The sequence below is a fragment of the Argentina anserina genome, chromosome 1 (genome assembly GCF_933775445.1).
Source record: "Argentina anserina chromosome 1, drPotAnse1.1, whole genome shotgun sequence".
NCBI classification, from domain to species: domain Eukaryota; kingdom Viridiplantae; phylum Streptophyta; class Magnoliopsida; order Rosales; family Rosaceae; genus Argentina; species Argentina anserina.
This window is the reverse complement of record NC_065872.1, coordinates 8,596,068-8,666,060: the sequence shown is the minus strand read 5'-3', so window position 1 is coordinate 8,666,060 and position 69,993 is coordinate 8,596,068. Positions and strand designations below refer to the sequence as shown.

At 38.4% G+C, this 69,993-nt stretch overlaps 8 protein-coding genes across 12 annotated transcripts; 4 read left to right on the top strand and 4 right to left on the bottom strand.

Moving 5' to 3' along the window:
• Positions 1 to 9,713: 9,713 nt before the first annotated feature.
• LOC126790660 (UDP-glycosyltransferase 84B2-like) lies at positions 9,714 to 18,480 on the bottom strand. Its single transcript, XM_050516991.1, has 2 exons — positions 17,406 to 18,480; positions 9,714 to 10,262 (listed from the first exon to the last, which is right to left on the bottom strand). Exons 1-2 carry the CDS (start codon positions 18,447 to 18,449, stop codon positions 9,882 to 9,884), a joined length of 1,425 nt encoding a protein of 474 aa, XP_050372948.1. The 5' UTR covers positions 18,450 to 18,480; the 3' UTR covers positions 9,714 to 9,881.
• An 8,903-nt stretch (positions 18,481 to 27,383) lies between these two features.
• Positions 27,384 to 28,129, top strand: LOC126797107 (uncharacterized). The gene has a single exon (XM_050523785.1). It carries the CDS (start codon positions 27,419 to 27,421, stop codon positions 27,893 to 27,895), a length of 477 nt encoding a protein of 158 aa, XP_050379742.1. The 5' UTR covers positions 27,384 to 27,418; the 3' UTR covers positions 27,896 to 28,129.
• Positions 28,130 to 29,094: 965 nt separating this feature from the next.
• Positions 29,095 to 31,641, bottom strand: LOC126801207 (uncharacterized). Its single transcript, XM_050528683.1, has 4 exons — positions 31,223 to 31,641; positions 30,262 to 31,097; positions 29,655 to 30,164; positions 29,095 to 29,531 (listed from the first exon to the last, which is right to left on the bottom strand). Exons 1-4 carry the CDS (start codon positions 31,639 to 31,641, stop codon positions 29,095 to 29,097), a joined length of 2,202 nt encoding a protein of 733 aa, XP_050384640.1.
• A 1,328-nt stretch (positions 31,642 to 32,969) lies between these two features.
• On the top strand, positions 32,970 to 39,005 carry LOC126782612 (uncharacterized). Of its 5 annotated transcripts, none has more exons than XM_050507892.1 (10): positions 32,970 to 33,108; positions 33,236 to 33,249; positions 33,815 to 33,989; positions 34,664 to 34,701; positions 35,077 to 35,175; positions 35,507 to 35,869; positions 36,013 to 36,621; positions 36,764 to 37,381; positions 37,559 to 38,170; positions 38,302 to 39,005. In XM_050507892.1, exons 3-10 carry the CDS (start codon positions 33,905 to 33,907, stop codon positions 38,929 to 38,931), a joined length of 3,054 nt encoding a protein of 1,017 aa, XP_050363849.1. In that variant the 5' UTR covers positions 32,970 to 33,108; positions 33,236 to 33,249; positions 33,815 to 33,904; the 3' UTR covers positions 38,932 to 39,005. The 5 variants fall into 5 exon arrangements, with proteins under 5 accessions (XP_050363849.1, XP_050363865.1, XP_050363858.1 ...); XM_050507908.1 differs by having other exon boundaries at positions 33,028 to 33,108; positions 33,850 to 33,989; XM_050507901.1 differs by having other exon boundaries at positions 33,055 to 33,108; positions 33,236 to 33,251; positions 33,810 to 33,989.
• Positions 39,006 to 39,944: 939 nt separating this feature from the next.
• Positions 39,945 to 44,772, top strand: LOC126784616 (protein MRG1). Its single transcript, XM_050510093.1, has 11 exons — positions 39,945 to 40,154; positions 40,882 to 40,935; positions 41,062 to 41,075; positions 41,346 to 41,491; positions 42,142 to 42,177; positions 42,280 to 42,320; positions 42,809 to 42,910; positions 43,093 to 43,172; positions 43,318 to 43,487; positions 43,663 to 43,747; positions 44,318 to 44,772. Exons 1-11 carry the CDS (start codon positions 40,014 to 40,016, stop codon positions 44,415 to 44,417), a joined length of 969 nt encoding a protein of 322 aa, XP_050366050.1. The 5' UTR covers positions 39,945 to 40,013; the 3' UTR covers positions 44,418 to 44,772.
• Positions 44,773 to 44,834: 62 nt separating this feature from the next.
• On the bottom strand, positions 44,835 to 46,493 carry LOC126784605 (cinnamyl alcohol dehydrogenase 1-like). Its single transcript, XM_050510083.1, has 5 exons — positions 46,335 to 46,493; positions 46,143 to 46,256; positions 45,804 to 46,031; positions 45,202 to 45,641; positions 44,835 to 45,082 (listed from the first exon to the last, which is right to left on the bottom strand). Exons 1-5 carry the CDS (start codon positions 46,409 to 46,411, stop codon positions 44,883 to 44,885), a joined length of 1,059 nt encoding a protein of 352 aa, XP_050366040.1. The 5' UTR covers positions 46,412 to 46,493; the 3' UTR covers positions 44,835 to 44,882.
• Positions 46,494 to 47,145: 652 nt separating this feature from the next.
• Positions 47,146 to 53,769, top strand: LOC126782831 (probable cadmium/zinc-transporting ATPase HMA1, chloroplastic). Its single transcript, XM_050508161.1, has 13 exons — positions 47,146 to 47,749; positions 47,834 to 47,984; positions 48,071 to 48,255; positions 48,514 to 48,660; positions 49,026 to 49,221; positions 49,583 to 49,695; positions 50,269 to 50,510; positions 50,793 to 50,898; positions 51,524 to 51,688; positions 52,021 to 52,237; positions 52,892 to 53,079; positions 53,174 to 53,260; positions 53,375 to 53,769. The coding sequence occupies exons 1-13, from the start codon at positions 47,255 to 47,257 to the stop codon at positions 53,561 to 53,563; spliced, it is 2,481 nt and encodes an 826-aa protein (XP_050364118.1). The 5' UTR covers positions 47,146 to 47,254; the 3' UTR covers positions 53,564 to 53,769.
• An 11,535-nt stretch (positions 53,770 to 65,304) lies between these two features.
• LOC126782986 (transcription factor MYB73) lies at positions 65,305 to 66,639 on the bottom strand. The gene has a single exon (XM_050508363.1). The coding sequence runs from the start codon at positions 66,518 to 66,520 to the stop codon at positions 65,597 to 65,599; it is 924 nt and encodes a 307-aa protein (XP_050364320.1). The 5' UTR covers positions 66,521 to 66,639; the 3' UTR covers positions 65,305 to 65,596.
• Between the last annotated feature and the right edge of the window lie 3,354 nt (positions 66,640 to 69,993).

The following is a 69,993-nucleotide window of genomic DNA, read 5'->3' as shown; positions in this document are numbered from 1 at the left end:
ATTTTGTGACAGGTATTATGACAGCTAATGTGATAGGTGATGTGACTCCCATTGTGACAATTGTTATGGGCGATATTGTAACTGAAATGGCTACATTAACATAGTCATACCTTTCATAAATCCCACAAAACTGAAGAAATGAAAAAGAAAATAATTTTTTTAGTAAAAAACAACAATTTTTTTGGCCACCCAAGAAATTGCTCAATACACCCAACAAATTGATCTGGGCACCCAGTCAAGATCTGGAGACAATCTGCGGTTTCTCCAGCGAGCTGCATCAGTAGTAGCAGTAGCCGTCATCATCATCTTTTCCTCTCCTAAGCGTCATCGTCATCGCCGCCATTATTACTGTTGTCACCGCCGCCTCAGATCTTCTCTGTCATCACCACCTCCAGATCGTGTCGTTGATGCCTTGGATAGATCCAGATTGGATCAGCCCTGACGAACAAGAAAACATGATGCGGAGATTCAGTTTCTAGTGAGAAACCCCAAACCGAGAGGGAACACGTACTGCACTTGAGAGCTTGAGGTGAAAGCGACTTTCAACCGCGACGTAGAGTATCATCGAGCACCTTGTCCGCCGATAACACCGACTCTCAAGAACACCTCCTCGAGCAAGACGTCTTCACCGCCACCGGTAGCTCTATCGGCACTGAGATCCTACATATCTAGTTAAAGGAGATCAAAAAGCACCGCTACCGCCACCGCGGAAGAGGAGGATGATGCTGCTGCTATTGGTGAAGAGTTCAAGGCTGAGTAGGTGAAGATTGAGGATGGTGAGCTCGGAGAACATCGAAAAGTCATACCCTATTATTAGTTTTAGGTCTAGTGGCAGTTTGTAAATTGAATGAAATCGATGGATAACGCTAATAAGAAATTTAAGAAACTAACTTTTTCTAATTTTAAAATTTTTCTTGATTTTTTTTATAAATACATGTATCAAATATGATTTTTTTTTAAAAATCTTTTACAAATTTCACCAAAAAAATGAACAACCAAAGTGAATTCTGATGAATAAATAAGAAAGGTATTATAGTAAATATAAACAAAGAAAAAAATAAAAAAAATAAAAGTGTAAATGAGACGTGGGATTGTAGGAAGAAAAGATTGAGGATAACACGTATTCATCAAGTGCGGTTTTTCTCACACGTAATTGTGCGGGTCAGAATACTAGTAAGCTATAGAGTGAATGTATACCAAACCCAGTAACATGCAATGCTATTAAAAAGTTCAGATTTCAGTTTCACAGCATTTCTCTGCTCAACTTAAATATGTGTTGGCCAAACAATAATACAAGGGCCAGTTTTAGGCTTGGCGCTTAGGTTAGAAGGTTCTTAATTAACTGGTTGTACCAAGACCAAGATGTCAAAACTGCTTACTTTTAGCTCCAAATTACTGGAGATCGTCCAATATGTTAAAAGTGCATACTATACCTAGCCTCTGGCTTTTACTAGAAGAGGAAATGGCATCTGATGCTTTTTCTTTGGTTTCTTGATCCTACTCGAGGGTTCACGTCGTTGATTAAGAATTCTAGCCGCATCCATCGATATCCAAAATCAACTGGTTATGGATTGAGTGATTCAAATTCTTATAAAATATAAACTATTTTTGTAAGTTCGTTAATTAATTTCAGCCCCGGACAACGCTCCACATTCTAACATACATTTGGTATCATAATAAGTGTTGGCATGGGACTCACTGCTATGCATGAACAAATGGAATCGAGCAAAATAAAACTAGTGGAGACGAACCAATATTAATGAGGGTTCTGGTCATTTGACATGCTTGTACCAGCAACAAGAATATATAGTATTTATACTAGCAAAACCTTCTTTACAAGAACTACATATATAGCTAGAAGTTGATTACACAAACCAATGAAGAAGCCATATGTTCGAAACAATATGATCTTAACCTCTAGTGGCCAGAGCCCTTCCTGCTTGGTCCAGAAGCCATAGTAGACATCTGATACCTTGCAAAAACCCTGTCCCTCATCTTCTTTAGGTCTGCCAAAACTGAAGCTTTTCCGATGATCATCGTACCCCTCTCCGCAGCACCATGATCAATACTACTACTCCTGCTCTTAACTCCTCCTGATCGAATAGCTCGACACTCGACTAGAACATCATTGGAGTTCAAGAGCACCAGAATCATCACCAAAATTATTGGAGAGAACAAGGAAATGTGTCTTCTCATGCTTGATGCTTGGAGACTCTGAAGTGAAAAGTGTTTTCCTCAGTACCTCAAACTATATATACGATTCCCTTGAATGAATTATTCTCTCGCCCTTGGCAAAAAGAATGGAGCAGAGAGAGATTGGCTTGGCATCTTGAAATTTATTCATATATATATATATATGAGAGGCTGATATGGACGGCCTTTGTATGGGTGGCAAAGGACGGTGAAGAGCTTTTATATGATATATGGGACCGTTGAAGGGATATGTTTGACCGGAGCTTTTCCCATTCATGAGGTTGAGCCGCAGACATTGCAAGGGAAGTCCACTCTATTTGGGTCTGTCCTGATTTGACTTTAAGAACAGCACATGTTCTTGCGTTTGGGACTCCTCGGTCGGAGCTCGTTTAACCCATAATATCGAAGCAATTAATTTGTCTAATTGCTTGCATTCCTATTTTGATCATGTTAGAACCCTCATGTGTTGCGTTTAAGTCTCAACTCTCATTATTTTTTGGTTAGTAGGTCAAACGAGACTCAAAGATCCATATACCTACAGTTCTGTTTTGTTGGGTATTGTCGTGATTCATGCATCAATGTCTTGAAATTCTTATTCACAATCAACTCAAATAGTTCTTATGTTTCACGATTGTAAAAGCCAGAATGTTGTATTAGAAGCTAGGTCGGACTGCCGGTCATTGACTGCCACGTACATGTCGGTTTGGGCACACTGCTGGAGTTAAGTTGGTACATGAGGTCAATGCGGGCTGCAGTCTTGGGTGTGTTCTCAAATGTCAATATCACACACCGAATTGTCTAAATGATTTCTATATAAGTAAACGTACATTTACGTGTTGCATTCTTCTCTGACTAAACTCTTAATACTTCAATAGGCAAAAACGCAAGCTAAGCAACCATATAACATACAATGACTCATGAAGCTGGATCCACACATAAGTGAAAAAACTCGTGGGAATCTGAATTGATGGATGTAAAAAACTGAAGGAGGGAGTGGTACAGTTGTTAAAATGTAGTTCCATTTGCTTTTCATTATTTTTATAATTTGTGTAGCACAGTAATGATTCCTACATTGATCGTGAGTTCGCGACCCTGCAGTTTGTTGTGTTTTTGGTTTGCAGGTATAATGATGTTGAGCTTCAACATTTTTGTGGTTTGTTACGTATACACACTCACGAGTATAAAAGACGCATGTGAACAGATCACGTAAACCATTTCTCTAAAACATAAACCATAATACATTCACTACCAACTAATTAAACAGTAAGATCTGCTTAAGTCAGTTACGAGCCCATGTTTCTTCTCGTATGTTATTAAATCATGTAATATATTTTTTTGGTCTAATAAATCATGTAATATAAACAAGTACAAAACCATTCGATGGATAACATTGCATATCTCTTCAACAAGGCAAAATGCTGATTTTGCCGGAGTTGGTGCGGAAAAATTCGTTGAGTAAAATTCATCATCGACTTCGTTTGACTGGAGTGAGAATGAAAGGTTTTTTATTTTTATTATTATTATCAAGGAACTAGAATCTAGTGATAAATTTGCTTGGTGTTTGGGGGCGAATAATTCTATAAATGGTGCTTGGGGATATGATGTTACTACTGATGCATGTTACTTTGATTCTCGTTGTTCCTCTGACATTCCATTTCGGTGGAATTTATAACCGTACTTTGGTAAGCGTCTTCGTTACTGTGTGTCATGGTCAGAGGCGGACCTACCTTCAAGCTTAAGGGGTCCCGACTCTCCCTACACTCTTCAATCTTTCCAATTTCATTACACGTGGCTTTTGAAAATGGTGAAATTTTATGTTAATTACACCACTAAACATCCCTAATCAAAGATATTATAAGTTCCTGACAATTAAATGAGAAATTTTGAAAAACGACCTCTTTTTTGGCTTTGAATTGATTTCTAATCTTACTTTCTAATTTAGTTGAAAAATGACCATTTGAGCAGGTAAAAAGTCATATAGACCCTTATTGGATGGTAGTATGTACTAACAGCTTACACGATTCAACGAACTATTTCTTTGAAAAAAAAATCTGGATTACAACCTTAGCAAATACATTTATGATATATCTAAGCAACGGATTGATGTCTTTCATATATGATGTATATGTACTATTATGTTTTTTTTTTCCATGGAGAAGAACAAATTAATTTCAAAGATAAAAGAGGGATCTACAAAAACAGATCCATATACACTGCTTTGTTTGTTGATAGATAATTGATAACTTAATACTAATATGTCTCATTCATTGAAAAAACTGTTAAATTACAGAATGTATATCAGTACATGTGAAAACAGATTTCAAGAGAGTATGTTGATGATGTTCTATATTGCCAAAGAAGGTAGAAGCAATAACGGATGGATCAACAATTGGAAAACTACACCAGTTGGTGATTGGAATAAATCTCGTCTTATGCAAGGAATAAAATTGATTCAACTTCAAGTGATTTTTCTTCTGTTGTTTGATATATATTGTACTATTTGTTTTGATTTTATTTAATTGATTACTGTCATTTTGACATCTCATAAATTTCAGAGAACAAAGAGATATATAGATCTCATAGATGATTATCAATCATGGTATTGAAAATCTGAACAGAAAGAAATATTTTCACGAGAGAAGACAATTGTTCATTGTGGGCAATAAAGACACTTCCTTGTCCAAATGGTCATTATTCAACTAATTTAGAAAAGATGGTTAGAAATCAATTTGGAGACCAAAAAAAGGTTGTTTTTCAAAATTTCTCCAATTAAATAGGATAAATCAGCTATAATGCATCTAATTGACAAAAAAAAAAAACTAAATTAGGAAGATTTCAGAAGGGTAGCAGCAAAGTACAAAACATAAATGAGGAAAATATAAATTGGTGAAGAAAAAAGTTCTGCATTCAGCACTGAACACACGATCTCGCCGAAAATAGATCAACTACCAGACTAAAGAAAACGTGGGACATACGACCAAGATATGGATTCATCACTGTATATCCTTCTCTCCTTTAGGAGGAAGGAGAAAGGCACACTAAAATGGAAGCATAGCAAAACAAACCCAGAAATAGGAAAATTTATTCGGTGATTGCAGATACGATAAGGTGGGCTAATTATCTTGGGTAGTTTTCTATTGATTTGGGTATCTATTTCTGTTCGAATTTTGTTTTCTCTTCCATGAAATTTGTGCGAGCATGAATTCATGTTTCTTTCCGTCCCAATTTTTCTCTTATTTGGTGCTTTACAAAAGAAACAATCCGGCTATTACCAGAAGACTAGCCTGTCTAATTGTGATTCGGGTATTTACACTGTTTTGTGGAGCAGTTTCCATTGATTTGTTTTCTATCTAAATTTTATCTTGCTTCCCTTTCGGTTTTTCTTTTCGTTAGCTCTTTTTTACAGTAGACAATCTTGATCAGCACTCCCTATCAAGTTGTTTTTGTTTAACTGTGTGAAATTGTTCTTCTTCTACCAGGAAAGTGAAAACAAAAAGGTTTGCAGGAAAACAAGCCCGACAAGTGGAATACAACATATCTCAAATTTGGAGTTCGTAGATTACCCCAATTGTCAGGGTAAGTAATATGCATTATGCAGTTAGATAAGTTACGGTCTTCTTAATCCTTTTGTATCTAAGTAATCCATTTGTATGCAATTTGGGTGGGAAGCGAGTGTTTCAATCTCAAATTTTAGTTGATGTTATTTTCTTTTGGTTTTCTTTCATTTGTTTTTTGGTTTTTTTTTCTCACAATATGTGACACATTTTTATTAAAGAACAGGAGAAGAAATCGGCTTTTGAAAGAGGTGAAAACAGTATCAACACCGATTGACTGAGGTACCATGAAGTTATATAATGTTATTTTTTGTTTTATGTTTTCGTTAGTTTAATTTGAGCTATGTGAAAGCTTTATGCATGAAGCTAGCTAGGGTTCGAATTCTTCCTATGCTTTGTGCATGCATTGTTTTATCTGATTTAATTGTTGTTGGAGTACTAAGTGAGTAGGAAAATTAAACCAACTTGCAGGAATTCGGCTCATATTCATGGGATTAAATATGAAAGGAGCTGGATCTTGAGTTGAGCTTAGTTGCTGTAGAATTTTCAATAGAGAAAGATGTTGAAGTAGCTTTAGTTTGTTTATATTTTAGATGATGTTAGATTTTCTGTGACTGTAATGAGAAATTGAGTTACGAATCTATTGTTTCAGTCTGAATACTCTAAATTATGTGCATGTTAAATGAGGAACCTGCTTCACGCAATGTAGTTGCGTATCGTTTAATAAAACTGTATGACTTCTAGACAAAATAGGGGAACTAAATAGCAAAACAAAACAGAGAGTAAGGAAGCAATCAGAGGGATGGAAGATCTTGAAGTCCCTGAACTGTTGGCTCCTCTCACTTTGGCTTCCATCTTTTTTATGGCTCTGAATAATATAGGTGACTCAGGTGAGTTATGAGTCAGATTTTAGTTATTTTACTAAGTTCTTTTGCTTCATTTTTGTGCTTATATTGTGACCAAAGGTTGGTCTTGACTACTATTTTAGAGTTTTGAAAAGGCTGCTACTCAAGAGACATTATGCTAAGTTGCTAACGTACTGTTATCTTTTTTCGATGGTTATACGGTTATACCTTAGCATGTGTTGCTCCAAGCCTCTAATATCTTAGTACTACAAAACCTAAACTGATATGATAGCAACAGTGGGCATGTCTTTTGTTTATTGTTGAGAGTTGAATGATGCAGATCTCTTTTCCTGAGGGCTTGGGTTCTCTCTTGAATTATTTTTGTATTATCATCAGCCTTCAACCCTTTTGATATAGGAGAAAGAGATAGCGGAAGAAAGAGGACAGATGAGGAAAGAGATATAAGCTCCACAGGGCCTAGGAAATGAAGATTTTAGTGTGATGATGAAACTAAGGAGAATGAAAGTGGGAAGAGATGGCATTGACATAAAGAATGCTGGCACAAAATAAACAAATAGTTGTGAACACTGGTGACAATTTTGCAGTATTGTACTTAATGATGGTATATAACTATGTATATATGAACCTCTTTTTTTGTGGGCAATGCATATATGAACCTCACGTCCTCTTGGTTGCGACATCACGAACTTCACGGGCCCCAACTTCAGCATAGTGCTCAAGGAATGAGTGAAATTTAGTTCGTTTATGTATTTGCGGTGGTCTCTCAATTAAAATATAAATTCAGCTTTTGTATTAATTTTATCTATATTTATATGTGATTTATTTTTAATTTTCATGGAAGTATGCTAATGGTATACTGTTTATATACTAAAGGGCTATTACTTTTTCGCACATGCAAAAAATAATAAGATCATAAAAACTCATATTAACATGTGTGTAGAAAAACACATAATTGCACGCGCAAGCGTGACATTTTGCACTTGTACCGCAAGCATTGGAAGGCGAGTTAGTACTAAATGCAACCAATTTATAGAAATAAATACGTATTTATAATATTTTGTAATAAAATATCTTTAATATCTAATTTATTTAATTAATTTACTTAATGAGATACATAATGCCAGCGAAAATCATTTTTTTTATCCTCTATTCTTTTCATTTATATATCGACCCCATGCCACCCCCAGTCCCCCACCCCCAGCAGAGACATGTTCTTCTTTACTTCTATTGTGATTTGAGAAACTTATTTACGGCACGGAGGTCCATTGCACCAACAATTATGGTGCGATCTCAGCCTTTCAATTAATTTAGCCATTTTACGGCTCTAACTTCGATACTAACCCCGTTAACAGAATTTAACACAAAATATACTGATATAATAATTATAAAACCCTTTTCCCTTCTCTTTCTAGTTTGCAGCCAAAAAAAAATCCAGACCAGTGCCGCTATTAAACCACCACCAATCACAACCATGAAGCTATAGAAAATGCAAAGATTGGATTGAAAATCGAAATGAATGAGAAGAGGTTTCAAGCTTGGATTTGAGCTCGTTATAACAACGTGCTTTCCAAATTGGCATCGCGATTTGATCAATTGATCTACCTGCAGACCCGCCGACGGCGGCTCCCGATGTGAATCCGAGCCTCTTCAATCCGAGACCACGATCCGATTTGTTTCTTGCGACGCTGATGAATTCGACTTCCAGAAAACTGTAAAGCCACAATCGTATCAGCCGCCGCCACCCTCCTTCTCCCAAACCTAGTTGCCACTGCTTCATCAGCCCCAATTTTCAGCTTGGACACCTTCGTGACCACCAATCGCATGTTTCGGGAATTCGGCGTATCTCTTTTAGTCTCTGCAACTCCCTCTCTCTTTCCTCTATTTTCTCTCCGCCAAGGTTATGGAGTTCTTGATCTGGAGGAAGCCACCAAAATTGAACGGACAGAAATTTGATTGACATGGCTGTTGACTACCCAACATTAAAGAACAAGAATCAAACGAGTGAAGGGCAGAAGAAGAATGGCTTCTTCTGATCAATATTAAAGAGCTATGGAGGTTCTGTTGTATAATTGAAGCAAATGTCGAAGAAAAGGGAAGAGAGGTAGATTTCCAGAATTTTAGTTCTTTTGCAAATTCAAGAATATTAAAAAACAAAATAATGACAAAAGGTCTTAAAAAGATAACTAAAAAAACGTTTTCCGTTAATACCAATGTAGTGCAATATTGGTCTCTCTTGGTAGTAACAATATCTGTTTAGTGGCTTAATATTACAGCGGCATGCTAGTAGTTTATCTACACTATTATAATTAAAAACGTTTGTTTGTTTGTTGTCAACAGTTTTATTAAATAAATAAAATTATCTAAAATGTTCATTATTTGATGAAAAGAATATATATTTACAAGGGTTACTGATGTAAATAACAGAAAAGAAAACAAATAAAAATTAAATCACAATAGGGACGTGGGATACTGGAGAGCATGGCCTGACCCTCCACGTTCAACTGCAACTACCCACAATGGTTTTGTAAATTTCTTTTGATATTATTTATTTCATTAATTATTTTTTCCGAGTTTCTTTACTTGATTAGTAATACTTTGATTTGGGTTGTGTGTACGTTGTATCTTTTGTTTGCTTCCTTCGTGGACACAAAAAATAAAACCAGTAATATCAACTAATTGTTTTTGTTTTTTTGTAAAAAATACTACAACAAATATATAGTGAGATAAGACATAGAGTTTAAGTAAATGAAAACACACACGTGAGCGGCCTTTTACATGTGCTAATGCGCGGGCATAAAAGCTAGTTTGTATAAATTGAAACATGTTTAACCCAAATCTTCCTGAACTCTTATATTGTTCCCGTTCATATACGATTTTGATTTATTTTCGGACCAAAAACAAAATTGCATTTGTACGTGTCTTCAAAGTTCAATATTGATGCTTGTTTGTATGATAGATTATGACTTTATGACATATCGATCATAAATGGACAAACGTACATAAGCAGAGACAAAAAAAAAACTACTAGCATGCAGCTTGGGGTATATCGTTCATCAAAGTAAACATACAATATTGATATTGAATGTTCATGCACCATATATAATGAGTTTATGACCATATACCAACTCTTATCTTGTAAACAAATTAAACAAGAAGGAAAAGAACAAGACTAGTTTACCACTCACTATTAACTAGATAATCAACAACAATTAACTAACATTAAACAAAATGGTCAGGTTCTACTCTACTGTTGAATCATTATTTAATGTTATAGCGATCTTGCAGAAATGTCCTTGATGAATTTATTAATATTCTGATCAGAAGAGCCGCCAACCTCCAATGCTTTGGTCGCTGCTTCCTTCAACTCCATGGCCCTTTTCTTCATTTCTGCTGCCCTTGGTCCCTCAAGAACCTCCTCGATGCATCTTTCAACTTCTTCAGTGCTAACAACCCCATATTCTTCGTCACCATTGATCCTAACCCTCACTCCCACCTTGAATACATCACTTAAAAGCTTGGCATTGGTCGGCTGGTCCGTCCACTCCGGATAAACTATCACGGGCACTCCTGAAATCACGGTCTCAAGGGACGAGTTCCACCCGCCGTGAGTCATAAAACACGCGATGGCCTTGTGCATTAGTACTTTCTCCTATTAGCAATGTAATAAGACATCAATGTACACGCATGACGATTTAGAAAAGAAAAATCATGTGAATATTTAAGTACTGTTCCGGGAGAATTACTATTCTACCCTTATGTGTGTCTTAGCCTAATAGGTTTCCTGTTAGGAGATAGATTAGCATCTCCGTAATAGATTAGGACTCCGAATCCTACGGGATTGTGGTTTTGTAATGCCTATATATAGGCCCTCATATCATTCAATAATACACAATTATTTCATTCTGAAACACGTTATCAGCACGAAGCCCTAAAACCCTGAATCTTTTAGAGCCTTCCGAAATTTTTTTTTTACCGCCGCCGCACCGCTGCCTCCTGCCGTCGCCGCAACCCCCTGCTGCTGCCGCCGCAGCCCCTGCCTGCCCTCGCAGCCCATGCCCTCGCAGCCCCTGCACGCTGCCCCCGCAGCCACGCACGCATTCCCTGCACGCTGCCCCCGCAGCCCCGCGCGCAGCCCCTGCGTGCTGCCCCCGCAGCCCCGCGCACAGCCCCTGCGTGCTGCCCCCGCAGCCCCGCGCGCAACCCCTGCGCGCAGCCCCTGCGTGCTGCCCCCGCAGCCCCGCGCGCTGCCCCTGCACGCTGCCCCTGCACGCTGCCCCCGCAGCCCCGCGCGCTGCCCCTGCACGCTGCCCTCGCAGCCCCGCACGCTGCCCTGCCCTGCAGCCCCTGCGACCCCCCCCCCTACAGACCCTGCGACCCCTCTGCTGCCCCTGCACGCAGCCTCCGCAGCCCCGCAGGGTATCCTCCGCATTCGCTCCGCAAAAACATCTTTTTGCCCCGACAAACCCCGCATCGGAGGATTCAAAATTGCTCCTCCCGCATATATACGCAATGAACGCGAACTGCACAAGCAAACTCTTCGCTCAAGAGAAGCTACTCCCGTCTTCTCTACCCTTTTGGGCCTTTAAACTATTTCTCTTTTTTCCTTTTTCTTTTCCTATTTCTTATTAAATCATTTATTTGCACGTTTTCGTTTTCTAACTCTGTTTCGCGTGCTTGCATAGGAAAAGTGATTACTCGTCGTACTATGGTGATGACATTCATGACGAGATGGACGATACTTTTGCCATCTACATACGGTTCCGATCGTATCCTCCCAAGATTTTATGTCATCGGACGAAGATCGAAAAGGAATTCAACAAGCAACTTCATGCATGACGATCGATTTGCAGAGCAATTTACTTATATGCGGTCTATTTGGCAGACCAACAAGTATGTTTTTCTTAAAGTTGCTGCTTTTGAAGATATATATATAAATTATTGGGCGCTATTAGCCTTTTTCATGTCTTCTTTTCCGGCCTTTCTTATAACGCCGATGAGACCAAAGAGGGATATGATTCCCCTCTTGGTCGACGTTTTTTTTGTGTGACGGTCCTGGGGGAGTCACGTTATTATTTAAAAAGGAAGATATCGATTTCGTGTGGTCGCCTGAGTGCACCGCTGTTTTGGGTGCGATCATGAGAATCGCCGATATGCATCGATTATTTTGTGACCATATACATCACAACCCTTCTAATTCCGGTTACATACTTGAATATTTCGATTATTCGAAACCTATACAACCCTCGTTTCTTATGGATGCGTCGCCATCGCGACTGTTATTTGAATGTTTGAGTTTTCTTAAACTCATGTCTATAAACGATAATCCCAAGGTCTACGTACTCATTTATTTGAGTTGATTCATTACTCTGATGCAACACTATTTGCTGACAAAAGATCCCAAAAATAAAGAATTCTATGGGACACACTTAAAAGTGATTTAATGAACGTCTATGACGTTGTATTATCAGAGTTGACCTTGATGCATACTCCACATCCAAGAAACGCATGCCCTTTTTGGCACCTGTATCTATTTCTTTAGGGAATTTTGGAGATGGAAAAGTAACATTCTTCCATTCTCAAGTAAGCAAACATTTTTGAGCCTCAGGCTAAGGCTCCGCCCGATCCGATATGCAAGATTTTGTTGCTACGGACTTTTGATTAGTCAATCTATTTTGACTATGTTTTCTGCTTACTATTTTTCAAGTATGACGTTGGCATTGCCATGTTTCTTGTTCGACTTTAGCTTAAGTCGTCTATTGGAATTGGAAGTTTGGTTGTGTTGTATTAAATATTGGCATATTCTATAAAATTTCTCGTCTTTCTTGGACTTGTGAGAATTTTATTTGCCTTGGCTTAGCATGCATGGTCAACGTTTACAACTCACGTGGTTTTTAAATTGGCCGCTTTTGGGTTACATGGGACCCCAATAGCACTACATTGTTATTTTGGACTTTGAAATTTGGAAAACGGACCTCGGAACGTCAAAATTGACGTCGTTTTTTCCGGTTACTGTTCCAGAGTTTCCGGAACGTTTTCCGGCGTTTTATCGGCGTATTCGCCGCCTTCCGGCCATTTTCCGGCGTTTCCGGCACCGCCATCCAGTTCCGGACGGCGTTCCCTGTCGGACCTGAAGTTACGGCCTCCATACCGGCCAGGTCCGGCCACCGCCGGCCGGATTTCCGGCAATCGGTGCCGCCGGCTTCCGACGAGTTTTTCCGACGTTTTTTTCCGTCGTTTTCTCGTCATGTTTTCCGCATATTTCAGCAGTTCTTGCTGTCACGTATTCCCAGTCCAAATTTCACCCGGTTTTGAGTTAATTTGACATGGTTTTCCGGTTAATTTTCCGATTTTCTCCAAGTCGTTTCATAGCTCAAACGATTTAATTATTATTGGTGACCACCCGCACCAATTGGATGGTCTTTACCACCCAAATTGTTTGGTATTCAACTGCTCCAATACCATGTTTTTCCAACTCTTGAGTTGAAGAATGTAGTTCTATTGCCATGTGATACATTCGATGGGATTGCCATTTGTTTCAATCCCCTCTCTTACAATATCCTACGGCGTATTGTGTAGAGAAATTCACCGCGTTGTTGACTCTCTTAATCTTCATTTTGGGAATGTCCCGCCGTGAAATCGAGTGTCTTGCTAATTGCGTAACCACCCACACTGTCCTACGGCGCAGGTAGTTGTTTTACGGATCTCGTGCGGAGATTGTGTTGTATATCTTCGTGCCTTGCTAAGTTTTAAAGGCCATACATGCCAATGATGGATTTTCATCTTGATATTTGTGTTAAGAATGGAGAGGAATAAATCTATCAGATTTCATTGACAGTATCTTTTTCAAGCTTCGACAGTAGCTTTGTTAGCCTGTAGACATCGTTTTGCTTGCCTGCAGCAGTAGCTTTATGTAACTCAAGATTCTTTGAATCATTGGTTCGGTTTTACTGTCTTCTCGGTTTTGACATGATCGTTTTTTGGTCATTTTGAACAAGATATGATTATTCGAGTTCTTTGAAATTCACATTATCATCTATTTTTCATGTTCACGAAGCGATTGGAGGACCACCTCACCCATGCTCCACACGGTGAGGCCGAGCCTGCCTATTTCGGCGGCTCCATGGCATTAAGGCCATCGGTGGCGGCATCCCCTCCTTCACAGGAGCTTGTGATGCCTCCCGTGTCTTCTAATGCCTCCATGACAATCTCTAATGCCAATCGCTCATTTTGCAAAGCTTGTTCTTTTGCTAGATTTCAAGGAAGTCCTTATTTGCTAAGGCTCCAACCGAGAACATTCCATTCTTACAAAGTATTTAAGGTGACATTAGTGGACCCTATCCAACCGAATACGGACATTTTTCGGTATTTTTATGGCATAGGTTAAGAGCATCGACGCGTTGGTCACACGTCGCTTTGCTTTCCACAAGAAACGCTGCATTCGCTAAAGTTTTTAGCTATGATCATCATACTAAGGGCTCACCACCCTTCCTATCCTCTCAAATCTATTTGAATTGATACCATTGGAGAGTTCACCTCCACGACTTTGATGATTTCGTTTTGCATATCTACTAGGATCGTCGTTGAACATATTATTCCTCATGTTCATTCACCGCACGATCTAGCAGAGCTCGGACTTGGTTATGGGTACTAACCTGCCGATTTTTGCATGGGGATATGTAATGATGTTGCATGCAGCGACACTTATTCGTTTCAGACCCACAACTTGCCAAGTGTTTAGTGCGTACCAGATGGTCACTGGATACGATCCCAACGTTCTTTTCACTAACGCCTATTTGGTTAAAGTTGTTTATGTGCCTCTATTGTAGTTATCTCAATGGGTCTACTTGAAACGATTAAGTATTCTGGTTGGTTATGATTTATGAATCACCAACACTTGTCCGCTATTTCCAATCTGCAACCGTTGATCTCTATCCTGCGATATTAGCAGACGGTCACTTTGATGAGACATACTTCCCGTCGTTAGGGGGAGATATGGAATGCTCCCATTCTGGTTTTAACGCCAGGAATTGACGTGGTGTGGCACTATGTCTCATTAAGATCCCGCACTACTCAAAGTGAGCAAATGTGCAACGCATTATCGACCTCCAGAAAGTCAAAGATTCGATGCTCAATGACTTTACCGATATTGCGAAAGTGACGAGATCGCACATAAATGCTGTTATGTGCCGGTAAGGTTGGGACTCTCAGAATATGAGAGAATTTCATATGACCTGGTCCTAGCACCGTTGGCACCATCCCTGACAGTGGGAAGGAAGCCGGCGATGGCACCATCGTACGCTGTGGTGTTGTCGGCGCCCGTGGCATTGCACCACTAACAAGGGCGGCAAACGCAAAGATGGACTAGTAAGGGTCATAGCTTCGGTCTTGACTCCTGCCTAGATGAGGGGGAGACCATTATTCTCTAGAATCAAAACTAGAAAGAAGCGAAGTGCGTAGGCACAAGTATTTCGCCCATCATCAAGAGATATTCTCTAAACATGTGTATCAACTAAGTTTCTGTGGGACGCTACAGACTCCTTTTGTTGATGTTAGAGAAGAATAGAAATCTCACGAATTGATCGTATACAGCGCGCGCGTGTGTTTAATGTATTAATCTCCCATGATTGATGATGTATTCGCTTATGCTCTTATTCCGTTGTAAAGCATCAACGATGAGCAACTTGACCGAAGTGGAAAGAATCAATACAGGCTGAACTAGACTTGTTATGTTGGTCATTGTTCGTAAGTGTAATGAGAAAGATGAAGTCATGCGATATATGCAGGACTTATGGCGCAAAGATTGTCTCATTATCCTAGTATTGACTACGATGAGTTATATTCTCTCGTTATGGACATAATTGTTTTCCGCTACTTGATCAGTAGTAGTGTCCATGAAAACTGATTTGCAGCATATGATAATGGTCATAGAATATCTGTAAAGGGATCTTGACGCAGATATGAGAGTGCCCGAGGGACTTTAAATGCCTCCACACCACGGAGAGCTTATGTAATCAGATTGCGACGTTCGAGAAAATGTAGTACAATCGGTTGCAAGAACTCATACCCATATGTGTTCATATGAAGCTAATTCTTGATTCTCTATTCCGTCTAAGTATAGATGATGAAGAGATTCAATGAGCTATACATTCATACATGTTAGTGTTGTTGGGACACTATTGCTTTCATTATGACGTGATTAGCTATGCGCCTATGCATTGTCATTGGACTTGCATTGCTTCTTTGACATGGGTTTAGTTCTACACTCAGTGAACCAACACAAATCCTATCCACACCAACGCCGCCAGCAGCTCCAGCAACATCAACGTACGCCTTGGTGTAGCAGTCGACACTGGTAGCGTAGAGGATGCGTACGGTTCCGTCTTGGACCAAAATCAGTCATTCATTGGTCCATTCCCCCATTCTTTTCGCGAAAGACACATTAAATGTGACAAATCAGAATCTGTCCAGTTTCGTAGGTCAACTTCAACGAGACCTACAAGACAGCTCGCTCGATGAAATATGGTGAAATTGGTACCGTTGGAAAGGCCTATGTGTCTACTTTCCATGGACATCAACCATTTGTTCATAGCTATCATATTGAGTGAGTTATGGCCGTTTTAGCAAAGTAGGACAGTCCTGTCCGGAAATTTGCAAGTCAGTCAACTTCGACAGAGCATTGTGAACTGCTCCGATCGGATGAGGTTGTGAACCTTATGTCACTGGAAAGACACGGGTGTCTACTTTTCAGAACATTTTACGGTTCGCTGATACCTATTTTGACGAAGAAGTTATGGCCATTTAAGTGAGTGAAGGTCATTCTACCCGAGAATCTGATTTTCATTGCAAACTCTTGTTTTGAGTTGTTATGCATTCTTGTTTCCTAAGATCTAAGTTTGGCTAAGTATAGCATGGATGATCTAAGGATGTGTGGCTAGATTAATAATTGATCATTAGCCCAAGACTACGTTTGAGAAGCATGTAATGAACGTTGTATACGTTGTTCTTTGTACTCCATGATTATGGCACTAATCAGGGGGAGTTGTTTCGTAGACTTCAGGGGGAGTCTAGCTCACATGATGCTATCAAATGTAGACGGTGCGTTGTGCTCTTTTTCCCTTCGATCAAGCTTTTGTTTTTACCCAAGAGGTTTTTATTTTGCTTGACAAGGTTTTTACCGAGGCAACGATGTGTGCACCATGCAACCTAGGCATGCGACACAAGGGGGAGTGTTCCGGAAGAATTACTATTCTACCCTTATGTGTGTCTTAGCCTAATAGGTTTCCTGTTAGGAGATAGATTAGCATCTCCGTAATAGATTAGGACTCCGAATCCTACGGGATTGTGGTTTTGTAATGCCTATATATAGGCCCTCATATCATTCAATAATACACAATTATTTCATTCTGAAACAAGTACGTAATAAATGTGAATTTTTAACGCTATCTAAAATCAAAACAACTCATTTCACACCAGTATTATTTGGTCATTTAGTTTGATAACATAATTCTCATTCGTAAATGAAACTCACAACTTAATTATCTATCTAATATGTTAATACCTTGTATGCACTGATTTTTAGATTGGTTGTTAACGTTTTATCGGAGCATATATATAATGCATGCAAACAAGGATCAAGTTATCAGCCTAAACTCAAATAAAGCCTAAAGATTGTAGTACTTTTAAGAAAATCCTGCCTGGTTGAAAAATGGAAAGTTTGGTGTAACCAAAAAAAGGAAAATGGACAGTTTGAAGCGTGACCAAATTAGTATTGAAAATTACTAAAATGTCGTACCTGTGAGCACCATGTGACCACCCTCCCCTTCTCTCTGGTCTCTTCCAAAAAGTCACGTGACAGTTGGCCGGAATCCCTCGTAGACCCTTCAGCCGGCGGCTTCAAAGCCCAGAGAAAAGGCCTGCCACTGTTCTTCAATGCCGTAGAAATATTATCAATCTGCTTCTGCGACAACACAGTCACTCTCCCAAACGAGACGTAAATAACAGAGCAAGGCCTCTGCTTGTCGAGCCACTCTACGCACGAGTCTTCAGCTTCCAACACATCAACGTGGACAGCAGAGTCTGAAGTCTCATCATCTGCTTCACTCTTTCCTAGTAGAAATGGAGAGACCAATGGCCCGATTGGCCGTATTGGAACCAGAGCATCCATCGAGTCTATGATTTCTCTTTCAAGCTCGTAAAATGAGTTCCCCAACACCCAGTTGGCCTTCTCGGCGCTGCGGGCAGAATCGGAAATCAGTTTCCTGAAGTGAACAGGAGTTGACGGAAGAACAGTACTAGGTAGATCACTGACTTGAAGGTTTGGAATTCCAGGACACTCCATGAACTCAAAAGGGTTTAGTAGATTCTTGTGGTAACGGTAGTTGATGGAGAAGATAGAACAAGCTTGATTCCAGAGCAATGCACAGGGGATTCCGTGCTCCGTTGCCACATCGGCGACCCATGGAGCGAAGGGGTTGAAGACGATGCAGGACAGTTTGGTTTTCTTGGTGGAGAAGGTGTTGATGAGTAGGGAGAGATTTTTGGCGCTCACGGCTTGGAGGGTGGCAAAGGTCGCAGCGCTTTTATCGCGGTCGAACTCCGCGGTGAGGCCGTCGGAGAAGAACTCGAAGTCAATCATGGAGTTTTCGGTGGCGGTGGTGAAGAGATTGGTGCGGTGAAGCAGGTGGTTTCTGACGGTTTCGGTGACGGCTAGAGTGACGTGGACGCGCTTCGAAGCTAAGCACCTGGCAAACCTGAGCATAGGGTTCATGTGAGCTTGTAAGATAACTACTAGTAGAACATGGAGTCGCTTTGGTTCTTGATCTGAATCCGTAGTCATGGTTGCTGTGTTTTGAGCTGCCAGAACAAATGTAAACAAGATCGAAAATCAGAGTCAATGAATAGAGGGGAGGTTTGTTCGTTTTATAAATTAAACAAAAAAAGGTTCTTCGTAGGATGAGGGTAGCGATGGTGAGGTCACAGGGACACACGTGGGGCAGCGGGGCATCTGCCCACTCATTTTTAAAAATTTGGATTTTATTTTATACAAGTATGTATTATAACATATAGTTGTGATAGGCTATTATTTATATTTGGGTGCGTTTCAATCAACAACTCTCTCTTATTTTCTTCTTACTTCTTCTATTTCTAAACTAATTAGTTTTGAAAATTCTAATCTAGGTTGGTATTAGGGATTTTAATTTTAATTTATATTGTATTTTATTTTTTTATCAAAAAAACTAACCGTTTTTTATTGATTAAGAATTAAAACTAAACCGTCTTTCTCCTCTTACCTCCCGTGACTGATTTTCCATTCAATACTCTTTAATTAACAACTAAATCTTGTAGATACTAGAACGCGACCATTTTTCCTACCCAATTTCTCTTCTTCTTTTTTTCTTTTTTATTTTCACTCCCTAAAAACTCCCAATTTATTTACGCTTCGCACAAATTAAGTTTTATTTTTCCCCCCACTTATAGAATTTTCTGTGTCCGCCACCGGTGAGATCAACCTATTTTGGCAACTTCTCCTTCTGGTTTTGTGTAGATCAATAATGCCATAGTGGACTAGGAATTAGGATCTTGTATTGGCTTTGCTTGCTTACTAGGGAAGCACCCAGTTTTCTTTAGGCAATGAGCGTGATGATGGAGATATTGGTGCAAATGAAGGATTATCCTTATTCGTGATAAGGATGAGCATAGCGGATCTACCTTAGTGAATGGGGTGACTCATGCATCCCCAACCAAAGATAAAAAAAAAACTTAGGTATTAAAACTTAATGTTTTAGCTTGGGTTTACTAAAGCATCTCCAAACCCCCTAGACCCCAACATGACTTCTTCATTTTCTCAACTTTACACTTCTTCCACAACCTCAATAGTAGGGGTGGCACTTCCAAACCGAAAAACCGAAAACCGAGCCGAAAAAAAAAATCAAACCGAACCGAAATTTAGAAAACCGAACTGAATCAATTGGTTTGGTTTCCAGTTTAGACACATAAGAAACCAAACCGAAAAACCGAACTAATCATAAAATAATGTCATTTACGTTTATCTTACTGACTATTTTATTTGATTAATGTGATTTTAGGTTTTATATCATATATAATTATATGTTTCTCTTTTGTAGTGTTATATATGTATATATAGTCATATATGTATATATATATATATATATATATGTAGGCCCATATATGTATGTTTCAAATAAATTTGCCAAAAAAAGCATACATATATGCATATATATTTATACATATAAATATTGTATGACAGCAAAAATTGTATGCCTTAGTTTAATAAAACAATATTGACATGCCCAGTGATTAATAAATAATCTAGTTTTGTTTGTTTCTAATCACCTGGTGACGCCATTGTGATCGATATGATCTGGAATGGTATCAAAGTATTGGACTGCATTGTAGCCAATTTATCATTTTATCCTAAACCTGAATGGCATCTGTTTGTTGGTCAACAAATGTGGGCATTATCGGCTGAAAAAAGAAACTAGCAGACGTGGCTCTAATGAGTTTAATCAAGTCTCGAATCTCCTCTGATGATAAAGAAAGGCAAATATAAAGAGACAATGAAACGTTTATTTACTTGGAGTGGGAGACAATGTCTACTCAGACTACTTTGTAAAATAATTTCTATGAGTACTAACACATAAATTAAAGGTAGTGGCCGAGAACGATTCCAAGTATATTCTTACATTTATTAACACAGCAAAGAGCAGGAAAAAAATGTAAGTCTCACATCACTACCATAACAGCAAACTTGATAACCAAAGGAGGATATGGGTTTAGGAATCATTTCCTTAACGAATTTTTTCTCATTCCCGCTATTTCAGATTCATGACATATCTGATTTTAGTCGTCTCTAATTGATAAATTTTTGAATCTGCATGAGTAAATGTACCATAAATGAAAAATAATTACGAAATTAAAAAGATACACATTTTACCTAATAACAACATCAGACATTCTAGAGAGAATCCGAGCAATTTTCCCCATCCGTCGTTACAGTACTTCATTAGTTATTATCGTGTCAATTAACGAGTGTAGATAGCAACTACATTCACAACAAAAGCATGACTAGTCGACACAAATCTTTGGCATATATATATATATTAACAGTTCTTATCCAGAAGAAAATTTCACTCTAAAATTAAAGAGTTGTTCCGGGAGAATTACTATTCTACCTTTGTGTGTGTCTTAGCCTAATAGGTTTCCTGTTAGGAGATAAATTAACATCTCCGTAATAGATTAGGACTCTGAATCCTACGGGATTGTGGTTTTGTAATGCCTATATATAGGCCCCCATATCATTCAATAATACACAATTATTTCATCCTGAAACACGTTATCACGCACTTTGCCCTAAAACCCTAAACTTTTAGAGCTCTAGAATTTTTTTTTATTTTCTCTACCGTCGGCCGCCGTCGTCTCCGGCCTCCGGCATCTCCTCGTCGGCGCAGCCCCTGCTCGCCGTTGTTGCAATCCCCCCGTTGCTACCCCTGCAGCCCCCGCATTGCAGCCCCTGCAGGCCCTGCTCGTAACCCCTGCACGCTGCCCCTGCAACAACCCTGCACCCTGCCCCTACAACAACCCTGCACGCTGCCCCTGCATCACCCCCGCACGCAGCCTTGCACGCAGCCAGCCCCGCACGCAGATTCTGCCCTGTCGCCCCTGCGACCCCCCCTGTTGTTCCTGCACGCAGCCTCCGCAGCCCCTGCACGCAGCCCCGCAAGGTCTCTTCCGCATTCGCTCCGCAAAAACATCTTTTTGCCTCGCAAGACTCCGCATCAAAGGATTCAAAATTGCTCCTCTCGTCTTCTCTACCCTTTTGGGCCTATCGCATACCGAGCACAATAGCCCTTTGGGCTTCATACTATATTTTCTTTTCCTTTTCCTTTTTCCTATTTCATTATTTAAATGTTCATTGGCACGTTTTTATTTCTAACGATATTTCACGTGCTCGTATAGGTATAATCATTGCTTGTCGTACTATGGTGATGACATTCGTGCCGAGATGGACGATACTTTTGTCATCTACATACGATTTCGATCGTATCCTCCCAATATTTTTATGTCATCGGACGAAGATCGAAAAAGAATTCATCAAGCAACTTCATGCATGACGATAGATTTACAGAGAAATTTAATTATATGCGATCTATTTGGCAGACCAACAAGTATGTTTTTCTTAAAGTTGCTGCTTTTGAAGATATATATAAATTATCGGGCACCATTTGCCTTTTTCATGTCTTCTTTTCCAGCATTTCTTATAACGCCGATGAGACCAAAGAGGGATATGATTCCCCTCTTGGTCGATGTTTTTCGTGTGAAGGTCCTAGGGGAGTCACGTTATTATTTAAAGGGAAGAAATCGATTTCGTGTGGTTGTCTGAGTACACCGCTGTTTTGGGTGCGATCATGAGAATCGCCGATATGCATCGATTATTTTGTGACCATATACATCACAACTCTTTCTAATTCCGGTTACATACTTGAATAGTTTCGATTATTCGAAACCTATACAACCCTCGTTTCTTATGGATGCGTCGTCTTCGCGACAGTTATTTGAATGTTTGAGTTTTCTTAAACTCATGTCTATAAACGATAATCCCAAGGTCTACGTACTCATTTATTTGAGTTGAAATTCATTACTCTGAAGCAGCACTATTTGCTGACAAAAGATCCCAAAAATAACACATTCTATGGGACACACTTAAAGTGATTCAATAAATGTCTATGACGTTGTATTACCAGAGTTGACCTTGAAGCATGCTCCACATCCGAGCAACACATGTCATTTTTGGCACCTGTATCTATTTCTTGAGGGAATTTTGGAGATGGAAACGTAACACTCTTCCATTCTCAAGTAAGCACATTTTTTAGCCTCAGGCTAAGTCTCTGTCTAATCCGATATGCAAGATTTTGTTGCTACGGACTTTTGATTAGTCAATCTATTTTGACTATGTCTTCTGCTTACTATTTTTCAAGTATGACGTTGGCATTGCCATGATTATTGCTCGACTTTAGCTTAAGTCGTCCATTGAAATTGGAAGCTTGTTTGTGTTGTATTAAATATTGGCATATTCAATAAAATTTATCGTATTTCTTGTTTACAAGATGGACTCGTGAGAATTTTATTTGCCTTGGCTTAGCATGCATGGTCAACGTTTGCAACTCACGTGGTTTTTAAATTGACCGCTTTTGGGTTACATGGGACCCCAATAGCATTACATTGTGATTTTGGACCTTCAAATTTGGAAACGAACCTCGGAACGTCAAAATTGACGTCGTTTTTCCCGGTTACTGTTCCAGCGTTTCCGGAACGTTTTCCGGCGTATTCGCCGCCTTCCAGCCATATTCCGGCGTTTCCGGCACCGCCACCCGGTTCCTATTGGCGTCCCCTATCGGACCTGAAGTTCCGGCCGCCGCCGGCCGGTTTTTCGACAATCAGTACCGCCGATTTCTGACGATTTTTTCCTCGTTTCTCGTCATTTTTCCGGCCTATTTACAGCAGTTTTTACTGCCACGTTTTCCCAGTCCAAATTTCACCCGGTTTTGAGTTATTTTGACATGGTTTTCCGGTTCATTTTCTGGTTTTCTCCAAGTCGTTTCATAGCTCAAACGATTTAATTATTATTGGTGACCACCCGCACCAATTGGATGGTCTTTACCACCCAAATTGTTTGGTATTCAACTGCTCCAATACCATGTTTTTCTTACTCTTTAGTTGAAGAATGTAGTTCTATTGCCATGTGATACACTCGATGAGATTGCACATTTGTTTCAATCCCCCCTCTTACAATATCCTACGGCATATTGTCTAGAGAAGTTCATCGCGTTGTTGACTCTCTTAATTTTATTTTGAGCATGCCCTGCCGTGAAATCGAGTGTCTTACTAATTGCGTAACCACCCACACTGTCCTATGACGCAGGTAGTTATTTTACGGATCTCGTGCGGAGATTGTGTTCTATATCTTCGTGTCTTACTAAGTTTTAAATGCCATACATGCCAATGATGGATTTTCATCTTGATATTTGTGTTAAGAATGGAGAGGAATAAATCTGTCAGATTCCATTGACAATAACTTTTTCAAGCTTAAAAAGTAGCTTTGTTAGCCTGCGACATAACTTTGCTTGCCTGCAACAGTAGTTTTATGTAACTCAAGATTCTTTGAATCATAGGTTCTGTTTTGCTGTCTCTTCGGTTTTGACATGATCATTTTTTGGTCATTTTGAACAAGATATGATGATTCGAGTTCTTTGAAATTCACATGATCATCTATTTTTCATGTTCACGAAGCGATTGAAGGACCACCTCACCCATGCTCCACACGGTGAGGCCGAGCCTATCCGTGCCATGCACGATGAGCCCGAGCCTGCCTATTTCGGCGGCTCCATGGCATTAAGGTCATCGGTGGCGGCATCCCCTCCTTCACAGGAGCTTTTGATGCCTCCCGTGTTTTCTAATGCCTCCATGGTAATCTCTGATGCCCATCGCTCATTTTGCAAAGCTTGTTCTTTTGCTAGATTTCAAGGAAGTCCTTATTTGCTAAGGCTCCAACTGAGAACATTACATTCTTACGAAGTATTTAAGGTGATATTAGTGGACCCTATCCAACCGAATGCAGACATTTTTCGGTATTTTTATGGTATAGGTTAAGAGCATCGACGCGTTGGTCACACGTCGCTTTGCTTTCCACAAGAAACGCTGCATTCGCTAAAGTTTTTAGCTATAATCCTCATCCTAAGGGCTCACCACCCTCTCAAATCTATTTGATTGGATACCGTTGGAGAGTTCACCTCCACGACTTTGATGATTTCGTTTTGCATGTCTACTGGGATCGTGGTTGAACATATTATTCCTCATGTTCATTCACTGTACGATTCAACAGAGCTCGGACTTGGTTATGGGTACTAACCTGCCGATTTTTGCATGGAGATATGTAATGATGTTGCATGCAACGACACTTATTCGTTTTAGACCCACAACTTGCCAAGCGTTTAGTGCGTACCAGATGGTTACTGGATACAATCCCAACGTTCTTTTCATTAAACGCCTATTTGGTTAAAGTTGTTTATGTGCCTCTATTGTAGTTATCTCAATGGGTCTACTTGAAACGATTAAGTATTCTTGTTGGTTATGATTTATGAATCACCAACATTTGTCCGCTATTTGCAATCTACAACCGTTGATCTCTATCCTGCGATATTAGCAGACAGTCACTTTGATGAGACATACTTCCCGTCGTTAGGGGGAGATATAGAATGCTCCCATTCCGGTTTTAACGCCAGGAATTGACGTGGTGTGGCACTATGTCTCATTAAGATCCCTCACTACTCAAAGTGAGTAAATGTGCAACACATTATCTACCTCGAGAAAGTTAAAGATTCGATGCTTAATGACTTTACCGATATTGCGAAAGTGATGAGATCGCACATAAATGTTGTGATGTGTCGGTAAGGTTGGAACTCTCAGAATATGAGAGAATTTCATATGACCTGGTCCTAGCACCGTTGACACCATCCCTGACAGTGGGAAGGAAGCCGGCGATGGCACCATCGTACGCTGTGATGTTGTCGGCGCCCGTGGTATTGCACCATAAAACAAGGGCGACAAATGCAAAGATGGATTAGTAAGGGTCATAGTTTCGGTCTTGGCTCCTACCTAGATGAGGGGGAGACCATTATTCTCTGGAATCAAAACCAGAAAGAAGCGAGATGTGTAGGCACAAGTATTTCGCCCATCATCAAGAGATATTCTCTAAACATGTGTATCAACTAAGTTTCTGTGGGACGCTACAGACTCCTTTTGTTGATGTTAGAGACTAAACATGTGTATCAACTAAGTTTTTGTGGGACGCTACAGACTCCTTTTGTTGATGTTAGAGAAGAATAGAATTCTCACAAATTGATCGTATACAACGCGCACATGTGTTTAATGGATTGATCTCCCATGATTGATGATGTATTCACTTATGCTCTTATTCCGTTGTAAAGTATCAACGATGAGCAACTTGACCGAAGTGGAAAGAATCAATACAAGCTGAACTAGACTTGTTATGTTGGTCGTTGGTCGGTGTTCGTAAGTGTAATGAGAAAGATGAAGTCATGTGATATATGCAGGACTTATGGCGCAAATATTATCTCATTATCCTAGTATTGACTACGATGAGTTATATTCTCTCGTTATGGACATAATTGCTTTCCACTACTTGATCAGTAGTAGTGTCCATGAAAACTGATTTGCAGCATATGATTGTGGTCATAGAATATATGTAAAGGGATCTTGGCGCAGATATGAGAGTGCCTGAGGGACTTTAAATGCCTCTAGACCACGGAGAACTTATGTAATCAGATTGCGACGTTCGAGAGAACGTAGTACAATCGGTTGTAAGAACTCATACCCATATGTGTTCATATGAAAGCTAATTCTTGATTCTTTATTCCGTCTAAGTATAGATGATGAAGAGATTCAATGAGCAATAGATTCATATATGTAAGTGTTGTTGGGACACTATTGTTTTCATTATGATGTGATTAACTATGCATCGTCATTGGACTTGCATTGCTCCATTGACATGGGTTTAATTCTACACTTGGTGAAAATAATTGACCGAAAAGTGTATTAAAATTGAAACTTCACTCTGTAATTTCAGAATGAAGCTTTACTATGAATATGAACTATATATATTAGTTTTTCTTTACAAGGAAACAAGGAACATATATCCTGCAATCCGCATGACATAAAACTAAACGGAAAATTCTAGTATGGGAGAAAATCACATCCTAGTTAAGTGTATTTTTTAATAATAGCAGCCAAATACAAATCAACTAACCACATTTTGTCTCAATCAACTAGAGTACGCAAAGAATAAAACATGATTACCATTAGACTCTTAGACCGCACGCTAGTCAACAACAATAAAATCTTAGTCTCATAGACAGTCATCCGATATTCAACATATTATTTTCTTAGGAGTATATCTCTACCACTATAAAATAAGCCGTCCGAGTTTCATTAAATTGTAAACTTCGGAATCTACCAATCTGTCACATACTCTTATAAAAAACAATCAGGATTATGATAGTAAAAAAAAGAAAAAAAAAAGAAATTACATTCTATATATGTGGAGGAAAAATGAGAGAGTACAAATTCACTCACTCAATAACTACCCACTTTCACACCCATATGGTACTGTATAAATCAACGTATGTTGTACAACAATGCACAAGTGTACCAATATTTGTGAAACAAACCGAAGTGCATCGTATAACAAATCTACTATTCTAATCATAAAACAAAAAAACCAATTTCAAGTTCGATCCCAAGTCACACATTACCCTTGTATATTGGAATTCAAAATAGCAATGCTATATATTTGACTGTCTTCGTCTTTGGTCCCCGGGCAGAAAGAACTTTCTGATGGCTATAACATTCAACTTATTCAATCCCATTCTGCATCAAAATACTAATTTTTCCACACCTCCTAATTTGGACTCCAAATCTTCTATGTTTTTATATCCATTTTTCCATGTTACCCAATTCTACGAACCACCCGTGGTGCTTCCTAATTCATACACATGAATATATAGCATGCCATCAAGATCGGATGTGTCACGTTTGGTTGAAACGTACATGGTACTGTGCACACCAGAGTTCTAGTCAAAGAAGCCCTCATCTGTATTAGTCTTGCTTGCTTGTCAAGTACCAAGCCTTATAAATAGGACTCACCTCCCAAACTAACATATCAAACACAAACACATAGCACTGCAGAACCCTTTCGCCTCTCTCTCCAAGATGACAACCAAATGCCTCGGTTTCCTTTTAGTTCTTCTTTTGCTCAACTCTACATTTCTTGCAGCAGGAGCTCGACATTTTGATATAACTAAGCATCGCAACTTGTGTCGTGGAGCATTTGAGGGTTTCTCTGATGGCTTATGTCTCGGATCGATCAAGGGATCGGGTCCTAGCCCTGGTCAAGGGAACAAGTTCACCGACCAGCGTACTCTTGGAGGAAGAAAGGTTTCCGGCCCTAGCCCTGGCGTGGGAAACAAATTTACCACCGTTGATACACTTGGAGGGATTAAGGATTCTGGCCCTAGCCCTGGTACAGGAAACTCATTTACGAATGCAGATATACTTGGAGGGATAAAGGCCGGCCCGAGCCCTGGTACAGGAAATAAAGCTACCAATGTCAAGACCTTGGGAGGGATTAAGAACTCAGGGCCAAGTCCCGGTACCGGAAACAAGCTTACAGATAACATACATCAATGACTATTCTGTTATCTACGTAGACCAAGAAAAATTCTTTATTTTTTTTAATTTTTGATAATTTACAGTGCTTCTATCTACCATATCTGTCACTCTGTTAGTATATACTCACATATCAAATCATTATTCAAATGTGATTCGTTTCTTTCTCATTACATTGTCAGATATGACGGTCATTCAGTCATCATATATATGGGTGACTTGGGAAGTTGATGTATGTGTGGTTCTGTATTTATCAATTAAAAAGCATAGACCATTTTCCATACAGTATTACCAAACAATGTAATTGAAACTACAATATCAATATATAATCAAATAAATGACTTGACAATCAAAAATGATATTGACCTAACGAATTGCAATTAAAACCCTGACCAAATTGTGCTAATGAAATTAAAAATAACAAAATTGATTGAATTGACAATTCATCCAGGGGGCTTGAACCAAATCAACCAACGGGGCTAGACTTATAACCTAGCATACAATATGAGGCGCACGCCGTCATGATTCTCCTGGTATTAGGAGGGTCGCTGTGAGTAGCGTAGTTAGAAACATAATTTAAGAGGGTCAAAGTTTAAAAGTAAACATAATGTAATAATTGAAATTTTTTTACCGATTCTAAATTAATTAGAGTTCTATGGGTATAATAATTCATTCGCATAAAAATAAAATGAACTTTCATATTAATTAATTGTTGAAAAAATTACATATATCAATTAACATATATGTGTACACAAAGTATATATGAAATATTATATATTCATTGACTAATGATGATAAAAAAATTTAAGAACTGTGTGGATATTGGGGATTTATGATAAAATTACTTAATCATATGACTTTAACTTTATGTCAGGATCAAAATTTATACTAAAATCAATAAAATACAATATTGAAATGCTAATATCAAATATTTCAACAAATCATGCTAAAGTTTAAAAATTGAGGAGGGTCATTGGACCCCTCTGATCCTAGTGTGGCTACCAGGGCCGTCTCAAATTTTTCAGCGGCCCTGTGCGAAAATTAAAATGTGGCCCTCTAAATTTTATTCTATGAAAAAAAAATTTAACAAACGGATAATATAAACTCAAATGTTAATTACATAACATCAAAATATCATTAGATATCCTTGCAAAAGATGCTAAATGGTTACAAAAATATGCTTCATTGAAAACCTTTCACATACTCAGCATCATCTATGCTCATTTGAAAATCCATCTCCTTGCATTCTTAGCAGCAAAATCATCAATCAGTTTATCACAATTGATTTTCCCAAGATAATCATTCTCAATCGAAATCAAAGCAAGTCCATTTAATCTTTCTTGTGACATAGTTGATCGCAAATAAGACTTTAATAGCTTTAACTTGGAAAAACTTCTCTCAGCTGAAGCAACAGTAACAGGAATAGTTAACAATATTCGATATGCAAGTCTGATCACCGGGAAAGTATTCCTCTCTTGTAAGAAATTCAATATATCACAAGCTGTCATACTTACTCTAGGTAATATTTCCCTCAAAAGTTTCAGCTCTCTGAACAAGTCTTCCCCATCAATATCTGAACTCTCTCCATGTCTCAAAACATCCTCAAGATGAATGCAAGCAGCTCTTAAATCAATATTATCTAAGGAATTCAAAGTTTCTGAAGTAAATAAAAATCCAAAGATATCATCATATTGTTGATATTGTTCAAACCTTCTCTGCAATTATCCCTTAGCCTGATCCACAAGGAATAAGAAATAATGCACTCTAAAATATTCTTCACCACAAGATGATGGTAATGGCTCATCGGCTCTTTCATCAAAAAATTTCTTACTATGAATTATATGCTTTTCTGGAAAAACTTGAGCAACATTTAAGGTATCAGCAATTTCCTTAGTGGTAATGATTGCTTCCTTGAAGCCATTTTCTCTAAATCTATCTAGCCAAGCAATTAGACCTTTTACCTCACTAATAGCAACACTTATTTGCATGTCATCAGATTGTAGCATTTTGCTAACCTTATTAAAAGCAAACAAGATTTCATACCAGATCACCATGCTCAGCAAGAACTCAAAGTCACCTAGCTCATTAGTGGCAATTGATTTTGCACCACTTTTTATTTTGGGATATTTGTCAGCTTCAGCCAGTTGAAGTAATGCTTCTTTTATTTCAATAGCATTGAATCGTAGAGGCTTCACACTCTCAATACGACTCTCCCAACGCGTGGTGGATAATGATTTCAGAGTGAACCCTTTAACATTGTCTTTTAGGAACTGCCATCTCTTTGTAGAACCTGTAAATAAGATATAAACACATTATAAATCTCTAAAAAACATCTGATTTTCTATATGAAAACTTTGCTACATCATAAAGAGTTAAGTTAGACAAACCTGCAAATAAGGTATAAAGGTGTTGTAACACTCCAAAAAAATCAACTGCTTTTGTACAAGAATTTGCCACATCACAAATGGTTAGGTTCAAACAATGACAACCACAAGGAGTGTATAAAGCTCTAGGATTGATATCTAGTAACTTTTTTTGCACCCCTTGGTGTTTTCCTTTCATGTTTGACCCATTATCATACCCTTGTTCTCTCACATTATTGATATCAAGATCTAGTGACTGTATCACAGCTAATAACTCTTCAAATAGCCCTCGACCAGAAGTGTCATGAACATTTAAGAATTCTAAAAAGAACTCTTCAATTTGTATTGGACTTTTTGAAACATTGACACATCTAAGTATCAATGACATTTGCTCTTGATGACTAATATCCGGTGTGCAATCAAGAATCACAGAGAAATATTCAGCATCTTTGATTGTCTTTATAATTTTAGCCTTGATCTCAAGAGCTATCATTTGCAACAACTCATTTTGAATGTTGTGTCCAAGATAATGATGATGAATTTCAGCATTAGTAATTCGCCGACAATGCTCCTCAATTACTTCATCAAATTCTGCCCCCATTTCAACTAGGCCAAGAAAGAGACCATTATTAGATTGATAAAGCCTCTCATTAGTTCCACGAAAAGCTAAGTTATATTTAGCGAGAAATTTCACAATTGCAATTATTCTTTTCAATACATTCCTCCAATGTTCTTTCTCTTTTCTAATCTGGTCTTGATAAGCTTTATCAATAGTTTCATGCTTTTGTAATCTAATACGCAAATCAGTCCAAGTATTTGCAGTAATGAGATGATCAACACTCATTTCATGCTCCTTAAGTCTTCTACCAAGATGACCCCAATCATTGTATCCATAATTTACTAGCGACCCCGCATTGGCCCCCTTTTAAACAACTTGCAACAAAAACAAAAAACTTTATTAAGTTCCTTTGAGTACACAAACCACTCTCTATCATACTTCTCTCCATTCCCTAAATATCGAGTGTAGAATCTTGAACTAAAACGTCTATTTAACTTGTCTGGCGGGCCACTTTCTATGGAAAGATCTCTAAGAGGACCCTTTTCTACCAATAAATCTACTAGCTTTTTATCTAAGGCATCCCAAACTCTAGGATCAAAAATATTCACCGAAGTCTCATCTGCATGATTTACATTATTATTATGCTCTGCATCATTCTCAGTTGTATCATGACCCAAATCATCTACAATTTCATTGCCATTAGTGTGTTCTTCCACAATATCTTCCATGTGCTCTTCTGATTGTTCATTAACCAAAGATCCACCTACACCTTTTTCTTTTCTTTTCATAAATGTATCAATACGTGGCAAAGACTTAACTAACTTGACTTCTTTTTTCTTCTTCATGCGTTTTGCATGGCCACATAAATCTTTTCTTTTAGGAAGCATGTTTCTAAATTGAATTATTCAAGAACTCAGTTTGAATAAGAAAACCTGATTTACTCACAGCCGCTGCTCCTCCCAAGTTCCAATTGCCTCAGTTCTCAAAACGCTTGAACACCAAACCACCACAATCTTGCAAATTGAAATTCCAAATGTAAACAATTAATAACCGGTACTCATGCAAATATGATCAATCAATCAATCTATAAATACAATCGAGTTGATCGACCTATCTTACCTGAATCGATGAGTGGTGATGCTTGACTTGTAGTGGATGAGATTTGAGATGAGATCAGTGTGGCGAATTGAGAAAGAAGAAAGAAAAGAAGAAGAGGAAATGAGGGCTGCGAAGTGAGAAAGAAGAAAGAAAAAAAGAATATGAAATGAGGGCGGCGAAGTGAGAAAGGAGAAAGAAAAAAGTAAGTGGCTCGAAGAAAATAATAAAAAAAAGAAAAAGGAGAGCATGTCGAGAAAGTGAGATGTCTCAAATACAAAAAGGTTGAGAAAGTGAAATACCCATCATTTTCATTCAATAGAAAAAGGAGAAATTAAAAAAATTTATGGCCTTAAAATTTTATGACCATGTGCAAGTGAGCTCTTTGCACGTGTGCAGAGCCGGCTCTGGTGGCTACGCCAATGGTCGCTGTGTTATCTCTTGAAAAGAGACGTACCTTCGAGTGGTTGATCAGTGTTTTCTTATCAGGTAAATAGCTCAAATGTCGCAATGAGTCAGGCGTACACTAGACCCATTTAGCTTGGTCATTGATTTTTGAATTTTCTAGTTTTCGGAAATTGTAAAATCCACAGTTTAGGTTAGATTTGGAATTTCCCCGGTATTGAAGTGCCAAGTCGGATCCTATCTCCCGCGGTCAACAATTGGTCTACAAAAAAAATAAGGGGAACTCTTCGACGGACGACTCCGCCTCCTTCCACGGCGACGCTCCCGTCTTCTCCGCCGGCGAGAAGGTCCTCGCCTTCCACAACACTCGCATCTACGAGGCACCTCTCCTCCCCCTCTCTTCTCCAACCTCCCTCTTATCTCATCTGAACTCCCACTTTTCTTCTCCCAATTCTCTCTATTTTCTTCGCATTTGAATCTTATTCTAGGGCTGGATTTTGACTCTTGATCCATTTCTATCTTCAGTTTTGATCTGGAATTGTTACCTCTAATTGTTAGATAGCACCTAATTTTTGACAGGCAACATCTTCAACTCTGTGGTTGCAATTTGGATGAATAATTCAGTCTAATTGATAAATGATATAATTTGATTCACTGTAGTTCCGGTTGGTTCTTATTCTGCTGTGTGTGAACTCTGAAGTAGCTATTTCGTTTGGGAATTGATCTAAAACGAATTGAGCTGATTACATTGTACACAAGTTCAGAAGGTGGAGCTGAGAAAAAACGAGTGGAAGTACTTTGTGCACTACGTTGTAAGTCGAATTGCTCCTCTGTCTCTAAGAACTTGGTTTAAAGTAGTTCGTATAGTTACGACAGCATTGAGCAACTACTTTGCTGATTGTTGTGATTTTAATTGCTGCTGCATTTGGTGTTTTGCAGGGCTGGAATAAAGTGTATGTTTCCTGTTCTATCCACCTTGTTATTTTTTCAAAGCGTACAATTTAAAGCTGACGAGGTAAACATTGCTGAATTAGAGCCTTCTCACTCGTACACACACACACACAACACGATCGAGTGAAACAGAAATGTAGTTGGGATAAATTTTATAGTGGTACGCTGGATATCGGCAATTTGAATTGCAGCTATTGAGCTGTTTGGTTATCTGGCTGTAGTTTCAATCAAGGACACTAGAACTCTAACAGATATATGTACACACACATTCCCCTTTGTACGATAACTTTACCAGGATAGAAGAGCACTGCCATAACTAAAATGAAAGTTTGTGGTTAATAATAATTATATTAGCTCCCATCATACTCCATATAATAGTTTTCATCATACTATTTTATCACACCTGAATCAAATTTAAATCGTGGGCTGTCTTTTCTGATTCTAGAATAAAGTACCCTTTTATCCGTTGCGAAGTTGTTCATGTATAATATGTTTTGCCTATGAAAGTTAAATTGGGATTTATACACTTCCATTGAAACGGTTTTCCCTTTTTTTAAAGGGTTACAGTAATCATTACTATCGCTTGGATATCTTTCCAGCAGATGGGACGAATGGGTAGGTGTGGATCAGCTGTTGAAACATAATGAAAAGAATTTAATGAAGCAACAAGCTCTTAACAAGAAACGGGACATAATTACAATTTCTGGATGTTCGACTCAAATGAAGCCAAACAGTTCTGCTGGTTAGCTTTTCCTCCTTTTGTTTTAGCATTGGTTCCTCAAATGCTTCGATAGCGGTTTTATCTTTCTATATATGCTTCTCTGTTGTATTTGTACACCAGAAGGTGATCATATTTGATATGAACTTAAATTGTCCAATAGACAATTTTCTCTCGGCACATGGGGAGGATTAATTTGTTAAAGACAAGACTAGCTCTGTTTCTGTCGTTTTGTCATGATGCAAGCAGTTGCACTTTGTTAACCATTGTTGTTCACTTTGCTTGTGTTTACTTCCAAAATGATAGTTCCCCGACCAAATTATGATGATATTCTTACTCCTACTGAAACACACTGAAACGGTCTAAAATATAGATATAAATTAAAGCAAATAGGGCCAGCAGTACAGGGGGCAAGGGCTGGTATTCATGTGGCCAGCCATGTATAGAATGTAGGATCATAATTTTCCTTAATATTTTTGCGGGCCTTTGGCAACTTGTTAGGAATGCTTCTTTCTGTTTGTTATGTTCATACTAGTACCTGTACGTTCACTTTCTAATGCAAAAGTGAAAAAAGAGGGGAAGAGAGTAGTGGTACAATTTATATTTTGATTCCTTAAATTGGATTTATTATTAAAGATATGCCTGTGAAAAAAAAAACGAGGTCTCTCTTAGTTTGCTAATATTAATATTTATTGCAGTGGCAGAAGGGAAGAAGCGAAAGAATGACTGCAGTGAGGTCTGGCATCAATTAGACCGCTATACTACTTTGCATATCATTTGCCCATGTTCTTGCCTGACATGTTTTCCCATAGGATGGTATACAGAAATCTTGTGAGGATGCATATAAGCACTGGCCTTACTAATTGAATTTAATAATGAGGAACAACAAACACATGGATACATTTCCTCTGCTTTATAATGGGCTTTTGTTGCTATCTGGATGATTAAATAACTCATCTTATCCATTTGTTTTTTGTCAACGAAATTCGATCTGCATTTGTTTACCTACTGGAGATAAATGCTTCCTTGTGTAGATCTTAAAATTCATATTAAATTGTTCATATGGTCATTTCTTTAATGGTGTGCTAATTCTGAGCTCTGTAATTATTAGGATGCTGTTGTGTTGGGAAAACTTGGCAAGATTCAAATTCCTCCGAAATTAAAGAAGCAATTCATTGATGATCGGGAATTTTCTTCTCAGCTGGATAAGGTACAAGCAACATATTAGAGGCAAGTAGGCGTACTAAAGAGACAGCTAAAAATAGCAACTAAACTATCGGAAAAAAAGAAAAGAAAAAAAGAAGACGGGTTCGGATTTTTCTCATCAAAAATAGAATTAACATAATCTTAACATGATGATTTCACTCTGCAAACTATATTGCTGTTTTTTTATCAGTTAGACCAAGAAGGAAATAAGAAAGTTTCATGCCATGCTGAATTTAAAGATCTACTAATCATACTCAGACGTATTCATAATTATGTTGTTTTAATTTCATTTTTTTATTCACTGTTATGGTTAAATGTCGGTTGTTCTCCACCAGGACTTTGTAGGAATGGATAGTAGTCAACTCAATGAGACAAATAAAAAAGGGAATAGACGGATATGGACCAAAGAGGAGGAGTCTGCATTATTAGGCATCCTAGAGGACCTAGTCACAAAGGGTTATCGTCATGAGAATGGTACTTTCAAAAGTGGTACGTTGAGTCAAGTAGAAAATGCCTTGCATAAGTTGTTTCCAGATTGTGGCCTGAAAGCTAAACCACACATTGAGTCAAAAATGAAAATATTGAAGAGGCAGTTCCATATAGTTTATGAAATGGTGAACAAAGCTGGGTTCAAATGGAACAATGAAAAGAAATGTGTGATGGTTGATACTGAAAAGACATGGAAAGCTTATCTTAAGGTATGATATCAACTTCAGCATCTGCTATGGTCCCTTTTCTCAGAAAATTGCGCATTAATGAAGTGTTGAATTTACTGTAACATACATATTGACCTTCAACGTACATTTATATAATTACTAAGGGTTGATAATTAAATTTGTAGCATCACAAGGAAGCAGATGGGTGGAGGGGTAAATTGTTTCCACTTTATGATAGGCTTGGTTATATATTCAAAGCAGACTGTAAACCCGGAGAAAGGTGTCAAACTTCACCTGATACAGAGGAGTTGAACTGTTTCGATGTTGATACAACTGACTATGAGATAGAGAAAAACATTTCTCCAAAGTCAGTTGACCAAGTCACAACTAAGCAAACAGATCTATCTCATTCCTCACCAAGTAAGAGGAGGAGAGATGCTAGCACAAGAGGTAGCAGTCATATCAATGAAACAGATGCAAAGAGTAGCAGAGATTTCTGGACCAAGGAGGAGGAGGATGCAGTTTTAAGAATTCTAGAGGATCTAGTTGCAAAGGGTCTGCTTTATGATAATGGTACTTTCAGGGCTAATACATTTTCTCGAATAGAAAATGCCTTGCGTCGTTTATGTCCTGCCTCAGGGCTGGAAGCTAGACATATTGAATCAAAAGTTAAGGAGTGGAAAAGGGAATGCAGCATAGTATGTGACATGCTGAGCAGAACTGGGTTCGGCTGGAATGATGTGATGAAATGTGTAGAGGTTGACAGTGGAGAAACATGGAAAGCCTATGTTCAGGTATGATAATCTTACTTTCACAGTTTCACTACTAATTAGTCTTGTATACTTTTCTATTGATGTTTAGAATATAGGAGTGAAGTGTCAACTTGTTGCATATCTTTGACTTTTAAAGGTTACGTTTATTTATTGAAAACTGCAGAATCAAAGGGAGGCAGATAAGTGGAGGGGAAAAGTCGGAAAACATTTTCCAAATTTTGACAGACTTGCTCAGATATTTGATGTGGACTGTGAAACTGTAAAAACAAGCTCAAGACCAGCTGAAATACTTGAGGAGATCAACTGTTTTGAGATTAATTCTACTGACATTGGGATAGAAGAAGACACTTGTCCAAGGTCAGCTGAACAATTAATTACCAAGCAAACAGATTGTTCTTCTTCCCCAGAAAAAAGGAGGAGGAGAGAAGATGATACAGGAGGTAGTAGTCATACCGATGAGCCAATTATAAGGAGCAGACGTAGGTGGACCAAGGAGGAGGAAGACGCACTTTTAGGTATTCTAGAGGATCTAGTTGCAAAGGGTCATCGTTACGAAAAAGGTACTTTCAGATCTGGTACGTCAGCTCTAATAGAAGATGCCTTGTCCAAATTATGTCCAAACTCAGGACTGAAAGTTAGGCCGCATGTTGAGTCAAAGATTAAAAAGTGGAAACAGGAATGCAGTATTGTATGTGACATGCTCAACACAGAGGGCTTTAGTTGGAACAATGAGATGAAATGTGTGGAGGTTGACACTGAAACATGGAAAAGATATGTTAAGGTATGATCGTGTGATAATCTTAACTTTATGACTCACTGATAAGCCTAACATGAGTAATTTTTATTTTATTGTCATTTAGGATCTATTAAGTAAACTTTCAAATAACTGCATATGTTTCACCTGCTAATCTTAAGTTTGGATTATATTCAGGCTGATACTTGTTTATTAAACCTGTAGCATCATAAGGGGGCAGATAAGTGGAGGGGAAAATCTTTTCCACTTTTTGATAGACTTATTTATATATTTCAAATGGGCCACCTTATTGGGAAAACAAACCCAATACCAGCTTATATGGTTGAGAAGATGAACTGCATTGAGTTTAACACAACAAGCTTTGGGACTTCAAAAGATGCTTGTTCGAAGGCTGTTGAACAAGTCTCAACAACCAAGGACACAGATCAATCTCATACACTACCAAGTAAGAGAAGAGAAGATTGTATGGGAGGTACTCATCCTATCAAGGAGACAAAGAGAAAAGGGAGAAGGCGTAAATGGACCGGGGAGGAGGAGGATAAACTTTTAGGCATCTTAGAGGATCTAGTTGCAAAAGGTCATCATTTCCATAATAGAACTTTCACATGTCGAACATTGACACTAATAGAAAATGCTCTGTGCAATTTGTGTCCAGTATCAGGACTGAAAGCTTATCCACACATTGAGTCAAAACTTAAAAAGCTGAAGAAGGGATTCAGAACAGTGTGTGACATACTCAACAGTGGGTTTGGGTGGAATGATAGAACCAATTGTGTGGTGGTTGAATGTGAAGAATCATGGAAAGGCTTTGTTCAGGTACTATTTGAATTCCATATGCTAAATAGCCTAATATAGTATTTACGTGTGAAATAGCAGTCCATAAATGAAGTCTCAACTGATAACTGATGTGTTACTTTTCGTTTAATTTTTGTTTATTTGAACTGTAGCATCATAAGGAGGCAAGGAAGTGGAGATATAAACATTTTCCACTTTATGATAGACTTGCCCATATATTTGGAGCTGACAACACAAATGTAAAAGCATCTCAAGCTCAAAATGAAGCATCGGAGAGGATTAACAATGATGAGGTTGAGTCAAGTGACCTGGGAATAGAGGAAGATACTAACTCAAGGTCTGTTGACCGAATCTCAACAAACAAAGAAGCCAATTGTACCCGTTCCCCCCGAAGAAATAGCAGAAGAAAAGATGATGATTTAGATGCTTCGTTTAACAATGCTGCTGCGTCACTTATGGGAATGATGCAAACTTCAAAGAAGCAAATGCAAGTGCTAATCGAAAATCTGCAGTCGAAAGATAACAATGAGCCCCTGCAACCAAAAGATGTCAACGAGTCTCCGCAATCCAAAGATCAGAATGGAGCCCAGCAATCCAAAGATATCAGAGCAGGTCAGTTACGGTCTGAGCTTATAAAGTTGGGGCTTTCTATTACTGTTCGGGTGAAAGCCTTAAGACTACTTATGGCTAATTCTTGGAATGCTGATTTTTTTCTTACTTTGGATGATGAAGAGAAGTTAGAGTTTGTGAAGCAACTCATTGATGAATCATCTATGGTGTGATGGTGTATATTGTAGTTTATACTTGGACTAGTAAATCTGCTAAATAATTTTCACTCATCTTAGAGTAATGTTCTTGTCCAAAATAAAATAAAATTCTTAGAGCACTGTTGAGAATTGCCATCAAATGTTTGTGCATGACGATTATGAGTAGCACAGTACTTATGTCCAGAGTCTGAGGCTGGTCCTGAAACCCCAGTTAGATAGCCAATTGTTGTAGCATACGACCAAGTTCAACAGTGCAATGCTTATTTATTTTAGCAGAAGTATCCTGAATCTTACTTTGAATCAATAATCTCACATTAAAATGAAACATGCTGACCTGTTGATCGTCCAGATCTTCAAGTCTTGTTTACTTGCCTAGAAATGGATATTAGGGTTTACAAATTGGGTGATGCTATAAAGTATGTGCCCATTTCTTGATATTAACACATCCTTTCCAACATGAGTTTTGTGTTCAAACCATTCTCTTTGGGAAGGGATGTGTTTATATATCTCACCACCCTGTCAACTATCTTACTTCGATTCTTGCAAGAATAACCATTTAAAAAAAAATCACACGTTAAATTAGTCACTGCCTGATTCATTTAATCATGTGTCACCATCACCCTAATTTGTTATATACACATAACTCGATAAGACTAATATATCAATGGTATGCGAGCGTTTAACAATCAAATATAATCTCATATCGTCAATGATACAAATGGTATAATAATGATACAAAACACGTAGCTCTGTCACTCAATTGTGAATCACTCGAAATTGAGTAATTCCATGATTACTTTACTGATAGTGCTTTAAGCATATTATAAAAACAAACAAAAATTAGTCCTGATTCGGATAATTCATATTAACTTCCTCTCCTAATAATCCTAATATGAAAAAAAACAGTGGTAAATTCCCAAGTAAATAAATTTAAAGCCACCAGGACAAAAACAGTAAAAAGTAAATAAAGGGGGAGGAATATTAACGTGACCATTTGTGACATCCTCTACAAATTTTGAACCGTCAAAGTAGCCACGCTCTCATCATCCTCGGTGTCTCTGAGAGCAAAACCACCTCCGTCTCTGTGTTCTCCCACAATGGGCAACTCCTCCAGAGACGACTCCGCCACCGACGGCGACGCCTCCAGCGGCGGCAACGCCAAGCCCTCCAACTCCAGCCTCTACTCCGAGGGCGAGAAGATCCTCGCCTACCATGGCCCTCGCATCTACGAAGCCAAGGCAAGCCTACCTCTCGCTCTTCTCTCTTTCCCCAATCTCCGTCTTCTTTATCTTTCTGCCCTAGCTTTCCTAATTGTGCTCTCTTTCTTGTTCTTTGTTTTGCTCTAGCTGCGGAATTAGTGGTGGAACTGGTTTGGAATTTGCGGCTAGGGTTTGAGATTTTTAGTCTTCAAGTCTCTGATTTACTGATTTGTTAGTTTTTATTTTAATTTTATAAGAAATAAAGAAAATGAAAGATCTTTAAAGCTATTAGTGTGTTAATTTTCTTGTTTATTTGTTTGTTTGTTTGTTCACAATTCTAGCCTGAAATCATTAAGAAATTCAACTCAGAACTGATTTTAACCTTATGCTGTAAAATTGATGCAAGATCTTTACTGTTACATTTGTTTTCGGGATGAGTTATGTATGTTTAAATATTCAGGGGACCGAATTAGTACTCTAGTAGATTGCAGTAGTGTAATAACTTAATAACTTAATTATCTATAATCTAATAGATACTTTGTTCAATTTTATTTGGCTCGTTTAGAATATGCTTAGTATGAAGTGATGGAGAAAGTGGTTTTGTGTCAATAGAGGAAAATGTTCGAGCTTTATAGGGTATACAAAGGGAATAAGCTTTTGACCTTCGACGATGTGTTTCTCCAGTACGGAGGCGATACTCTGCGTTTGTTTACTTTCTATGCTGCTGTACCTGTAAACTAAACACCTTTAAGCTTTCACATTTTAGGTTCAGAAGGCAGAGATCAGGAAAAACGAATGGAGATACTTTGTTCACTACCTTGTAAGTTGTTCGACTTCTTTCTCTGAGCATGGATAATGAATATGAAACCACCGTTGTATTTTGAAATGACAAGATTTAGGTATTCAAAGTAACGATATTAATTGTTGTTTGTATGTTGTTTTGCAGGGCTGGAATAAAAAGTGAGTGTGCTCTAGAACTTATTCTACTTCTATTTAACATTATTACTCGCGTTTAAGATTGAAAGACTTTTTAATTAGGTAAAGTATGCAGAACTTGACAAACCTAAATCATTTCCATACCCCATTTCAAAATGTTCATATATCATTTAGTGGTCACAAAGAGTACCTGAGAGCTGTGTAGTCTTTATCTGTTTTCTTTCGTTAATAGTTATACCCTTTTCAAAAGGGGATACAGAAATCATTACTATGGCTTGGACATCTTGCCAACAGTTGGGACGAGTGGGTAGGTGTGGATCGCATATTGAAGCACACTGAAGAGAATATAATGAAGCAGCAAGCTCTTGACAAGAAACAAGGCGTAGACAAGAATACAAAGTCAGGACGTTCTGCTCACACAAAGCCAAAAAGTTCTACTGGTTTGTTCTGCTCCTATTTGCTTTTATACACTACCTCTGGGAGGCCCCAGTATATGTTGCAGACATGCACATTTTCAAAAAGTTATAACTCTGCATTGCACTAGTATATACATGTGTGTGTGTGTGTGTGTGTTAGTTGGTAGCCATATGCACTCGTGTTTTGAAATGTGACCAGCTACATACTTAACCCAAAACCTGCTCCTGCATGATTTGTACCGATTTAGGCCAGGTGGGGGGGGGGGATTTTGGGGTCAAACTCATACAATTGAAATTAACTAAACTTCTGAGTATAATCATTTAAGAAAAATGTACTCTTGACTACATTGAAAGATCTCAGTACAACTTCTGTTCAAGGTAAACTAACAAAATTGGAAGTTTATTATCTTGATCTTATGGCAAAATAAAAATAAAAATTAGTGTCATATGACAAGGGAGGATCCCCTTGGCTGTAGCCCGGGATCATTTTGGGTAAATGGGGGATCGACTCTTCAAGCATTATGTCATTGGCTCTTTTTTTATTGGAATGCAACTGTAAAACTTCATTGTCATGAATTTTCTTTCATTCTGTCAGAAGTTTTACTGCTGGTAACTTGATATACATCTTCATTTTTTTTTCTTCTACTCATATTAGTTATTTTCTATTTCTATAGATGCGAAAGCAGAGAAAGAGGACCAAAAGAACAACGGTATAATTTACTTTCTAATCCCTTGTCCTTCAACTTTGATAAAAAACAAAATTATGGTTGTATAGTATTTTATTTATGAACTTATATAAAAATCTATTTCAGTTGCCAAAGGGAAGAAGCGAAAGAATGACTCAGGCGCTGAGGTATAATCATCTATTTATATGTGTAATTACACTCGTACAATTCTATATTGCACTCCTTTTTTTTCTTTTCCTTTTTCTGCTTATATTATCTGGTTTTCTTTCAGATGCTTTGCTCTCAGTTGCCATCTGTGTTTCCCACTTGCCATCTTCTATATTTCTTTGTTTATTTTTCTCACATTTGATATAATAAAAACATTAAACTTTTGTTTAGATTTTTGTTTTCTTCTGCTTTAAGGACGCTATTAGTGGTGGGCCCGGAGTTTTTCCAATTGAACAAAAAAAAAGGAGAGATAAGAAACTCAGTAATACAGAGAAGCAATTTCTGTTAAATAGTGATACTTTAGTTTTTATTTTCATTAATTCTTTATTAATGCAAAGCTGAATACTCCTCCATTATGGAAGCTTCCTTCCGTATTCTTCTTGATTATTTAAGGTTTCTATTGACATATCTTTAGCTGTGGCCTAATTTTGGGTTCTATAATTGTTAGAAGGAAAACACTGCCTTGGAAAAGCTTGTGAAGATTCAAATTCCTGTGGCCTTAAGAAAGCAACTGGTAGAGGATTGGGAATTTGTGTGTGAGCAGGATAAGGTACATATTTAATAAAAGTTCAGCAACTTCGTGTGGTTATCATCCATCATGTAGAATGATAGCTTTGTAGTTGAATGTATCTGATTCTTGAATGCATATCTCAATGGAAATTAATTGGACCTTTTAGGTGGCTTTGCATGTTTCAGTATGATATTGATTGTTGAAGAAATTTGTTTCTGCAGCTTGTTAAGCTTCCGCGGTCTCCAACTGTAGATGAAATTTTGCAAAACTACCTCGACTACAGGACAAAGAAAGATGGAAAGTATGTTTGACCAAGTCTTGAGTTGATCTCCTATCCGTATTCTAGCCAATTTTATTTGAATAACGGTTTTGCTGTTTAGTCTGTCTGAAGAACTGATATGTAAAGACCTATCGTTGGCATGGACTAATGTTTATCTTGAATACAGGCTGACTGATCCTGTAGGAGAAGTCCTGAGAGGAATACGATGTTACTTTGACAAAGCATTGCCAATGATTCTCTTATACAAAAAGGAACGCAAACAGTATCATGATACCGTTGTAGATGATGTCTCTCCGTCAACAATATATGGTGCTGAACATTTACTACGACTTTTTGGTACGTTGAATATTTAGAAATGCTTATAAAGCAGTTTTTTTTGTTTCGTCATCATAAATTTTGATTTTATAATGTCAAATCGAGGCTGGTTGGTGGTGTCATGAAGTTGTCTGTAAAACTGGGTCATATTCTGTAATTTTAAGGTGATAGTGACAATTTAAGGTTTTTTTTGCAGTTAAGCTGCCGGAGCTATTGGCCTATGTCAACATTGAGGAGGAAACACTGACCCGCTTACAACAACATTTACTAGATTTACTCAAGTATGGATACACCAAATGAACTAATATTTTGGAGATATTTCTGTTTACTCTATCTTGGTTTCAGTACTATTAGTTGAAACCTATGTAGGGTCATCAACATACATATATACACAGTTATCTGCACCTTTGTTTGTTTATGGGTGCTGTTTTAGCGTTATTATGTATCTGAGGGATATAGGTATAAGTACTCAGATGACATTTGCAGGCCTCAGTCCAAGTATTATTGGTTTGTTTTCTACAGTGGCATGTACTCTACTTAACCCCATGTCCTCTTATCTTTAGCTGGGTTTCAAGTATCTTTAATGCTTTCTTACACCCCATGAATTTTTTTAGAGGATACTGAGTTGAGGCAAGAATTGAAGATGGATCTCCATCGTGTTTTAAAGAATCTGTAGTTTGATGTCCACTTTTAGGAAAGGACCTAATGTTTCCCTATCTAAGTACTAATGATGAATACATGAATAACATGTGCACTTTGTCACTTAATTGTTTTGGTGTTGGTCATCAATTTAGCTTAATGCAATACATTTGAGGTGCTCTTTGTCTCAAAGACTACTGGTTGTCATGCAGATTTATGCAGAAGAACCAGAGCACGTTCTTCCTTTCTGCTTATGATGGCTCAAACAGTGTCGATGGGAAGGGCAAAGGAAAACAGAGTGATTTGGTATAGAGACTGTGTTAACTTCTGCCTTCACATACTCGCCACCAATTGCCAGAGGCAGGGGCAAGAGATCCATGGCCATTCTTGGGATGTTATGGATTGATTCACCATGACAATCCAGAAACAGTGGACGGCCAAATTGTTGTAACATTACCATTATTTCATTCTTTTTCTGTTTCTTGTTTGAATACCACAGTCCATGTTAGCTTAGCAAGCAACTGTTCTGCTAATGATGGGAACTTTGTAAAGACATTGGTCATAGTTGTAGTTGGGATACTACTGTAGCATTGATTTGGATTCTAGTATATGAGGTGCATTTGGTCAACCATGACAATTTGATCATATTTAAACAGTTTCAATCCAAGTTGTATTTTCGACCCGTGTTGTACATGTTTTTGTTACCGCAGAGCATACACAATAAGAACCAAATCAGTGTTTATTTCTAATGTCCATACTGGAGCACATGTATTGAAGTCACTCCAGGTTGCTTCCTGCTACATCCAGGACAAACCTAAACCTCACGTCGTTTCTTTCCATTCTATCAAATGCCTTGTTTGCATAATCCATTTTTACTATCTCTATCATTGTTGTCAAATCCTTGTCTGCCCAGAACTCCAATATCTCCTGCGTTTCTTCCATGCTTCCGATGAAGCTCCCGGAAATGCTCATCTTCCCTGCAAAGCAACAAGCAAGTTACACCCAAGTAACATGATCAGGTTCATGTCCAATTTCCTGAACAGTTGAAAATGAGCTTAACTCTGCATCTAGATGTGACGCAGTGGCGTGTACTTACCTAGAATTATGTCAGATGCAACAAATTGAAGTGGCTGAGGAACAGCAGCAACGATTATGAGCTTTCCATCAACCTTCAGGAGTGAAAGATAAGTGCGCAGAGGGTGCAAAGCCGGAACAGTGTCGAGGATATAGTCAAGGCTACGAGCAGCTCCCTCCATCTCAGCCTCATTAGAGCTCACTATAAAAGCATCTGCACCTAAGATCTTCAATGCCTCATCCCTCTTCTTATCAGAAGAGCTTATCACAGTCACATGGTGACCCATTGCCTTTGCAATTATGACACCTAAATGTCCAACTCCGCCTAAACCCAATATTCCTCCCCTTACAACCCGGTTAGACCCCATGAATTGCTTCAGTGGACTGTAAGCTGTAACCCCAGCACACAGCAATGGAGCCGCATGCTCCGGTGCTAGCTTTTCTGGTATCCGAACCACAAACCTGCATTGTACTCGCTGGTATCATTGCTTAATTGGTTCATTTAGACAAGACTTTACTTCAATTATGGTTGAGAATGATAATCTACCAACATAAAATGTACAACTATCTGGCAAGGAGACATCTTCGGCTATAAGATTGTTTTCGGTTATTTGTTTTGCTCACCTTTGATGAACAACCATGGCAGATGAGAAGCCTCCCTGAGTCTGGCTTCCATCTTTGTAGGTGTCATTGATAGTGAAGATTATCTTAGGGCAGTATTGCTCCATGTTGGATTGGCAATACAAGCATTCTCCACAAGACCCTACTATGCATCCAACTCCCACTATGTCCCCAACTCTAAATTTCTTCACCTCTGAACCCAGCTCCACAACTTCTCCCACTACTTCATGCCTTCAAATTAATCACAATCAAGTAAGTAAAAGTAACAGCCATGAAAGACTTGGCATGAACTTCTTTCACTATGAAATGTTGCACGCATATAAATGATGTTATATGACTCACCCTGGAACCAGAGGATAAGTAGTACTGTGAATCTCATTCCTCATCTGATGGAGATCTGTGTGATCTACTCCACAGTACAGAACCTTCAACACCACATCTTCAGACCCCATTTTCCTATACATGTTGACACTGAAATTAACACTAGCTATCTTATAACTACAAGTTAATTAGTGATTAGAGAGAAATAAAGACCTGAGATTGAATGAATAAGGAGAGAGAATCCCAGAAGTGTCTCTGGCAGCCCAACCAAATGACTTCCTTGTCTCCATTTCTTATGAACACAAGTGATGAATTAACAACAAGACTGCTAATTAAGCAATAAATGGTGAAGCTGAAATGTTGCTCTTTGGGGTTTTATACCCATGGTTGTTGATAGCTCAAGTGTTTAATCACAAAGGTAGCAAAACTGAAGACCGCTGTTATGGCTGCTCTGCTGCTGATATTAAACAAATAATATAGATTTAGAAATAGTGTACAATGTCCCAAGGAACTATATATTATTTGAATTTAGGTGATTAAGAATCTGACTTTCTATATCTAGAGCGAAATTGGGTGAGGGTAGAGTCCTGGCCTTTGGACAATTTAGTGGACACATGACCAAAATCAAAGTTCTAAACTTGAATGTTTCTGAGCAAAACACCTCATCACAAACGTCATGGCTCCTCTCACAGTACAATAGTTTCTTCCCCACGTAATGTTGAACTTGGATAATCAAGAGTTCAATTGACCGTGGAAAATTTAGAATGTTAGAAATTCATCACCAGTATCAAGCAAAGAATGACATTTTATGTGAGTGAGCAAACAGTACATCTTTAAATTACGATCAACTAAAGCGGTAAAACTTGATCGTAATTACGTTTTTGTTAATACACGGGACGGCGGACGCTACGTCGATCAGAGCATCCAAACGATGAATCAACGGCCCCAGTTCGTTAGTTGGGCAAATGAGCTCATGGTGTGGACGACATGTCGCCACTCCCCAACCGTGGCCCCCAGTCAACCCCAAAGCCTCTCTCTCGGCCACTGACCACTCCAAAACCAAAGCCACAATGCTTCCCGCTTCAAATCTCCAACTCCCTCTCCGATCTTTCTTCCTCTAATTTCCGTCAATCATGGAAGCCCTAAAGTTTCCTATTTCAATCCAACTCCCCAATCTCCACTCTCCTCTTCTCCACCACCACCACCCAACCGCCACCGCTCGTCTCAACTCCCCCAAACCCACTCTCCACCGCCTCCGCTCTCCTCTCTTCCGCTTCAAGCCCTCCCTCCTCTCTCCGCCGCGAAACCTCCCTACTCTCCGCTCCTCCTCCGCCGCAGACCACTCCGATCACGATCACCACCACCACGACCACCGCCATGATCACCACCACCACCACCACCACGGCGGAGACTGTGCGGAGCTGACCGAGACGCAGAGAGCGTTCATCGGATTTGCGAAGGCTGTGCGATGGACCGACCTCGCCGATTTCCTCAGGGAGCACTTGCATTTGTGCTCGTGCTCCGCCGCGCTGTTCCTCGCCGCCGCCGCCTGCCCTTACGTGGTCCCCAGGCTCGCCGTGAAGCCTCTGCAGAACGCTTTCATGATCGTCGGTTTTCCTCTCGTCGGAGTAAGCACTAAGCACTGATTAGTTGAATTTCAATGTGTTTAATTAACTAAAACCCTAGCAGTAATTGATTGACTTTATTAACAGGTCTCTGCTGCACTTGATGCAATGACTGACATTAGTGGCGGGAAGGTGAACATTCATGTGTTAATGGCTTTGGCAGCGTTTGCGTCAGTGTTTATGGGGAATGCATTAGAAGGAGGCTTGCTTTTGGCTATGTTCAATCTCGCTCATATCGGTGAGCATTTTCGATTTTCGCTACCATTTCTTTGGTGGGAATATGAATGTCCCTTGTTGATTAAAGCGTGCTTTTGTTGATTTCAGCTGAGGAGTACTTTACTAGTCGCTCCATGATTGATGTGAAAGAGTTGAAAGAAAATTATCCGGATTCCGCGCTTGTGCTGGATATGGATGATGAACAGGTTCCAGATACTTCTAACTTGAAGTACAAGCAGGTGCCTGTGCATGACTTGCAAGTCGGGTATTATATCTTGGTTGGAGCTGGAGAGGTATGGCACACATATCCACCATCTCTTATGTGAAGTGATTAGTACATTATTTTCAACCTTGTGACCTTTCTTAGGATTACTAGGAGTAGCAGATAGGTATCATATCATTGTGTCCACACATATTCTATACAGCCACAATGACATGTTGTTTGTATCTCATGAACTCATTAGTAGCTATGATCTTCTTTGTCAATTTCTTGATCTATATGATATAATAGAACATGGAAGGATTGTAATGGGGGCTGGTATTGTAATTAGTCTGTGCCTGTAGATTGTGAAGTTTTCCAAGGTAGTGCTACCATTACTATCGAGCACTTGACGGGAGAAGTTACGCCATTGGAGACAAAAGCTGGAGACAGGATACCTGGCGGTGCAAGGAACTTGGATGGCAGGATGATAGTGAAGGTATCTTGAAAATTATTTTCTGTTTTGAAGCTTCTTAGGAATGGATATATGAATGAAAGAAAAAGAATTCTGTGTATTTTATTACTATTTTATTGATTTGTATATAAATGATAGAAGTGAGGATATTCTCGTTAAGCATGACTTCCCAACATTTCGCATTACTGAATATCAAGCCGTTAGCAATTCAGCTTTGTTTATCATCTACAAAATTTCAAAAGCATTATAGATATAGCGCACACACTAACCATACTATATGTAAGTGGAATATTCTGGACAGCTGTTACAGCCAGGTTCTCGAATTCTTGCACTAGCTGGATATGTTGGTCATAATGGGGATTGGAGTCTAAATAAAATTGCTTGTGCAGGCAAGAAAAAATTGGAAAGAGTCTACCCTTAGCAGGATTGTGCAATTGACAGAAGAAGCTCAGTTAAATAAACCTAAGCTTCAGAGATGGTTAGACCAGTTTGGTGAGCAATACAGCAAGGTAGTTGTAGTTTTGTCGGTCGCTGTTGCTCTACTTGGTCCATTCTTGTTCAAGTGGCCATTCATTGGTACAGCAGGTATTCTACCAATACACTTTCTTACCTTCTTGTTTTAAATATCTAACCATTTTAAACTAATAATCCTACGTATACTGAAACCCAGTGAAAGCCACGTGTGAGAGAAAAGGGTCCAGTATATACGTTCGAAATTGCTGTGGCCATGATAAATTAAGTGCCTTAAGATTATTGGGCCAGCCATTTTCAGTATCACAAATATAAATAAAAAATTACTTGGAAAGTTGCTATGAACAAAATGTAAATAAATGGTCAATTAGGATTTTGGGGAGGTCTGCAGTTATGTATACCCTAGGATATCTTTGTGTCTAGTGTGAGTGTGTGTCCATTGTTCCCTTGGTTTGATGTCTGTTAAATTATTTAGCTTGCAGAGGATCAATTTATAGAGCTTTGGGCCTCATGGTGGCAGCATCACCATGTGCGCTGGCTGTAGCTCCGTTGGCCTATGCTACTGCTGTTAGCTCCTGCGCAAGAAAGGTATACATTTCTGTTGATGCTATAATCAAGAATTCAAATTCGATAGTAATTTTCAATTTTTCATTGCCATAGGTTATTTTTCATATTGTTTTACTTCCATTTATATATTGCAAGTTTAAATTGTTTGGGGTTAAATGGTGTGTTTATGTTCTTGTGTGCTCGTTTCAATTATTTATTTCTGATTATTTGTGATTGCTTCCGTAATTTGTGTAATTGTTACAATTGCTTGTAACAATTACCTGATGATCATTTCTTTAACGAATGTCTTGTAATTTGTGTAATCATTAATTTGTGATGCTCCCTTAAGGCGTTCTGTCAGGCATTCTACCATGACGCTCTCTCTCTCTCTCTCTCTCTCTCTCTCTCTCTCTCTCTCTCTCTTTTTAAATACTTGACATTAAAAAAGTTAAGTACTCTTCGGATTATATAAAAAGGGTTCACAGTGCTAGTGGTTTTTACCAGACATGGTAAGAAGAAGTAGGTTCAGAAACATCACTATTCACAGCTAAGTGTGTGGAATTAATGCTCAGTTTGGCCATATGACGGACATGATACCTTTAATTTTCCTTACAGGGAATTTTGCTGAAAGGTGGTCATGTGCTAGATGCTCTAGCTTCATGTCACACTATTGCATTTGATAAAACTGGAACCTTGACAACTGGTGGCCTAGCATTCAAAGCAATTGAACCAATTTATGGACATCAAGTTAGAAACAATAAATCAGATTTTTCTTCCTGTTGTATGCCTAGCTGTGAAAAAGAAGCCCTCGCTGTCGCTGCTGCAATGGAGAAGGGTACCACTCACCCTATTGGAAGGTAGAGCTCTTGAACAGCTTCCTGTTAAGTTTGGTGTTAAACCTTCCACTTGCAATTGTAATTTTCAGATCCTTTTTATGATTCAACTTTTAGTAGTACTAAATCTCCTGCTCAAAAACAATAATGAGTAATTCTACACCTGGAAGGCTGGCACACACCAAATCTTTTTCATCTGGAAGTCATCTCTTGACTAATCGGCTGTGTTTGAATTGTTTCACTACAAAATTTCTATGCTGAACCTTATTAGATCAATACTCATTAGTCTTTTGATTTTTGCTTCAGAGCTGTTGTAGACCATAGTGAAGGGAAAGACCTTCCTTCTGTATCTGTTGAGAGTTTTGAGTATTTTCCTGGCAGGGGTCTTGTTGCTACTGTCAATGGCGTTGAGGTATGTTTTGATGGGTCTTTTATCTATATTTCAACTGTAGCAAATGTTGCGGTTTGTTCTGTGACCTGTTCTATGGGCTCTATCTGCTACCACTGTTGTTATATATTAGCATCTGTTTAATCCATGCAGAGTTCCAGTAACTGCATAACTTGTTTCCAGCTGTCTTCTCTTGTTTGCTTTTCTGGTTACATATCAACACCAATACCTGATCGACTTTATTGTATGATTTTTTCTATAGGCTATATTTTCAACCTTTATATTATATTCCCGATGTGTGTGTGTGTGTATTTATTCCAATTGCATTTCAACACTAATACCTGCTGCACTTAATAGTACAACTTTTTCTACGGGTTAAAGAACCTCCCTTGATATATTCGTATGAGCATGTGCATGCATGGCTATATGTTTTCTAATTGAATATATTAACATTGAACTGATTGAAGCATTTTGAATCATTAAACTAGCCAAGTTCTTATGGAAGTTCATCAGAAGTAGCAATAGTTCATGCAATAATAAATTCCCTTCTAAGAAGCAATTTGGTTTTTCTTTCACAGCTGCGTCTTTAAGCATTCTTTTGGGTCAGTAGCAGGTAAAGTGATATACATTGATTTCTATTTTGTTATAGTTAGGAACTGAAGGGAGTAAACTGTTGAAAGCATCTCTGGGTTCAGTAGATTTCATCACTTCACAATGTATATCGGAAGATGCATCCAAAAAGATCAAGGAAGCTGTGGATGCTTCTTCATACGGAACTGATTTTGTCCGTGCGGCTCTTTCAGTCAATGAAAAGGTGAGGTTTCATGTTAATGTTACGAAAGAATAGGGCCTTAATAAAAAAAAAACGAAACTTTAAAAGTTTCTTATTTAAGGGGCCTTACATTGGCTTTGGATGTTAAACAAAGACCAGTGTGATTTTTGTCTGGAATCCTTCTGGATCTAATCTTGAGGAACTGTCCAAAGCTTAGATTCAAATATCAAATTCCACGAGTGAGAATGAGAGAGCAAGAAATGGAATTAAAAAATGTACTCAAAGTATTGAGGAAAAGTGTGATAAAGTATGGGTTACAGCTAAGATTGGAGAGGACACAATTAGGTTACTTAATAGTCAAGTATTCATTGCAGGTAACACTGATTCACCTTGAGGATAGGCCTCGACCAGGGGTCTTGGATGTCATTTCTGAGCTGCGAGATCAAGCAAAGCTCCGTATAATGATGTTAACTGGTGACCATCAGTCAAGTGCTTGGAGAGTTGCGAAGGCTGTAGGTATCAGCGAGGTTCATTGCAGCCTGAAGCCTGAGGATAAACTCAGTCATGTCAAGGGTGTCTCAAGGGATACGGGTGAGTTAAACAATCATCAATCCAGATTATTTGCCAAATAAATGATTTGTTGGTGTTGCTTATGTATCTAGGATACAACTGATAGGTTGGTTTCCATTAAAGTAGAGGAAATTAGTCTCATTATTTGGTTCATTTATCATGTATGAATCTGTCCATGGTTTAGCAAAAAGCATATGAAAAAGTAGTGGAAATTAGGTGTGACCCTTTATCATATATTCTTTCATTTTGCCAAGGTAGAATGGAAAGGCCAAGGAAATTGTTTGTCCACTCTAGGTATTATAATATACTTGCATGCAATAGTGCAATACTGCTCTAATAAATGAAGAGAAAATATAATTGCTTGTGGTACTTATAATATGACTTTTCTTCATTTTTTTTGTGTTTGGCAAGTCATTTTCAATTTAATCAGAACAATGTTGCATCTGGTATATGAAATTATGAAGGTAGTTTATTGGTGTCATGACGGACTATTTCTGGAAGGCATGCCTGCCACTTAAAGTTTTTGATCTACAAAAGTTAAAAGCTTACAGAATTTTTTACCATTAGGGATATATTAAAGCAAGGAATGGAAATCTAGGTTTTTTTCTTCACTCATTTTCTTTTTAAATTAGTGATTTACTGTGAGGCTCACAAGATTCTGAAATTGTACTACAGGGGGAGGTCTAATAATGGTTGGTGAAGGTATTAATGATGCTCCAGCACTTGCAGCTGCAACAGTAGGAATTGTCCTCGCGCAACGTGCCAGTGCAACAGCTGTGGCTGTTGCCGACGTGTTGTTGCTGCGTGACAATATATCTGGTGTGCCATTCTGTATTGCCAAGTCTCACCAAACAACTTCCCTGGTACTTGCTAGCATTTATCTCACTATTTGCTCGCTGTTAAGTCTTTTGTGTTCTGTTCACTGACATTACTGTATTTATCTTTCTGTACATGCAGATCAGGCAGAATGTAGTCCTCGCCTTAACTTGTATAGTTTTGGCCTCTCTTCCATCTGTTTTAGGTTTTCTTCCCCTATGGTTAACGGTATGAGACATTTTATTTGTTCTGACCTTCTGAATGATCTTTTCAGCTTTATTTTTTCCTGATTCAAATCGTGGCTGCTCTAAACTTCTTGGTTTATGTTGGTGTAAATTTTAGGTTCTATTACATGAAGGCGGTACACTTCTCGTCTGCCTCAATTCCATCCGTGCTCTAAACCACCCGACATGGAGCTGGAAGCAGGATTTAAGGGATTTATTTAACCAACTGAAATCAAGACTCGAATTTTCAAGGAGACTTGCAACCAGCAGAAACCCCACCCAAGCTCCGCCTCCGGTAACCTTATAGTTCTCAAGGAAGTTATGCTATTCCCAGTACAGTTATGTATAAAACAGGATAACAGTCAGTCAAGTAAATATACATTTATTAAGGCATAGCCCATTGTTTCACCTAAGCCCTAGAAAACCCGTAAAGCCGCCAGTAGACTAAAGAGACTTGCAGAGAAATCCAAATATGAAGATCATGAGAGAACAAGCTTCCATGAAATTGAGAAGTTAAAATTAGTTACGTAGAAGACTTGGGCGGGCGGCCGATAGTCATCTTCTTATGCATTTCTCTCCAAGCAACCTCATAATGGATTAGGTACTTGCAAACCAGTTCAAGTAACTGTCATACATTTGCTGACTTTGGTTCAACAAACCTAACGAAGGCTAACGGAACTTGTATGCTAATCTCTACCTGCAACTTCCCTCAATCATAATCTTACAACACCTAACAAGTCCACACCAACGTCTGATATTTTGCTTTCAACTTTCCACCCAAGACTTTGACGTTTAAAACCAAAAAAACATCTTGCCTCTTAATTAACACACACAAAAAAACACCTTTAGTTTTCGGCTTTCTAAATTTCCAGTTGGCTGGCGGGGGAATCAAATCCCCACAGATATTTTTCTTATTCATCAAGTAACGTGGTACTTGGCCGTAGTCCCCTCCCCCTCCAGCTGCAAAAAGGATAAAGCTAGACTAACCCTTATTTTTTTCTCGTTTTGCTCGAGTGGTCACGCCCTTCCTTTTTATTAAGCTATTACAACACTTTGAACAATCAACCAAACAACCTCTGTTTAAGTTCCATTGATGATTCAGAAACATTCAAGTTCATAATCTATTTATTTGGCCGTGATAGTCATAAATTTTGAAACTCATTGAATCGTACCTTTAGATTTAGTGGCATTAGTGCGAGATCATACGCTCAAGCCTTCCTCGTAAGTATCTGCTTGATTTAGTGACACAAGTTAAGTCATCTTAAACTCATATTTGTTAAGGGCTAAAAGGCTAAAATTTAGCCTCAACCATCTCCAATCTATCTAGTTAAGGGCTAAAAGGTTATAATAGAGGACTAAAAGACATTGTTAACCCTTAACAATGTTTTTTAGTTATTTGAGTGAGATTTGATTTCATTTGTTTATTCAATAGGTCCCCACATTTAATTCTGATTATCAACTATACTAAATTTTAATTATAATTTTGTATTAATACAATTAATTTTAGGGAAAATTATAAAATAGTACCATTTCCCATCATAAATTAGAAAAAAGTCACCACTTATTTTCCAATTATAAAAATGTCATCTCAATTTTCTAGAAATTATAAAATAGTCAACCTGTCACACCCGCTGTCACACTATTTTATTTGATTATGTTGTCAGGAGAAGAAGAAGAAGAAAGATGACTATAAATAACGAACCTTTTGTTTATTGTTATGTGATCTTGAGCTTCTCAAATCAACTAATAGTCTAATACGATCCAAATATCAACACTCATGTTGTCGTACATAACACCACCAGTCACACTACATGTCATAGCACAAAGTTAGTGTGACTGGTAGTGTGATAGGTAATGTGACAGATAGTGTGACGGGTAAACTGATTGTCACACTACCCGTCACACTAATATTGTTCTATGATGGGTAGTGTCACAGGTGGTGTGACTGATATTATGACTGATTCAACTTCATCGACGTATTCAGTAGCTTTTACAGAACTCGGAAAATTGAAGTTGAACAAACAAAAATAACACAAATCCTAATTAGGCACCCAGAAAACTACTATGGGCACCCATTCACCATTTTTACTGAATCTCCGACCAAGCTAGGGTATTTCGGGCGAGCCAAACTCTCCTTAGCGTCATCCTTTGTCGGTCAGAACCAGATCTCCTCAAGCCAAGATAGCACCGGCCAAATATACACATACCAATCCCAGTCTCAGGGACCCGATTGAAGGCGACGAATACGAAGTGAGGAGTGCACGTCGGTGGCCATGTCAGTCGCCTTTTCGTGGTACATGGTGCCTTCGCAAATCGGACCTATCGGCACCGAGGACGGCGTGATGCGGGTGGAACATATCTACTGCTGGAGACCCTTCTTGAGTGGGGATCCGGCTTGGACGTGCTATCTTCTCCGGCGGCGTATCGGTTCCTCAGACTTCGATATCCGATTAATTGCGACGACCTTTTGCTCCTGCTCCTTCAATTTTGAGTGATTTGGCGCTAATAGCTCCGGCGAGTTATGGCAATGGTGGTGGTGGGGGTTTGGTGCTTACTGATGTCGACACTAGCTGGAGAGATTGGACATCTTAGGTGAACAACACGACGATGGCAAGTTGTAATTTGCTAAAAGAATAAGAGTAACGGTTTATGAGTTTTGAATGAGTGACTTTTTTATGATTTTAGAAGATTGTTTGACTATTTTCTATTTAATGGTGTGCAAATAGAGTTTTTTTTATAAGAAGCCCTTAATTTTAAAATTTAATGATTAATACAATTAACTTTAATTTGGATGGTTAATACAATACATTTTATTTTATGAATTAGTATAATTATTTATTTTTGTTAATTAGTACAATTAATTTTATTTTTTGTTGATTAGTACAATGAATTTTAATTTTTATTGATCAATATAATTAATTTTAATTTTGATGATTAATACAATTAATTTATATTTATATGATTAATAAAATTAATTATAATTATAATTGGTTAATATAATAAATTAATTTTAATTTTAATTTTAAGTTTTTTTAATACAATAAAATTATGAATAAATTAAAGAAAATAATCTATATATATATATATATGACAACCCACTTAATTGATTATTCTTGTCTTTAAGTTATTCCACATAAGAGGTAGATGAATTAGCAATGTCATTGCTTAATTTCTTTTGTTTTGTTAAATTTATGCTATCACATCAAATATGGTTGAATGAGAAAAGTGAGAGGTAATAATAATTTTAATTAAAATATATAATAAAATATCAAAACTTATTTCTTAATTATGAAAATAACTTATTTACTTGAAATAAGAATCTAATACAAAATTATAATACTTAAATATATAATAACTTCAAATCTTAAAATATAATTTAGGACTAAAAATTTAGTCATATGGGTTGAAGACGGTTGATGTCACATCAATATATAGTTCAACTTTTCCGGTTGAAGATTACCTTAGTAGGATATCATACACTCAACTAGGGCTGGTTTTAAATGCCAAACCTGCCCGACCATAAACCAGCCGAATCGGTGGAGTCAACGTCGACAAAAACTGTAACCGAAAGTGACGGCATGGCTCTGCCGTACCACATATGGCTTCTCGGCACGGTAGCGGCTTTGCAAATGGAGGAAGTCCGGTATTACCAACCAGCCGAACATGATTGATTTCCCTCAGTTTTATTAGTATATGTGTTATCTGCCGTTCATGTATAATAGCCAAAAGATCAGATTTGTTGAATTTAGGTGTATATAATGAGCAAACCCTAAGGAGTATGTCATTCATTCAATCAAAAAGAACAGCCACTTTAGCCTCGAAGCCTCTAACTGTTTCTCTTCTCAATTTCTCATAACCCATCCCCATTTTCAAACTTCGCATATCTTGAGCCTTTGTAGACTTACAACCCAGCCAATCCACACAAAAATTACTATGTAAGCAAGATTCAAGCCTCTACTTAAATCTCAACTAAGATCAATTGAATTCTCGGAGTTTCGTAATCCTCAATTGATTTTGGTAATGGATTCGTTATTCATTCTAGACTGGTTATTAGTCACTTGAAGATGTATGTTTTTTTTAGGTCTGCATTGTAGGTGTAAGGCTAAACAACTTTATAAAGTATTGCTACACCAAATTTAGAACTCACATTTGCCAAAGATAGGAATAGACTTGATGAAAATGTAATTTTCTGAAAATTACTACTGCATATATATCCAGGTCCAGAATGTACTGGTATGAGCCTAACCAAACCATTACCAACTGTTATTCATGATAACTAAACAATACGGTAACGGAAAGTGGTGACACGGTAGTGGTACAAAATGTGACGAACTATTAAGTATTGGCATGGTAATGGCTCACGACCAAATGTGCGGTAACCGTAACATGACCAGCCCTATGCCCAACCCTCTTCATAACTGAGGTAATTCATCCACTTAAAGAGGTTGTGAGCTTGCACCAATTGTAAAAAATATTGACACAAGTGTTCCGGGAGAATTACTATTTTACTCTTGTGTGTGTCTTAGTCTAATTCGGTTTCCTGTTAGAGATAGATTCACATATCTGTAATAGATTAGGCATCTGAATCATACAGGGATGTAGTTATGTAATGCATATATATATATATATATATATATTAGAGGTGGCAAATGGGCCGAAAAGCCCGAGCCCGGCACGGACCCGGCCTGTTAAAAGTCAGCCCGGCACAGTCCAAGCCCGTTAGCGGCCCGGCCTGGCACGAGCCCGTTATTGTAATGGGCCGAGATATTTGAGACCATAGACCCTGCTCGAGCCCCTTTTAAGCCCGGACACAATAAATTCATGGGTTGACACGTTAAACACATAATTTTATATTATTTATATAAATATTTAAATTATTATTATTATTATTAGACTTGAATATTAAAACTTTTAAATTAAAATGTCTTGATTATTTCATTATTTTAACTATAATATTCCACAAATATTATCAAAGTAGTGAAAAAAACGTCATGGTTTTGACATACATAATGTTTTAAAAATAAATTATATAATATGTTGTAGTATTTTATTTATTTTACTATTCTAAATAGCTATATAAAACAAATATTCTAATTACATGATATTTTATTATAATTGTCTTATAATGCTAATGGGTCGGGCCGGCCAGTTTCTTGGCCCGGCCTATATATGCATGGGTCATGGGCCGGGCCGGGCTTGATGTTTAAGCAAATGGCATGGCCCGAGCCCGACACGATAAATAAATGGGCCGGCCCGAGCACGGTTTTGACCCGCATAAAATGGACCGGGTTGGCCCGGCCCGACCTGTTTGCCACCTCTAATATAGGCCCAATTATCAATCACTAAAGGGTTACGTCATGTTCTTTTACGTTGTTATTATTCTCGTTTCGTTCCTCCTCCAACACGTTATCATGCACTTTATTCTAAAGTGTCTAAGCGACGAGGCCACCACCAGAAATTGACCTTAGCCCTGAAATTCTCTCCCCCCCCCCCCGGCAGCCTTTTTTTTGGCATCGCCGGAAATTCAGATCGAATTCGACAAATTGTTGTCGAAGAAAAAAAACCAGCAAATCGTAATTGCTACGGGCACCCAGAAATTGTTCTAGGCACCCCATCTTCCTCACGAACCCACCTCGCCAATCTGGTTCACTCCATCGCCGAACCCAGACCGTCACCACATGATCATTAGCTATCCTCTGGGCGCTGCTACCGCCACTCATTTTTCCGGATCTCGACGTCGCCCTCTACTGTGGAGGTCGCCCCCGCAACCCAGAACGCCGACATCTCTCTAGGTCGGCGTCCTCTGACCTCATCGTTGTGCAGCTCAGACTTCTCGTCAACGCCAACGACGAACCCGCTCCCCAAATTGGAGCTCGAACGCTCGTCGAGCCACCTCCATGCTGCAGCGCCACAACGTCCTCAACCTGAATCGCATCCCTTCCCAGACCCAGATTCTCCAGATCCGACTCGCGTCGCTACCTTACACCGACCCGTCTTAGATATAGGCCCTGTACTAGCCCAGCAGCTCCTATTGAGCCTCAGCTCTCCCGAGCCCAATGGCCTATTTGATCTAAATTCTATTCTTTTTTCCTTTTATTTTTTTTATGGATTCAATCATTTTCTTTACACGTTTTAGTTCCTAACTAAGTTTCACATGCTCGTATAGGAAAATGATCGCTTGTTGTATCATGGTGATGACATACACGACAGAGATCTCTATATATAGCTACTAATTTCCACAAGAAAAACATTGTTCGAGCGTATCCTTACGAGATTTCTATGTCAACAATACGACGATCGAAAAGGAATTCATCAAGCAGCTTCCTGCATGACGATCGATATGCAAAGCAATTTACTTATATGCGGTCTATTTGGTAGACCAACAAGTATGTTTTTTCTTAAATTTGCTATTTTTCAACATATATTTTAATATATATATATATATATTATCGGGCGTTATTAGCCTTTTTCATGTCTACTTTCCGGCCTTTCATATAACGCCGGTGAGACTAAAGAGGGATATGATTCCCCTCTTGGTCTACGTTTTTCATGTGACGGTCCTGGGGGAGTCACTTTATTATTTAAAGGGAAGAAATCGATTTCGTGTGGTTCTCTAAGTACACTGTTGTTTTGGATGCGATCATGAGAATCGCTAATATGCATCGATTATTTTGTGACCATATATATCACAACCCTTCTATTCATGTTACATACTTGAATATTTTCGATTACTCGAAACCTATACATCCCTCGTTTCTTATGGATGCGTCTTCATCACGACTGTTATTTGAATGTTTGAGTTTTCTTAAACTCATGTCTATAAACGATAATCTCAAGGTCTACGTACTCAATTATTTTAGTTGAAATTCATTATTCTAACGCAGTACTATTTGCTGACAAAAGATCCTCAAAATAACAAATTTTATGGGACACACTTAAAGTGATTCAATAACCGTCTATGACGTTGTATTACCAGAGTTGAGCTTGATGCATGCTCCACTTCCAAGAAACACATGTCATTTTTGGCACTTGTATCTATTTATTAAAGGAACTTTAGAGATGAAAACGTAATATTCTTTCATTCTCAAGTAAGCAAATTTTTGAGCTTCAGCCTAAGGCTCCCCCTGATCCGATATGCAAGATTTTTGTTGCTACAGACTTTTGATTAGTCAATCTCTTTTAACTATGTTTTATGCTTACTATTTTTCAAGTTTGACGTTGGTATTGCTATGTTTCTTGCTCAACTTTAGCTTAAGTCGTCTATTGGAATTAGAAACTTATTTGTGTTGTATTAAAGATTGACATATTCAATAAAATTTCTCGTATTCCTTGTTTACAAGATGAACTCATGAGAATTTTATTTGTCTTAAACCTAGCATGAATAGTCAACGTTTGCAACTCACGTGGCTTTTAAATTGGCCGTTTTTGGGTTACATGGGACCCCAATATCACTACATTATGAATTTGGATCGTAAAATTTAAAAAAGGATCTCGGAAAGTCAAAAATTGGCGTCGTTTTAGCCTCTTGGACATACATGGTTACTATTCCTTCATTTCCGTAACGCTTTCCGATGTTTTGGCCACATTCCATCCGGCCACTTTTTGGTGTTTCCGGCGCCACCACCCAGTTTCTACCGGCGTCCCCTGTCAGACCTGCAGCTCCGGCCTCCATACCGGCTAGCTCCGGCCGCCGCCGGCTAGTTTTCCGGCAATCGGCGCTGCTGGTTCATGGTGATTTTTTCGTCATTTTTCTAGCCGTTTTTGCTACCATGTTTTTCAAGTCCAAATTTCACCTAGTTTTGAGTTCTTTTGACATGGTTTTCCGCTTAATTTTTCAGTTTCTTTAAGTCGATTCATAACTCAAACGATTTTACTATTATTGGTGACCACCCGAACCAATTGGATGGTTTTTACCACCCTCATTGTGTGGTATCCAACTGCTACAATACCATGTTTTTTCAACTCTTAAATTGAAGAATGTAGTTCTATTACCATGTGATACATTCGATAAGATTATACTCTTTGTTTTCATACCTCTTTCTGACAATGTCCTACGGGGTATTGCTTGGAACTATTACTCGTGTCACTGACTCTCTTAATTTATTTTGATGATTGCGTAACCACCACACTGTTCTACGTAGGGCTGTAAGTAGGCTCGAGCCGCTCGTGTTCGACTCCTGTTCAGCTCGATTTTAGCTCGTTCGGCTCGAGCTCGTAAAGTTAAATGAATCGAGTTTGAGCTCAATATTTAGCCCGATCTTAATAATGAGCCGAGCTTGAACAACAAGTATTCAGCTCGTTCGACTCGTTAAACGCGCGAGCTAGCTCGAGCTTGTTAAATGCTTGGCTCATTTATTAATTAAGCTTGACTTATTAAGTTTTATAGTATATATAATGTATAATGTTTATATGATAAATAATATTAAAAATATAATAATAGTTTGAAAGTGCTGAAATATTTCTTTCTAGAATAATTAGTTAAAAACTTTAAGTTCTATAACGAGTTTGATTTGTTATTTTTAGTTTATTACAAATAAAAGGGAATTTGTGTAATGCTATGAAATTAGATTCTGAATTTTCTTTTTAATCTCTAAATTTTAAAATTTTAATTTCGTATGATTCAAGCCGGCTTGATTCGAATTCGATCTAATCTAATAAAATGAGCCGACCCGAACCCAGCTCGAGCTTTTTCAAGCCGAGCCGAGTTTGAATATGAAGTACAAAAATCAAATTTTGGCTCGGCTCGAACTCGATCGAATGAAAATGAGCCAAACATGAACAACGTAGTATTTGACTCGGCTCGGGTCATTTACACCCCCCAGTTCTATGGGACATGTAGTTGTTTTATGGATCTCGTGCAAAGATTGTGTTTTATACCTTCGTGCCTTGCTAAGTTTTAAAAGACTATACATGCCAATGATAAATTTTCATCTTGATATTTGTGGTGAGAATAGAGATGAATAAATCTGTCAGATTTCATTAACAGTAGCTTTTCAAACTTCAGCAGTAGCTTTGTTAGCCTGCTGACATAGCTTTGCTTGTCTGCAGTAATAGCTTTATGTAACTCAAAATTCTTTGAATCATGGGTTCGGTTTTGCTGTTTTATCGGTTTTGACATGATCATTTTTGGTCATTTTGAATGAGATGTGATTATTAGAGTTTTTTGAAATTCACATGATCTATTTTTCATGTTCACGGAGTGATTGGAGCACCACTTCACCCGTGCCCAACACGATGAGGCTGTGCCTATCCGTGCCATGCACTGTGAGGCCGAGTATGCCCCTCTCGGAAGCTCCATGACATTCAGGTCGTTGGTGGCGACATCCCCTCCTTCACAGGAGCTTGTGATGCCTCCTATGTTTTCTAATGCATCCATTGCAATCTCTGATGTCCATCGCTCATTTTGCAAAGCTTGTTCTCTTGCTAGATTCAAGGAAGTCCTTCATTTGCTAAGGCTCCAACCGAGAACATTTAATTTTTACAAAGTATTTAAGGTGACATTAGTGGATCATATCCAACCGAATTCGAACATTTTCAGTTTTTTTATGGTATAGGTTAAGAGCATCGACACGGTGGTCACATGTCGCTTTGCTATCCACAAGGAACGCTGCATTTGCTAAGTTTTTAGATTTGATCATCATACTATGGGCTTACCACCCTTCCCATTCTCTCAAATCTATTCGATTGGATATCATTGGAGAGTTCACCTCCAAGACTTTTGATGATTTCATTTTGCATATCTACTAGGATCGTCGTTGAACATATTGTTCTTCATGTTCATTCACTGCACGATATAGCAGAGGCTTGGACTTGATTATGGGTACTAACCTACCAGTCTTTGCATGGGGATATATAATGGTGTTGCATGTAGTGACACTTATTGGTTTCAAACCCACAACTTGTCAAGCGTTTAGTACATACCAGATGGTTACTGGATACGATGTCAACGTTTTTTTCACTACCGCCTATTTGGTTAAGTTGCTTATGTGCCTCTATTGTAGTAATCTCAATGGGTCTACATGAAACGATTAAGTATTTTGGTTTGTTATGATTTATGAATCACCAACACTTGTCCGCTGTTTCCAATCTATAACCGTGGATTTCTATCCTGCGATATATTAGTAGATAGTCACTTTGATGAGACATACTTCCCGTTGTTAGGGTGAGATATGGAATGCTCTCATTCCAGTTTTAACACCAGGAATTGACGTGGTGTGACACTATGTCTCATTAAGATCTCGCACTGCTCTGAGTAAGCAAGAAGTGTAAAGCATTATCGACCTCCAGAGAGTCAAAGATTCAATACTCAATGACTTTACCGATATTGCGAAAGTGACGAGATGTACCGATAAGGTTGGAACTCCCGAAATAAGGGAGAATTTCATATGACATGGTCCTAGCACCGTTGGCACCATCCCTGACAGTGGGAATGAAGCCGACGATGACACAATTATACTTTGTGGTGTGGTCGGCGCCCGTTGTATTGCACCACAAAACAAGGGCAGCAAACGCAAAGATGGACTAGTAAGGGTCATAGCTTCGATCTTGGCTCCTACCTAGATGAGGGGGAGACTATTATTCTCTGGAATCAAAACCAGAAAGAAGCGAGGTGCGTAGGCACAAGTATTTCGCCCATCATCAAGAGATATTATCTAAACATGTGTATCAATTAAGTTTTTGTGGGACGATACAGACTCCATTTGTTGATGTTAGAGAAGAATAAAAATCTCTCAAATTGATCGTATAAGCGTGCGTATGTTAATGGATTGATCTCTCATGATTGATGATGTATTCGTTTATGCTCTTATTCTGTTGTAAATTATCAACGATGAGCAACTTGACCGAAGTGGAAAAAATCAATACACGCTGAACTAAACTTGTTATGTTAGTCGTTGTTCGTAAGTAATGAGAATGATGGAATCATGCGATATTTTCAGGACTTATGATGCAAAGATTCTCTCATTATCCAAGTATTGACTACGATGAGTTATATTTTCTCATTATGGACATAATTGTTTCCCCTACTTGATCAGTAGTGTCCATGAAAACTAATTTGCAGCATATGATAGTGGTCATATCATATCTATACAAGGATCTTGACACAGATATAAAAGTGCCCGAAAGACCTTAATTGCTTAATTAAATGCCTCTTGACCACAGAGACCTTATGAAATCAAATTGCAACGTTTGAGAGAACGTAATACAATCGGTTGTAAGAACTTATACTCATATGTGTTTATATGAAAGCTAATTCTTAATTCTCTATTTCATTTAAGTAAAAATAATGAAGAGATTCAATGAACAATGGATTCATATATGTTAGTGTTGTTGAGACACTATTGCACATTATGATGTGATTAACTATGCGCCTATACATCGTCATTGAACTTGCATTGTTCTATTGACATAGCTCTAGTTCGGAAGAATTACTATTTTACTCTTGTGTGTGTCTTAGTCTTATTAGGTTTTTCGGTAGAAATAGATTCGCATCTCTGTAATAAATTAGGATTCCGAATCTTACGGGATTGTGATTATGTAATGTCTATTTTTAAAGCCGCATTATCAATCAATACAAAATTATGTTTTATTTTTTTATGTTGTTATTATTTTAATTTCGTTACTATAATAAGATCAAAATTTTCAGATTTAATTGCAGTATGGAAGAGTAGTTGGTAATGAGTGCTGTTTAACGTATCCTTCTTGACTTATATATGGTCCAAATCCCATTTTGTTTTTACAGTTCAGTTGTCCTCATCTTAGACTATCCAATTATTCTCATCATTCAAATGAACCAGTTGATTTTAACACCTCAAACAAGATAAGCAAGAACAAGAAACCAAGAAAGAAAGAAAAAGGATTAAAAGACTGAAATTTTGAAGATCCATTTGTCCTCTCCTCTACTTTTTTTTCTTAAATTTTTCATGTTCTCATCATTCAAATGAACCAGTTGATTTTAACACCTCAAACAAGATAAGCAAGAACAAGAAACCAAGAAAGAAAAAAAAGGATTAAAAGACTGAAATTTTGAAGATCCATTTATCCTCTCCTCTACTTTTTTTTCTTCTTTTTTTCTTAAATTTTTCATGGATGGCTTTTTCATCATCATCATCTCTCTCATTACTCTGTACATTAACCGATATTATTAAAATTATTTTTCCTAACGAAAGCGAAAAAATTAAAAGAACACTCCAGCCAGCCCCCAACCAGCCCAGTTTTATCTTCTGCTCCCCCCAACTTCCACCATTTTTGCACCCTTTCCCCTATCTAGTAAAAACTACCCCTTACTTCCTCCAAAGCTCAAACCCTTGCATTGAGCTTCCCACTCAAACTACCCACTAACTCACTCAATTCTGCTGATCCCAATTCGCTTCACCGCAACATTCCTAAACCCAGTATTCTGCTGCCTCATCACCCCAAACCCACTCTGCTCCAACCCCTCCATATAGCTCCTCACCTCCTCCTTTATCATCCCCTGCACCAGCTCCAGCAGCTCCGCCGGAAAGCTCCTCATCTGATCGTACGCCGCCGGCTGATTAGCAGCAGCAGCCGCAGCCTGGTGGTTCTGCGTCGACTCGGCCGCACCCAATGGGTTAGACACCTCACAGCTGTCAACACCCGGGAGCGAGAGAGATAGAGAAGTTGGAGGATCACTGTTGAGGTTGATATTTCTGTTGTTATTGGAAGACGACGTCGTTTCTACTGGCGGTAGAACCCCGCCAGATCGCGCCACGGGCCTGTACACGTGGGAGGGTGACATCACCTGCACGCTAGAGTCGCTCAAATCCGACCCGGACGGGCTGCCCGGGTTCATGAACAGCTCCGTGGACACGGGCAGCCCCGACCCGGCGCTCACCGACCTCTTCAGAGGCGGCTGCTCGGAGAAATGACCTTCGTACCCTCCCCCCACGAACCCTTCGTCGCTAATCGAAGAGCACTTCCTCTTGAGCGTCGAGTTCCAGTGGTTCTTGATCGCGTTGTCGGTGCGGCCGTTGAGCAGCCTGGCAATTGTGGCCCACTTGTTCCCGAACCGCGCGTGGGCCCGGATGATGGTGTCGTCCTCCTCCGCGGTGAAAGCGCGGTGCTCCACCTGCGGCGAGAGCTGGTTGCACCACCGGAGCCGGCACGACTTGCCGGACCTCCCAGGAATTGCCTTGCTTATCAAGGACCAGTTCCGAGGTCCGTGCTTCTGCACCAGGCTCTGCAGCGCGTCGTCCTCCTCAGGGCTCCACGGGCCCTTGATCCGATCCATTTCCTTCCTGTTCATATTTCGTGGCGGATCGGCTAGTCTTGATTGCACAAAAGATAATAGAAGCAAACAATGGAGATGGGTTTGATTTTTTTGGGAGTTTTGAAGCTTTTTCTGGTTATGGGAAATTAAAAACGAAATGGGAGAGGGAGAGAAGGGGGTTTATATAAGAGGAGAGGGGAGGTGACCGGTGGAGCAGGTAAAGGGTTGAGGAGGAGTGCTTGGGAGTTGGGGTTAAAGAGGCACCGCTTGTTCCAGGCAATCGGTTGGTTTATTGGGTTTGGGATACAGCTGGCTAACGGACACGCGTCACGTCCGAACTGCGCTAACACATCACCGGTTTTTTTGGTTTTGCTTTTCTTTTTGAGAAGTTTGCTTTATTTTATTTCTTTTTCTTTAATGGGCGGGCGCTGCCGGAGCGTCTTCTTCACTCAAGTGACTTCTCTTTTGTCTGAATAAATAAATTTTAAATTTTAAATTACGGAAAACTTGAACTGAAAATGGAAGGGAAAATAGGAAATAATAGCAAACAAATTTGAAAAAAATAAATAAAAGAAGATTGCATTTATTAAATTTGCGATACATGGATCTGAACACTTCAGAGATCGATAATAGTGACATTCGTTGCTCCCAATTCATTAATGAAAGGAAATAAATGAATTAGTAGTTTTGAGTAGATGTATCCATAATTATGGGGCAAAATATAGAAAAATAGAGTTAAAAGAGAATATTTATTGAAGAGATAAGGATGGTTTTTTAAGTTGATAACGGTTGAGTTGGGTAAGATGTGAGTTTGACCGAGGAAGCCAGTTGTATAGCATTTCCGTGTGGGATATTTCCCTCCTTTTTATAACATTTCAATAAAAAATAAAAAAAGGACTCACTAGACGACAAAGAAGGCCCAAATCGGAGGGCCAATCATTACGGGCCATCCATCCCATCGGTCCAGCCTGTAAACCTGCCATTGCCGCCACCACCACCACCATAAACGGCCTATCTTCATCCTCCCACCCACCGACATGTCGCAGTGTCCCCTCTTCGCTCTCTCTCTCTCTCTTAATATATAAATCTGTACGGAACAATCTAGCTCGATCTCCATAACCAGGCACCTTCGTCTGGGGATTAATCTGATTTTACTTAACATAAAAGCTGGATTAAGCAGAATCCAATTGTCAGTAATCACACGAGGTGAGATTCGGTGGGAATAAGATTAAGATCTGTGGTGGCTTAGTTTAATGTGATTATTGTTGAAGGGGAGGATTTGGTGGTAGTTAAATGAGTTTGAATGAAGCGTATCGATCCGTATCTGTTTCGGTTAGCATCGTACGTAGTACCTACTACTACCTAATGCTCTGGTTTTTTGTTGTATATACATGGGGAGGGACTGAGGGAGGGTGGTGTGGGGTAACTGTGTTTTATAATCTCTGCCCTAACCCTAAAATAATGGTACTTGACTGTTGTTACAGATGGACTGATGGAGATTGGTGCTATGCATCTGGTATTATTTTGAAAACCAAATTCTAGTTTCTACTGTTAGGTTTTTGTGCTTTTTTTTATGAGGGATTATTTTGTAAAAAAAAAAAAAATACCCACCACAAAAATTTCCCTCTCAACTCATTCTCAACTGATCGAAATTGGACGCTAGAAACACAAAAATGGAAAGACGAGAAAACCAAATTAAAGAGACTGAGGAGAACATCCGAACTCTACAATGCAGTTGGCAACATATGTAACAATAGATTATTCTTCTAAATCTGTACTAATTAAAAATGATAATTCTTAAACAAGGCTAAGTTAGGAATTTGTTCACCGTTAAAAAAAAACACGTTTACTTTGTTATAATATTACAACTGTTTCTTACGTTATACTACGCATAGTTGAGATATGTATTTGTTTCTTACGGTCTACCAAAACTTTTGTCTAAAGAAAAATAGTGTGCTTTTTTCTAGCAATCGAATTTTATCAGATGCATCATGTCAAATTGTTCATCAGAAGCATAGTCGACTAAAAAGATGGTTTTAGCTCCATCAAAGGAGAATTAGGGTGTGATAGAGTGGTAGTACTTTTATAAATATATCATAATCCGGCTGTTTTGGATGAACATTCATGATGTTTTATCTAGCAGGTGTTAGTGATTATAATGCAAGAAGAACAGTATGCAGCTTCTAACCTAAAAGTGATATGAAATTAATTGTTTCTACTTCAATTCATATTCCCCTTAAAGTGAATACACGGACTTTAAATGATTCAAAATGAGAATAAAATTATAAATTGAACTTTGTATCATCACACATTAAAATTGAATCTCACACATCATCTTAGAGCACATAATAATTAATTAAACTCTCACATGTAGATCTGGTTGAATAATGGTAACTATATGAGTTCTAATTTTTTTCCTTGTCATGTTTTTCGTTTCAACTAACAGTATTTCGCGTCTGATAAAAAACTAATCATATAATAACAAAGAATATTTCATCAAATAAAAGATCAACCAAATCAAACTACATATTCAATTTTAACATCAACCACAGATCTATGGATCCTATTGACATTAACTGAATTGAATACATGTTCAATTTTATTTTTGAGAAGTATGACTAAATAACAGCCCTTATTAAGGAAATCACAAAATACAGAGAGGGACATAAAATGTTAACCCCAAATTACAGCAATTCAACATAGAAAACCTTAAAATCACAGCAGGAATCTCAACCAAACAACTGATGTATTATATCAAACCCCAAATGACAAAGATTGCAACTTTGACACCTCTATATGCTTTACAATTTTGGCGACATACAAGGAAGATAATGCTCAAACTGAGTCATAAGATGCTAATACGAATAGTTTTCCCAATATGTTGCCACCGAACATAAAATTCGGTAATCCTACCACTAGGATCACCGAACATACAAGGAAGATAATGCTCAAACCGAGTCATAAGATGCTAATACGAATAGTTTTACTAATATATTGCCACCGAACATAAAATTTGGTGATCATACTATTAGGAGGAAACGACCAATTGACAATGCAAGGTACTCGCTGCATTCCGGGGACAAACATAGCACCAAATTAAGGTGCTTAATCCAAGACTACGCTCACCCCTACTTCTCAAGAAAAATAGAAAATACAAAATCAAGAAAAAGTACTTAGCAAGAAACATAACCCAAAGAACTTCAGATATGATCAAAATTCAACTTATTTACAAGCAAATCCCAGCCGCCGCCAACCAGCATCTACATCAGGACAACCCACATAAAGTGGTCATTATCCCGATTCTCACCATTTACTATGAAATAAAAATAACTAAATAACCAGCTAAAACAAAAACCCACCAAAAGAAGACCTAGCAACCTAGGACACCATGCCACTAATACGAGAAGATTACCCGACTAGGAGATGCACCGCTAGTGTTGCTGAAATTGTCTCATATATGCCATTAGAGTTTGTCACGTCATTGCACCAAAATCACCTACAGATTTTGC

What these genes read in the sequence shown, in the direction of transcription:
- LOC126801207 (XM_050528683.1), bottom strand. Translation starts at nt 31,641, where the DNA reads ATGAAGAAGAAAAAAGAAGTCAAGTTAGTTAAGTCTTTGCCACGTATT. An exon ending in CCTTTATACCTTATTTGCAG is followed by an intron (nt 30,165 to 30,261) that starts GTTTGTCTAACT and finishes TCTTATTTACAG; the next exon opens with GTTCTACAAAGAGATGGCAG. An exon ending in GCCATTACCATCATCTTGTG is followed by an intron (nt 29,532 to 29,654) that starts GTGAAGAATATT and finishes TATTTACTTCAG; the next exon opens with AAACTTTGAATTCCTTAGAT.
- LOC126782986 (XM_050508363.1), bottom strand. Translation starts at nt 66,520, where the DNA reads ATGAACAGGAAGGAAATGGATCGGATCAAGGGCCCGTGGAGCCCTGAG.
- LOC126782612 (XM_050507892.1), top strand. Translation starts at nt 33,905, where the DNA reads ATGAAGCAACAAGCTCTTAACAAGAAACGGGACATAATTACAATTTCT. An exon ending in TTTCTTCTCAGCTGGATAAG is followed by an intron (nt 35,176 to 35,506) that starts GTACAAGCAACA and finishes GTTCTCCACCAG; the next exon opens with GACTTTGTAGGAATGGATAG. An exon ending in CATGGAAAGCTTATCTTAAG is followed by an intron (nt 35,870 to 36,012) that starts GTATGATATCAA and finishes TTAAATTTGTAG; the next exon opens with CATCACAAGGAAGCAGATGG.
- LOC126782831 (XM_050508161.1), top strand. Translation starts at nt 47,255, where the DNA reads ATGGAAGCCCTAAAGTTTCCTATTTCAATCCAACTCCCCAATCTCCAC. An exon ending in GTTCAATCTCGCTCATATCG is followed by an intron (nt 47,985 to 48,070) that starts GTGAGCATTTTC and finishes TGTTGATTTCAG; the next exon opens with CTGAGGAGTACTTTACTAGT. An exon ending in TCTTGGTTGGAGCTGGAGAG is followed by an intron (nt 48,256 to 48,513) that starts GTATGGCACACA and finishes TATTGTAATTAG; the next exon opens with TCTGTGCCTGTAGATTGTGA.
- LOC126790660 (XM_050516991.1), bottom strand. Translation starts at nt 18,449, where the DNA reads ATGACTACGGATTCAGATCAAGAACCAAAGCGACTCCATGTTCTACTA. An exon ending in TGGTCACATGGTGCTCACAG is followed by an intron (nt 10,263 to 17,405) that starts GTACGACATTTT and finishes CATTGCTAATAG; the next exon opens with GAGAAAGTACTAATGCACAA.
- LOC126784616 (XM_050510093.1), top strand. Translation starts at nt 40,014, where the DNA reads ATGGGCAACTCCTCCAGAGACGACTCCGCCACCGACGGCGACGCCTCC. An exon ending in CTCGCATCTACGAAGCCAAG is followed by an intron (nt 40,155 to 40,881) that starts GCAAGCCTACCT and finishes TTCACATTTTAG; the next exon opens with GTTCAGAAGGCAGAGATCAG. An exon ending in AAAGCCAAAAAGTTCTACTG is followed by an intron (nt 41,492 to 42,141) that starts GTTTGTTCTGCT and finishes CTATTTCTATAG; the next exon opens with ATGCGAAAGCAGAGAAAGAG.
- LOC126797107 (XM_050523785.1), top strand. Translation starts at nt 27,419, where the DNA reads ATGACAACCAAATGCCTCGGTTTCCTTTTAGTTCTTCTTTTGCTCAAC.
- LOC126784605 (XM_050510083.1), bottom strand. Translation starts at nt 46,411, where the DNA reads ATGGAGACAAGGAAGTCATTTGGTTGGGCTGCCAGAGACACTTCTGGG. An exon ending in ACTTATCCTCTGGTTCCAGG is followed by an intron (nt 46,032 to 46,142) that starts GTGAGTCATATA and finishes ATTAATTTGAAG; the next exon opens with GCATGAAGTAGTGGGAGAAG. An exon ending in GCCATGGTTGTTCATCAAAG is followed by an intron (nt 45,642 to 45,803) that starts GTGAGCAAAACA and finishes AGTACAATGCAG; the next exon opens with GTTTGTGGTTCGGATACCAG.